General features: G+C 38.5%; 1 protein-coding gene across 3 annotated transcripts; it reads left to right on the plus strand.

The window, feature by feature from the left end:
- The first annotated feature begins 6,444 nt into the window (after positions 1–6,444).
- Positions 6,445–44,336, plus strand: HAAO (3-hydroxyanthranilate 3,4-dioxygenase). 3 transcript variants are annotated; one of them, XM_082755913.1, is made up of 10 exons: positions 6,445–6,593; positions 10,916–10,994; positions 20,373–20,456; positions 22,072–22,178; positions 25,053–25,142; positions 25,918–25,961; positions 37,185–37,330; positions 38,441–38,509; positions 39,692–39,774; positions 41,202–44,331. In XM_082755913.1, the coding sequence occupies exons 1-10, from the start codon at positions 6,514–6,516 to the stop codon at positions 41,278–41,280; spliced, it is 861 nt and encodes a 286-aa protein (XP_082612039.1). In that variant the 5' UTR covers positions 6,445–6,513; the 3' UTR covers positions 41,281–44,331. The 3 variants fall into 3 exon arrangements, with proteins under 3 accessions (XP_082612039.1, XP_082612041.1, XP_082612040.1); XM_082755915.1 differs by lacking the exon at positions 25,053–25,142 and having other exon boundaries at positions 41,202–44,336; XM_082755914.1 differs by lacking the exon at positions 20,373–20,456 and having other exon boundaries at positions 41,202–44,333.
- Positions 44,337–72,089: the final 27,753 nt, after the last annotated feature.

The raw sequence follows: 72,089 nt of genomic DNA on the forward strand, positions 1-72,089 counted from the left end.
TAGCACCCTTCTTCCACAAGCCCTGCAAGGCCCCTCACAATGGGACAGGAGCAACTGCCTAGCAACACCCCAGCCCAGGTGCCCATGGTCAGGCCATAATGAGCCACCACACTTCAGGTGCTTTAATTTATCTTATCTCACAGCCCTGCCTCCATCAGGATACGCTCATGCTTTTGTAGCAGTTCTGTTCACTTTATTTCATAAATAGTCACTGCACACAAATAAATAACATTCTTTCATTGTGTTAGTCTAGTAAATTCACCATTAGTTGTCTTCTTTTTTTTGTCTCCAAAGCAAAAATTGCTTTGGAGACAAAGAACCAGGTAGGATGGAGCAGATGAGAAAGGCCTTGTGAAGGAGGCTGCAGCACTGTGCCAACTCCAGCCGCTTGTCCTGCTGCTCTCTGGTGTGGCAGAAGCAAGTTGCATACAAGCTGGATCACTGCTATGCATGCACCAAACAGCATCTGTTTTGTGCTCCTCATATTTGGCAAAAATTGCACAATCACCCCAGCAAACCAAAACCAAACCCCAATTTCGAACACCATGTTCTTCTTCAGCCATGGAGAGCAGGAGCTATAGTGTTCCTGAAAGCATTAGGACAAGCAGGAAGGTGAGAGAAGGAAGCAGTGTTTCCCCCAATCTCTCAAAAAAGTGGGTCTAACCTGGGAAATAGAGACCCTCTGCAATTGCAATCAATAGGCCTTCTGCTATTTTTTTCCAGTTACAGAAAAACAGTATTTTCATTTTTTACTGTTTCTAATACCTCTGCAAATGTTCCTCCATGTTGTCTTTATTCCCCAGCATTTTGACATGGTACTCATGTATGACAGAAAAAATGTGAAACTCCCAGTAAAGAAAGGATGAATTGTATTTACACTTTGATATAGTACAGATCTCTGTTTATTTAGACCTTATTATATTAATGTGGTGTGTGGTTCAGGCATGAGCATACTGTCACTGAAATCAGTGGCAAAGTTCCTGCAAAGTTCTGAGGGGACAAGGTGGTCACTAGAATAGGGAAGGCGTGGTAATTGAAAGTAATACGATATGGAGCTAACCCCTGGTGCACACACATTAATGGGCTGATCAGGCAATGGTGATGTCTCTGTCTCTGGTTGCATGATCCTGAGGCTCTCACAGAGCTTTTTAGTATAAACTGCACTGCTGCAATAGTAGATTAGATGTTAACGTGCATGATTACAAGATCTGGACCTAAACCTGCTGGGCAGTGTCCCTCAACTTTCTCTTTCTAGAAACTGCCTTTTTCTATGGCCCTGCCACCTCCTCAATTCTGAAAGTGAAATTATTTGAATTCTTCTCCTTCCTTCTCTTGACTACACATTCCTAAAAGATTACTGTGGTAGTGAGCAGTTACAATGAATATCCAAAGTAAAGGAGATTTTGTTACTCTTCAGTTGTAGTGACGCTGCTGGTGGGTATTTATTTACCCTGCATTAAGTAACCCCCAATAAAATAAGTTTTTATTTCCTGCAGGGCGACGCATGCAGCTGGTACAAGGAAAGCGATAACTATTCCACACCGAAAGGCTACGCTAAACAGCGCAGACCTCAGCGTGTTTCCATGCTTGCAGATGCATCTTTTAAACCCCGGCCTCAAGCAGGCGCTGCCTGCCTGCCTTCCCGACCACCAGCAGCCCGCTCAGCTGCACGCAGCCGCCCCTTGGACGTGCTCCAGCACCTCCCCGGCCCTGCAGGGTGCACGCGTGCAGGCCCACGCATAATTTTTCCGTGAACTTTCCGCGTTTCTTCTCTTCCCGCGGAGCGCTCCCCAAAAAATCCGTCTTCCCCTCCCCAAAAAAAGCTCTGTGCTCCAGGTGAGGCTCGAACTCACAACCTCGGCATTGCTCGGCTTTAGTACTGCTGTATAAGTACCGCGCGCTAACCGATTGCGCCACTGGAGCCCTGACAGCAACTCCTCCCGAACGCTTTATCAACCACTCGCCGGGCGCCGGCCGGGAAATGGCGGCGGGCCGCCCGCCCGCGACGCGGAATGGCCCCGTCGCGCCCCGACCCCCGGCCGCCGCCGGGCCCTCGCCGTTACCGGCGGCGCAGGGAGGGGGCCGGCACGGCCGGGCAGGAGGCTCCCGTCCCGGGAGGGCGGCGCCGTGAGGTGCGGGAGGGCGGGGAGCGGCGGCGGGGCCCGGGATGAGGCCTCCCGCCCCCTGCGGGCCCGCCGGCCCGTGGCGGCGGGGAGAGCTCGGCCCGTCCGCTGGGAGGGCCCCGGGCAGGTGGCCTGCTCCGAAACCGCTGAATTGTCAGCGACCATTGCTAAAAGACAGCCGGTGCTTATGCGTAGAACAAAGCACAGTGCATGCATATGGTGTACTACGTGCTGAGAAACAGTTATTAGGAACAAACACAGCCATACGTGTGTGTCTGTTGATAAGGTACGCTGCCAACGTGAACTTTGCAGTCAGCTCGGTCAATTCCACTATCTCTGTGTGGCATTTAAACCCTATTTAATGCCCCAGTCCTGTTACAGTTGACACAAGGACATACCCTTTCTATTTTTCCTGCTATCATTAAGCTGTCACCGTATTTATGTTCCTAGAACTGAGACAGCTCTGCTGGGTTACGGGCACAATTACCAGAAAGCATTCTGCTTTCTACATCTCCGAAGCATGAGCAAGGTAACAAGCTCTGGACCTGTCATTACCGAGTGGATGATTGTACAGTGCCCCACAGTGCCTGGACTTCCATGGCCTCTAAACTGAAATATTTATGGCCTGGCAGCAGGGGACGGGCACTCGGCCAGTTTCAAGCAGATAGCCGCGACCTCCAAGACTGAGTGGTACATGAGTTCATTACCTCCTCCTTCTACCTCCTATTCATAACTGAGCAGAAACATTTGGAAACTTCTGGACAGAGACAGGATGCTTCTTGCTTGTCAAGACAGCTGTTCTGTTGCTGGTGCTATTACTGTGGGCACTATTTGGAATATGTTTCACTGGTATACACCACTGACAGGTGAAGTATCGTGCAATTGCTGTATCTGGCTGTTGATGAAGATGATGGTGGAGAGAAGAAAATTGCTGTCAGTTCATTTCTTAGAGCAGTTTTATATTATCACATAGATTTAGTTCCCATACCAGAAAACTGCAGCTACTTTCGTTACCCTTACCAGTGCATCATTACACCAGCAAATAAAATATACTATATTATGTTTGCAGCAATCTTTGTACAATTTCATCCAAACAGGTGTCCGTTTAGAGAATAAAAAATTGTCAGGAAGAATCAAAGCTGAAGCTATGACGAGTTCTTTATTGCAGCTTCAGCCTTAGACTCAGGCAAGAGGAGGACCGAGTGTTTTTGCTTTTGTTATTTACATATAAATGATAATCACTGCTGTTGTATTTCAATCAGCCTTCCCATAAAAGTAATAGTGTCAGCAATAGTAAAGATCCTAGTAAATTTTGTGGGATGTTTAGTTCTTCTACTGTGCTATGTGATCCACTTGTTTCCTGCATGTGTCCCCACCAATACTGAGGCCCTTGATACCATGTTTATAAATCAAATAGTAAAAAATTGGCCGCGTGAGTTAGTTTGTAGGTGGGAACATAACTGTACTCACGTAGTAGGTTTGTTAAAAATTTGATTTTATTTCCAACAACTACATGGAATTTTAAAACTATAAATAATTATATAATGTTTTCATTTTAATAAAGGGTATATATATATATTTATTTGTTTGTTCTCAAAGAATCTTTTATAGCAGAGAAAGAACAGAATTGATTAAAAAAAAAAAAAAAAAAAAAGAAAGAAAAGAAAAGAAAGCATGTTCAGGTGTTTGTTGTTGTTTTTTTTTTTTTTTTTTTTTTTTTTCTCACTAATGCTTTTTCCTGCACCCATAATGTAAAAGATGGCTTATTTTTGAGGAGCAGTTTTGTGCTTCAGTAGTCTTGCACAACTCTGTCAGCAAAAGCTGACGAGTCAAGAGCCTTTGCCTTCCCTACCTGAGGGAAGGATCTGAGCCGAAAGCAGATGTAGAAACCTGAGTTGCTGGAACAGACTTTGATGGATGTGAAGAGCCACAGCAAAGCGGACTAGCCAGAAAAATCCAGGTCCCCACTCAGGTCATGAAGTGTCCATACTTACCTGAAACTCACAGAGCCTGCAACACTCGCTCTTTTCTTTGCCTCTCCAATACACTTACTTCACAGAAACAGGGTTTCATGGCCCACTACTTCCAGGCTGCACAGACCATTTCTTATCCCTCCTCAAAAGAAGCAATGTTCCCTTATACCTGCTGCACACATGGAGAGCCCATTAACTGCTTTTTTCAAAATGCACTGATTTCCGAGGGTTGCAGAAAGTACTGCTCCTGTGACCATAACCGCAGATTCCTGGTAATGGTGGATTTTAAAAGTGAACTTCATTGGTGCACTCCCTGAGTAGTTCTAGCTATATTTTTTTTTCCTTTTTTTTTTTTTTTTTTTTCCCCATACCTCACTCTAGCCATAAAAATGGATTTATCAGCCTGTGACAGATAGTTTTCTCTGCAGGTAATAGCACCTTGTATTCTACCTAGCAGGGAAAAGAGCAGAGACTAGTGATGAGAGTAGGGGTTTGAGACAGAATAACCCTGCAGTTAAAACTTGTGCATTAATATCAGCTCTATCAAGTCCAGGACCTTTTTAGTTTTTTCCTGCTGTGAATCTATACAACCTCTTGTTTTTTAGGCCTGACAAATGGAGTCCTGCTCTTCAATACCTGTTACTAACAATGAGGTAAAGCTTTACAAAACCATTGTCATTAAGAGAGTCTTCAGTTCTGGCTGGGTCACAGTCCTCTCAGTGAAAGCATTTTAAATGGAAGATTGCTTTCCTTCGTAGCTAAATAGCATGCCATCAGCCTACAGTGCAAAAAGCACCAAAATGTTCCTGTCTGTAGGTCCAAAACCAGGCCTAATGACTTTGCTACACAGTGATGTTTCACCACAGTCATTCTGATGGTAGAAATTTCATGTGCTAAATAAATAATGTTACATTTTTTATTATTATTTATAATTGAGTGAAATAATACATACTCTGGGCTTATATCAGATAAAAGTATTGCCAATACCATTATGACTGTATAAATATAGCAGAACTGTAATCCCCATGTGGATTTTTGTATCCCAAAATGAATGGAGTTTTTTGGATCAATTATGTAAGAAGTTTAAATTAAATTGCATAGAAGTCATAGAGATGAAAGTAAAGCAGAGTCACCCTCACACTTACTGATAGAAGAGTCCAATATTAGTTTCAACTCACATTCTATCACTTTTCTTTTTTCCACCCATAGGAAAGTTATAATGGCACAAGCTAAAGAACTCCCGAGTTTATATCATTCCAGTATCCTGACTCATCAATCCAGAAGCTGCACAGCCCATATGCACAAGTCACGGCAGCTATACAGCTCACTTCTAAACAAATCATATGATACTCTTATACCCATGCACACTGACACGCTAAGCACAGTATAGATGTAGTCAGAAGACTAAGCTATATCAATAGCAACTGAAAAGCTCTGTCATTTTGTAATGACTTTTTTTTTTTTTTTTGTCAGCCACCCATATCGTGTAGTCCAAGTTTGAAAATAAATGTTTATAGATTTGGTTATTAGAAGTGAAGGAGGAGGGGGAAGCAGTGATCGATTTTATTAGGAACTCCATAGACATGCAAAAGACACCAGTGAAGGAATAAAGCCTAATACAGACCAGGAATGCCTGATAATTCTCCATTTCTTTGCCTGGTAATTTGATGACAGCATGCTGCATTTTCCCAAAGGGCATCACAGAACCACATTCAGCTCTCCAACAAGGCCTGCCACAATCCTGGCAAAGACTGAGACAAATTAAAAAGATCGTTTATGAACAACTGCTTTTGGTCTTACAAATGCAGGAGACATTTTTATTTTTGTTATTTGGCAGAAGTAGTTCCCAGTATTTTCAATCACAACCTCAATCATTCAGCCTAACAAGGTTGAAGAAAGGTGGGAAAAGGAAATAGGACTCTATTATCATGCACGAAACACATAGATATTTAAGTATGTATAAAAATACATTTTATCTATATTGTATACATGTAGTTAAACTTTGAGCAATGGCTCTCAAGCTGCATTTAGCTTTGAAACCTGATGTTTCTATTAAGTGCCCAAGTTTTCATTACTGTATGTAGCAAGGCAGTTTCTGTACAGAGAAAGTTTCTTTACTGCAGCTGATGCCGTAAAGAGAAGGAAGCAACCTCCTGTGGGCAGTAAGAGTCTCAGATGAAAATATTTATTTTTTTAAAAAAAATGCTGGTCAATTATTAGCTAAGCTGCTGGAGCATGAGCACTCTTTGCAAAGTGACCTTTGGCTGATGGACCTGTCCCCTTTGACACTTAAGCCTGAAGACACCTCTTCTACCAACCAATCCCTGAACTGGGGGGATGGAGTCACACATAGGTTGCTCACAGAGCAAGCACTATGCAAACTTCATCTTCATCAGAAGTTTCGTAGCTGGTGGACCATGGAGCTTCTGGTAAATGTCAGAAAATGGATAGAAGAAAACAAGGCAGCCTTTTTACCTCCTGTGTGCAATAAACTTATGTGAGTAAATGAAGGTGTTTTTTTGTTTGTTTGTTTGTTTTAAATGTTGTTCTTAGATATATAAATATTCTTAGCTAACAGAGGAAACTGCTAAAATGCATACGTGGTAAAGACTAGTAAGGAACCGTAGTTCCTCTCAGGCTACAGCCAGTCATACCGCAGTTTTGAAGGACAGGAACTAGCTGAAATCTTTTTGTGGTAACTCTGCAGAAGCTGTGAAGATCAGTTTCAATATGTCTGCCCCAATTCAAAGTCTCTTGTAGGCAATTAGGCTGCTAAGGGACTTTGTGTCATGCCCTTTGACAATAACCTCATAGAAATCTGAAGAGATGGCATTGCATCCATAGACCGTAAGATTTAGCAAATAGATTCATGCTGCCATCTTACAACCTGGAACAGCTGCTAGAGCTGCTAAGTGTCATTCCAGTATTGCAGAGGAGCTGAATCTGCAGGAGCGATCGAAACTGACAGGGCATATCACATGAAGATAAGGAGAATCAATGGGGAGCAGGGCTGAAAGAGCAGGTTTCCAGGGCATTTCTGAGCTGTCAGGGCAGGGTAGGATGCTCTGAACACAGCATGAGGCTAAAAAGGCAACATTGCGGGGCACTGACTGACAGCTTGGAGCTATGAACTGTATCCTGAATAATTATACAGCTAATATAAGAAAAAAGTGTGGGTATTATGCAGGTTTACAGTATGCATATTGCCAGCGTCAAAGTCCATGAAAAAGTTCCAGTGTAAGTGGTCCAACATGTGGCACATTCTAGTTGTGTTTCCAAGGATTTCTTTTATCAGTGAACTTGAGGACAATACATGTAGTCCAACATTGCCTCTATATGAAGGTTTTCATAAGAAAGAATAATGTACGAGAAATTATAGAAGACTGAGTTTTATGAAGAACATAAAAAGCAGGTGTTCTTGCTCTTCTATATTTTTCTTCCATTTGAATTTTAACAACTACAATAGCAAAGAATGTGCCTGTTGCCCCTGCCCTGAACTGCTACCTCTAATCAAAAGCTGATTTGGCACTACTGTAGCAGTGGCAGTGATACTAATTTCCATTCAAAGCTGCAAGAGTTTGCTTTTCAAAGTAATGGTTGCAAGACAAAAATAAGGTAAGAGGTACATCCTTAGCAAGATGTCTCTGTTGAATCTACAGTTTATGTTCTAAATGAGAAATTCTGAAACTTGAGTCACTGCAATAGTTTCACAGTGGGAAAGAGAAGAAAGTGTCTTTTTACAAGTGCTTTCATTTCTTTCATTTTGAGAATGGATTTAGGAAGCATAAAAGCATATCTATTTCTGAAGCTTACCAATGACAGTGGTAAAGCTTTAGTATTTTAGAGTATGTGAAATATTCATTTTTTCATTCTTCATCAGTAAAATTAACCTTTTTGTTATTACTGCACTACTCTGCACAGCCTACCAGCAGCTCTGTGTAATTCTGAAGTAACTCTGAAATATGAGGTCTATCAAAGGTCAGAAAGTTACACGTATCCCTAAATCCTTGATGTTGATGAGTCTCCCCCATAAACACTGTAAAAAGCTAGAGTGAAACAAGGAACATTTTTTCATGATAACGCTTGCATAGATTAAAAAATAATAAAAAAAAAAATAATCAATTTCTCCATTGAAGCTTCAGCCTGTGGAGGAGGAGAGAAAAGCCATGTACTATATAGATACTGAGTTTCTCACCACCTGCTCCTAGTGATATCTACATTTTTTCAGGATTTTCCAAAAAAGCTTTAGGCAATTTTCCAAGATGTGACTAATAGATTTCCAAGATTGTTTTCAAAGGCTTTGATACTTTATATGCCGAGTGCAGATGTATAAAGAAATCTTCTCACTGCCTTCTACACTGCAAGAAGGCAAACACCTTAAAAAAAAAAAAATAAAGTAACTTAAGATCCTAAGTTTCAAAAGAGAATTAAAGGTTAAAATATAGGTCTTACAGTGTATCAGTAAGACTTCCCATCTCTAAATTTGTTACAGCTTTCAGACTTTCATTCAGTTATGTTCCATACAATTGTGATGATCAAAGGTTTTAAGTATCTGTGTGGGATTTCAAAACAAAACCTCAATTCCTGAATCATCATCCGCTTAGAGTTTTACCAGAGTCAAGAAAACAACGTGATGTAAGAGCTACAACTTAATTATATATATTTTAATTACACTGTCTTGCAAGCTTAAATACTTTTTAACCTCAAGGAGCAATTAGCGCAAAATCAGAACGCTTGGGATAGCTGATTTTTACAGGGTTGCTAAGGCACTTTTAACGCTTTTCTTTGAGTTCAGAATATGATACTGTAAGGAGGTAAGGAGACCTCATTACAGTCATGGAGTATCTCATTCTTTGTGGTCTTGAGACATTTTCAAAAGGTTGCCTGCTGGTCACATTTTCTTTATGTGATTAAGAAGAAAAATATAAGAGTATGTAAAACTTAATAGGCCATTGATTAGCAGCTCATTCTAAAAATAATGCAATCAAGTAATTTCCACACTCCTGTAACCTTTATGATACTGAAACTGCATTAACTGTCTCCCAGACGGTCTTAGATGAACCTGCTTTTCTTTCTTATGATTTGTCTTATTTCACTGCAATTATATTAACTGGACAACTTTATTTAGCAGTGTGGACAAACGAACCTCTTTGAATTCCTGCTTGTATTTGATAGTTAGAAGTTTTTGATAGTGCCATTGTATAATTCTTAATCAAAGCAAGAATTAACCCATTGTTGCCAGTTTATTATGCAAAACTAAATCCATAGGGTACCAGAATTAATGTTAGATTTGCCAAATAGTTCAACAAAAAGTTAAGGAACAATGGTTTAGAGAGCAATAGCTTCCCTTTTAATTATTGAACTAATAAAATCAATCAGTTGAATCAAATACAATGGGTTTCTGTAAAAATTAATTAATCTTAAAAGTAGGCTACATGATGCACGTAGATCATGTTTCTCTTATTCTTCAGGGCTGATTTGAATTTATTTCATGAATAATTAGCTATGTTGTTACTGCTTTGGTCTTCCTACCCTTCTCTAGTAGAAGGGTTCATTAATACAGAAGTATTTCAGCATGTCCTTGAAAAGAAGTATTAAATCTGCCTGGTAGAGTCAGTTCTGATTTCAGTTCCTTATTTTAAGATACTGGCATGAAGCCAGGAGCTGTAATGTGTACAAGTTCCCATGGTGAGAATAGTAAATTTAAGTATTGTAATCTAATTTAATTCTTTAGATTTTAATTTGATCAAGGAATGGTTTGTCACAACAGTTATTTCTGCTTTACTAATCCTTACTGTGGTGTTCTTTATAATTTAACTTCTCTTCAAAGTAAGCATGATATAAGTACCAGATCAAATAAATACGTTCAGTAATTCAGAATAGTTTGGTTTCTCTCAATTAAGGCTTGTGCAGTGCTGACACAGAGGCATGTATTTCTTTCCTGAATTGTAGGGGAGCATAGTCCTGCTGGTTCTGTATTACTAGGATTTCCAGTTAGCTCAAGTACTTCCTCATTGAAAAGTAGAGGTCAACATCCTTCAGCTCACACGTCAAAGAGAGCTTATGGATAAATTTTGAATCACAGTTAACAATTCTGATTTATAGCGTTTTTTTCCCCACACAAAGGAAACAGAAAACTGCTACTTTACCTCTTTATTAAGATACGCGCAGTGATAGATAATTGGAGTTCTATCTATTCTTTGTGACAGCTGAGAAAATAGCTCGCTGAGACTCTTACAAGGGACAGAATTAAGATAAAGGGCCTGAATCTCTTTTTTGTGAATCAACCACAACCGCAAAGAAACCATTGTAATGTTGTTCCACCTCAGCAAAACTGATATAAATAGAAGAGAAATTAGCTCATAATTCCTACCATCAGAATAGAATCTCTAGTAATTCTGCCCCTGGGAACCAAGCATGATTTTACCTTTATTAAGCTTAAAGAGATTTACCTTTATCCTGAACTAATAATTGAGAGGGCATTTTTCCTGTCTTTCCTGTCTTTTACATATCATTCTTTGTCTTTGCAGTTCAAAGCTCTTTCCACTGTTGGTAAACCTTCGTTCTCTTTTCACAGCTAGAGGAACCAAAACACCAGGAGGGAAGTAGATGGCCTCAGGTCATCCAGCAGGCCAGTGGCAGAGCAGGAAGATGCATCTAGGTGTTTTCTCTCATTCTTGTTGCTACTTGTCACTTGCTATTGTTTCATTGACTCACTGTAGTCAAAGCATCACAAAAGTAAAAAATAAAAATAAAAATCCATGAAATAAGGGACACCATGTATGGAGGTAGCTTTAAATTGTCACTTTTCTTTTCTAGGCATCGACATCAATTGAATGTGATGTTTGTTGGAGGACCAAATGAAAGGAAGGATTATCATATTGAAGAAGGAGAAGAGGTAACCTATAAGTTGTTTTAATTGATCTGTATGGTTAGAATGCAGCTACATTTGAAGCTACAGATTAGCAATGCCAGGCTCAGTGGTGTTGTACTCACTAGATCTATTCAAAGTCTTACACAGAATTATACACCTGAACCATAATTTCTTTTTAAATAAACTACGTGTTGAAATCAGATCTATTTTCCTATAGTTCATTTTCAACAGGAAACTAGAGAAAGTACTTTTACACATCAAAATGTGTCATGTCAACATTTTGGAATGACACTTTAGAAAGGTAAGAATATTTTTTAAGTGATATTTTGTTACAGATTATCAGTTTATATTTCAAAAGTAATTTTGAAATTCAGAAATCAATATTATTTTCAGAAAAAAAATATATATATAATTTCAAGCCAGTGGGCTTTGTGAAAAATATCAGCATTTTCTACTTTCATTCATATTTTGAAGGATAAAGAATATCCTATGGAATATCCTCTTTTCCGAAAGAAAGAGATCTGGGGGTTCTAACTGTTGTCAAGTTGAATATGAGCCAGCAGTGTGTCCTCTGGCAACCAGGAGAACCAACCATACCCTGGCATGCATCAGGCACAGCACTGCCAGCCAGTCCAGGGAAGGGATTGTCCCGCTCTGCTCTGTGCTGGTGTGGCCTCACCTCAAGTACTATTTGCACTTTGGGCCCCACAATGCTAGAAGGACATAAAACTGTTAGAGAGCATCCAAAGGAGGGCTGTAAAGATGGTGAAGGGTCTGGAGGGGAAGACGCACAAGGAGCGGCTGAGGCCCCTGGGTTTGTTCAGCCCAGAGCAGAGCAGGCTGAGGGGAGGCCTCATGGCGGCCTGCAGCTCCCTCAGGAGAGGAGCGGAGGGGCAGGCACTGAGCTCTGCTCTCTGGGGACAGCGACAGGACACAAGGGAATGGCATGGAGCTGGGACAGGGGAGGTCAGGCTGGGGGTTAGGGAAAGGGTCTGCACCCAGAGGGTGCTCGGGCACTGGGACAGGCTCTCCAGGGCAGTGGTCACAGCACTGAGCTGCTGGAGTTCAAGAATCACAGAATCACAGAATTTTCTAGGTTGGAAGAGACCTCAAGGTCATCGAGTCCAACCTCCAACCTAACACTAACAGCCCTCCACTAAACCATATCCCTAAGCTCTACATCTAAGCGTCCTTTGAAGACTTCCAGGGATGGTGACTCCACCACTTCCCTGGGCAGCCTGTTCCAGTGCCTCACAACCCTTTCAGTGAAGAAGTTCTTCCTAACATCTAACCTAAAACTCCCCTGGCTCAACTTAAGCCCATTCCCCCTCGTCCTGTCACCAGGCACGTGGGAGAACAGGCCAACCCCCACCTCGCTACAGCCTCCCTTGAGGTACCCATAGAGAGCGATAAGGTCGCCCCTGAGCCTCCTCTTCTCCAGGCTGAACAAGCCCAGCTCCCTCAGCCGCTCCTCGTAGGACTTGTTCTCCAGGCCCCTCACCAGCTTCGTCGCCCTTCTCTGCACCCGCTCAAGCACCTCCATGTCCTTCTTGTAGCGAGGGGCCCAAAACTGAACACAGTACTCAAGGTGCAACTATCTCAACAAAGCTCTCAGACAAAGCTCTGGGTGTACACATGAGTTGGTTTCCATGATCCTTGCAGGTCCTTTCCAGCTCAGGATATCCAATGGTTCTATGAGAATAGAATCTCTCCATACATGTATTTTTCAAATCAGTCCCCTTCTCTGCATATCTTCTGTATCAAAACAAAGCCATGCAACTCAAAGCTTTGAGTAATGAGAAGCTGTTGGGCTGACTATAGAATATCGGATGAAAAGGTGGAAACCTATCAAAATTGTAACATTATTCTCACAGCCTGCCCTCAGCTGTGGGCACAGCCGTGTCTGATAAGGTACCAGGCTACCCATCACATTCAGGATATCCCTTTTTGTTAGCTGCACTGTGTTGGCAGGTCCCTCAGGGTGGGGAAGCAGGGAGGACAGACCTCAGGGCAGTGCAGTACGAAGCAGTTGTCACTGACCAGAAGAATTTACCATCTAGCAGGTATTTGACAAGGAAATTCCAGAGATACTTAGTTGGGGAAAACAAAGTGTGGTTTTGTCAACATGATTGCATCCTTGGGAGAGGATTAACCACATCTGTAGCATGACAGCTCAGAAAGCACTGAAAAGAATATCACATCTATATGGCATGTTTTAAAGCGTTATATGTTAGATTAACAAAGTGAATTTTGTTAAGGTCAGTGACATTAAGTTTCTACCAAGCATAAAATAAAGGCAGATATGGAAGTGAATGAGTCCAAATTATTTTTTCCTGCAACTTAACAAAATTGTTCTTATATAATTAATTTATTTTCTTGCTCTGAAGAACATCCAAGATGTATATACTAAGAGCAAAACAGAGAAGAAAAAAAAAAAAAGCTGAGGTTGAACTGGAATAACAGTCTGCACTGAATTGCTAAATATCACAGAATACAGAATCACAGACTGGTTTGTGTCGAAAGGGACCTTAAAGATCACCTAGTTCCAACCTCCCTCCTACGGATAGGGATACCTTCCAACTATGAAGTATATAAATACAATATATTTATTTCTTTTTTTATGATCTTGCTTCTCCCTGCATCTCTCAGTTTATGCTAGATTGTTCTTGGTCCCTGAGCAGTTCCTATCCTGTTGCATTTTAAAAAATTGTCTTTTTTTCTTCCCATAAAACAAAAGTCAGATGAATATCATTTACATCAGTTTTTTGTTATTGCTGTTTTCTTTTCACAATGCTCATACATTTGCACCTTCTAGTGATCTAATGAATCCTTTAAATCTATGTTTTTCATTTAAAAATTGTAAGAGAGTTTCCTAGTAAAAGGGCATATTCATAAATAGGGATTGGGATTAAAAAAAAAAAAAAAAAAAAAAAAAAAAAAAAAAACAGGTCCTTTATAGTTCTGAGTGATAATTTGAAACCCAAAATAGAGGCATACCGTTAACCAAATCATGAATGCAAAAACTCACAGTCCTTTTCACAAGTGTAGCTGATACTGTTCTACTAGTATTCTGATACCCACAAAAAATGGTTTAGAAAGGAAAGTTAACTAGAATTGTTTGTATTTGTTCAGACATGATTTTGTGCCTGTTATTAGTCACAGCTTATATTGTGTCCTATGGCACATGTGCTGTCAGCCCACAGTTCACAGCAGGAAGCAGCTCACACGCAGAGATGAGGGTTTAGGAGCATCCTCCTAAATCCTCCTCCTCCTAAACTGTTCCCTGCTGGCACCTTTAGTGTGCAGCTGTATCAGGAAAATGGGTTCTGATGGCTAATTATGAGAGGGTCTGGAGATTTGATTTGGAATCTACATCCATGGAGACAAAAACAGTACCCAGTCTCACAATTTTTTTTCCTGCTTAGCAGGGGTTTCCTAAATATGTAGCTTGATACCTCGCTCCTTCCTAATTTTCCACACACTACTTATTTGCCAGCCTTCTGCAGAAAAGTACTGTCTCAAACCCAGGACATTGTTTTCTATCAGACAGATTTTATAAATGGCAAAATTAAGCTGCACCTTACAAGAGATAAGCTATTTGCATTCTTTGGCTTTAATTTATCACTATGTCATAGTCATTCTTTTTCCTGTATTTGCTTTAGGACATACATCTTCTGTTGAAACAGCAAAATGTTGCTTTAGGACATACATCTTCTGTTAAAATAGCAAAATGCTGTGAGAAAACATTTTTATAGCTACACAGACAAAACTTTCTTAATAGGCACTAAATAGATTGTGCTATATATACATATCTAGTTTTGTAAGTTTTTATACAAACCCTTCATGAAGTACTGATGAAAAGCTTGTATAGAAAGATTGTATGCCAGTCCTGACAATGCTCAGCGCCTTATGGCCGAGGGTCATAGCTGTTTTTCAGGTCCCAGACATAACTTGGTTTCTTTAACTTTTCATCATACAATAGCATTTGTGACGTGAAGAGTTAAGGTGTTCACACAGCTCACAAAATTCACGGTGTATTTACTGCATTTTTGCTTACTTGCAAAGCCTGAGTAGGGGAAAAGCTATTCTTTTATCTTATTCACCTTATTTATACGATAAGTGAAAGCTGAAGGGAACTGTTTGCTTCAAAGGACATTAATGACACATAAAAACCATGATCATAACAAAGCTTAACTATAGTAAAATCAGTTTCAGATTTTATTTATTGCACAGTGTGGGCTGCTTTGGGGGAAGGTGAGATATGCTAAATCTAGGATCAGAAAAGTAGTTAGGCTCCCATCTCTTTACCCATTTCAGTCCACCACTTAAACATAACAAATCTCCAATAGCTGCCTTTAATTTCATAACAATTCATATTCTCCTCACACCTGATGTTGAGTCTACATATAATAGTGCAGTTCCATGCAGCGAAATTCAAATCAGCCTTTCATCTACCACCTGCAACACATTTGCATTGGCACAATACTGCACTTGGTGTTAAAAGCCCTGCTTCTCATTGTGGCATGAGTGCCTGAAGTTTCTGCTCTTGGCATCTAGGTTGTTTCCCGTGTATGCAGCCAGCTACAAACTGATGCAGCCCCAGGTCAGAGTCCTAGCACTGCACTCCTGCAGAGGATTTTCAGAACAGAAACCCTCTCTCCTCTGATCAGCTTGGCCAATCCCTTCAGCTTCGTATAGCATATTTACACTTTCTATTTGGGATACAGTTGTTGTGCTCTGAAAAGCGATAAAGATTTCAAGTCATATCTGTCACAGCTCATCTGCATTTCCTAGCCTGAGCTTCAATTTCTCTTTTTCTCCCCCTCACATACACACCACAAGTAGGATTTGGCTCCAGTTTCTGACAAATCTGCTTAAATGAAGCCTGACCCCTTCTTCTAGCTTATGCTGCTCTCCAGGCAGCATGCTTTGGAGAAACTCCCCTAGCAACTTCATTCTCCCTTTAGATTGTATGGGGATACTGGATGCCTAAGGAGAGAGGAAAGTGGCTAGGACGATCATTCCAGTAGGTGGTATTGCAGTGCTTATCTCCTGAGTTAAACTGAGAACATGAGTCTTAGCAGAGCAAGCAAGATCTTTTTGCTCCTTATATTTTAAAAACACATTTATCTGGTGAAAACTCTGAATATTTTAATAAGAAACAAAGCTCATATTAGAAAGCAATAAGAGTGATGATCCCCTTGCATCAGAAAGAGATTGTGTCTTCAGAAATATGTTTGCTGCATAAAATTGTTAGGATGAGTCTTGGCTAGTATTCATGTTTCACAGGTGACATGTAAATGAGCAGAGAAAAAAAAAAAAAAAACAAACAGTTTGCTCTGCCTTCCTCATCTGTTTGCCTTCCAGACTTCTGATGGCTGAAAAGCCTTGTGATGAGTAAGGGAGAAAATTGTTTTTCTGTGCTCATGTAGATCAGTCACTGCTGAAGTCTGGAGAACACCCAGACTTTACTCCCACATCAGAATTTGATTTGCTTTTCATATTAATTTAGTACTTAACAATCTGACGTGCAATGCAAACCAGGATACGCCAAGTCAGAACGTCGTCGCAGAAGTGGCTAAGCAATCCTAAATTCCACTTTCAAAATCAGCGATCAAAGTATAGTGCAAACTGCAGATTTCTTTAGAGGCCCATGAATAAGTTGTCAGCCACAAGAACACTCACAGAGCTCTGGGCTACTATATCTAGGCAGAGTTTGATGTCAAAGGTGGATCTAAATTAGCAAGCCATACACCGAACTACTGAGCATAAAAGAGAATCACAGAATGGCTGAGGTTGGAAGAGGCCTCTGAAGATCATCACCACCCCCCTACCAAGCAGGACCACCTAGAGCACATCTTGTGTTGTACTTGGCCTGTGCAAACCTGTTAGAAATTCAGCACTGATCCAGCTGCCTTTCCTCACAGTTTGACACAATGCTATCCAGTTTGAAGCACAATCAAGCACCCACACACTCACCACTACTTCATTACTCATGTGTCTTCATGTCTTTTTTTTTTTTTTGGGGGGGGAGGGGGGTGAGGGTGGGGGTGGAGGGGTACGTAGGAAGAGCTCATATTTGCCCAGAATGCAAAGCTTGGTCAGCACTGAAAAAAAAGGAAAAAGCAAAAAAAAAAAAAAAAAAAGAAAAAGGAAAAAAAAAAAGTTCCAGTAAAATGACAGTATAATACTATATTGGCAAACTGTCCTATGAAACAGGCATGGACTATAACTCACAGAAATGTTAAACATTTGACAGTTTCCTCAATAAAAGTTCAGGGTATAATATAAGGACATCAGTAGATTCAGTAATTACAGCCACTTTAATGCATCACAGTGACATCAGATGATTTATAGAAGCCTAAAGCATGCAGACATTCACAAAAAAAAAAAAAAAAAAAAAAAAAAAAAAAAGGACCATAATTTACAATGGTAGGTAGTATTTAAGTTCAGACAGAAAAACAAACAAACAAACAAAAAACACATTTATTGGCAATGGAACAATGCATACCTCCCTCCTCCTTTCCCACTACAAAATAATTATTTTAATTCAAAACTCAGTGTTGTGTCAAGAATCTTTTCTTGTGTCTGGATTGCTCTACTGTTGAGCTGAAAGGCTCCTTTCCTCTCCTCAGCCTTCCATTATCAGTAAGGTGCTTATCCACACAATCTGTACTCACAAACAGCACAAAACTGTCCTCCTGTTGTTCTTTGCATCATCAACATGTCTGTGCAAGCATTTAGGAACAGTTCCCTCAGTAGCTATAGGGAAGATACCACTCCAAAAGTCATCAGTTCCAAAAGGATCTTTCAATTTCTGCATTGCCCATGCCATGTTATTATGGGGGCATTGAGTGCACCCTCAGTAAGTTTGCAGATGACACCAAGCTATGCGCATGTATCAATCTGCTCGAGGGTAGGAAGGCTCTGCAGGAGGATCTGGATAGGCTGCACCGATGGGCTGAGGTCAACTGCATGAAGTTCAACAAGGCCAAGTGCCGGGTCCTGCACCTGGGGCGCAATAACCCCAAGCAGAGCTACAGACTGGGAGAGGAATGGTTGGAGAGCTGCCAGGCAGAGAAGGACCTGGGAGTGATGGTGGATAGTCGGCTGAACATGAGCCAGCAGTGTGCTCAGGTGGCCAAGAAGGCCAATGGCATCCTGGCTTGCGTAAGAAACAGGGTGACCAGCAGGGCTAGGGAGGTGATTGTCCCCCTGTACTCGGCTCTGGTGAGGCCACACCTCGAGTACTGTGTTCAGTTTTGGGCCCCTCGCTACAAGAAGGACATCGAGGTGCTTGAGCGGGTCCAGAGAAGGGCGACAAAGCTGGTGAGGGGCCTGGAGAACAAGTCCTACGAGGAGCAGCTGAGGGAGCTGGGCTTGTTCAGCCTGGAGAAAAGGAGGCTCAGGGGTGACCTTATTGCTCTTTACAGATACCTTAAAGGAGGCTGTAGCGAGGTGGGGGTTGGTCTGTTCTCCCACATGCCTGGTGACAGGACGAGGGGGAATGGGCTTAAGTTGCACCAGGGGAGTTTTAGGTTGGATGTTAGGAAGAACTTCTTTACCGAAAGGGTTGTTAGACATTGAAACAGGCTGCCCAGGGAAGTGGTGGAGTCACCATCCCTGGATGTCTTTAAAAGACGTTTAGATGTAGAGCTTAGGGATATGGTTCAGTGGGGACTGTTAGTGTTAGGTCAGAGGTTGGACTCGATGATCTTGAGGTCTCTTCCAACCTAGAAATTCTGTGATTCTGTGATATTACCAATGGCCTGTGTGAGAATCCATAAGAACCTTATATTCTTAGATAAGATAGGTCTTTTTTGAAATGGAGGAGAGAGCATTTCTCCACCCAAACGACTATGTTGTACAAGGAGCCTGACATGCTCTGTAATGAGGGCTAATATTGCATTTATACAGTCATTCAGTAACACACAAGAAAATGATATGAAAAGAACATGGGAAAATGGAGTGCAATGAGGATAAGTAACCTGGCAATGTGGCCATCTAGACAACAGTTTAATTTAGCCATGGTGATCTCCTTCGCACAAGGTGAGCTTTCCACTCATGTAAGAGCTCTCAGCATGAGGTTTTTTCCAGTGCATCTTCAGTTCTCTCTACTGTTTCATTCCCCTGGTAGAGTATTTATTCTTATGTTCATGAGTGTGTTCCTTGGATTTTGAAACATATATCAATCCATATATCAGGAACTGTTTCAGAAAAAAAAAAAAATTAAAAATTAATTAAATTAAAAATTTGATTAAGCTTTTCTAACGGAAAATGTTTGCTTCAGGGTTTCCATAATACTTGGGTGGTTTCTTTTTTCTCTTATTAATATTTCATGAGCACTTTATTTCCATTTTGTTAAAATTGTAGTGAATAGCTACAGATAAAATAATTTCCACTGTAGTTCTAACTTTGACTCAGATTTCAGGCAATTTTAACCTGAATTTCAGCAACTATATGTATTAGTCTGCTTGGTTTCTAGCTATGGAAGACAGAATATGAAAAGTATATAGAAATTGGGCAGAGAGGCAGAATGAGAAAGGTAAAGTTGACTTTTTGAAGTATTATTGCCCATCATTATACGGTACGAGTAAAAATGTGCCCATTATTCCAGGTCAACGACAGACCTGCTTACAGATCATAGCACAGCTCTTCTATGAAGCACGAGGCCAGGTCTGAACACCTCCGAGCCCTCACAAAGCTACTCTGAAAACAGAACCGTGGAAAGGTCACTGAAGGCAGAATTACAGGTTCAGTAGCCCTGCCCTTATGTAAGCTTAGAATATAATCCTTTTACACACACAGTAGGATGAGGAGCAGCTGTTGCAGGGCTTCAGAGTGACCACAGAAATAAAACAGAACAGCTTCTAAATGGGCAATTATTCCCACTTGAAAAAGCTCTGTTAAAATTAAATAAATAAATAAATAAATAAAAATGGGCTTGCATATCTGAAGCGTTTTTGGAAAGGGGGCATTTAATCTGACTGAATGGAACAGTGAAGACCCTGATACATCTGAGCTGAAAAACAATGGAAATGAAGCTTTATATGCAGTACAATTAACAGATGTCTCAACCATAAATTCCCGGCCCTACAAAGTGTAATCCCCAGGATTAAAGACAGTAGAGCAGGGTTCCAATATGTTTGTGGAAGAGCTCTTCAAGCAATTACACATCTCTTGCACAGCCTGTCATATGTATGCAGATAATGGAAATAATACATATTTCATAAAATTTTAAAAAGCAATGAAGGTTGGAAGTCTATTATGTATTGTTAGAAAAAAGCTGTAAGTATTTGCAAACAGATTGAATGTTTTTGTGCATATATTCTTTAAAAACGGAATATGAAGTACAGAATGTTTTGGAGCAGTTGACCTATTGTTATTTTCCCATTCCTTCAGCTCTTTTACCAAGTGAAAGGAGACATGTGTTTAAAGATAATTGAAAATGGGAAGCAAAAAGACATTTTCATCCGTGAAGGGGAGGTAAAACACCATTGTTTTTCTGTTATTGTTGTACGTATGTATGCTAAATTAATATTTTATGAAGTATATCAAAATTAATTTATCGCTGCTATGTAAGAAATGGCATCAGGATTAAAAAAACAAATAAGTGCTTGAATGCACTGTAACAAATTCCATGTAATTAACAGCAAATGACAATACTCTGTCCAACATTTCACAATTTCAGTAAGAGATAACAATCTGCGGGTACTTGGGATATCCATTCAGACAGCCAAGAAAATACTGAAAGGAGTTCTTACTCCCCTTCATGGCATAGAATCAGCCACGTGAATTCAAGTGAATCAGTCTTACTTACACACTGTCAGGTAAATACTGCCCACCCACCCAAACACCACATTAAATAAACTGCTTAGAATGTTAGAAGTTAAGAAATTCAGGTATTTTCAGCCTTCTTTAGTTGTCACAGCTAGCTTTCACAACCATCATAATACCAGAACAGTTTTTAAAGAGCAATTTATGGACAAAATGTATCCACCTTCATTCAGATGTTTTTCCATGTAGTAGCAGATTTACTAAAGCACAGATTTCAATGCTGTTAATGAGCTTGTGACTAGGTGTTTTACTTGCGGTTACTACAAGTTATTAGATGTGCCACTACTGCCGCTCATTATCATTGTCAAAAGCTTGAACTGCTCTCAGTCTTTGAGAGGATCAAATATTAGATCTAGTGGGGTCAGTCTTTAAAGGGAAGGACATGTATTAGACCCAACAGCTTAGTCACTAGAAGAAGCATTGTGACCTTTTCAATTAAGAAACAGATCTAAACTTTCAAACCTGTAGATGGGGACAGTCTGGTAATAGATTCTACACCTGAGATCTGGGCACATACCAGAGTATTAATGAAAAGGAACACACAATGTCCACAGAGGGAAGACCAGCACCAGTCCTACTAAGGCACTATCATTCGCTCTGTCCTGCAGACAGAGAAGTTGCAACGACACGCCCAAACTCAGCTATGAAATCTGTAACACTCAAAAACAGCACACGCTTACCACCCCCTTCCTACATAGTCAAATAGATGCTACAAGAAAATTTATTTTCAGGCTTCAGTAATAGGCTTCTCCCAACCAAATGTTGTCCATTCTCTGTCACAGTCCCTCGTATTTGTTAATTTTGGAGAATTCTCCTTATCACACAATCACAGGTCTCACTGTGTTGGAGGGACACACATGGATGATTACGTTAGAAATCTTCTTGAGCTGACAACGAACTCACTTTTTATTTCCATTTCTGCTACTGAGAAATTGCAGTAAATTTATACATGTAGATTCCAGATAGAGTAACTGGTTAGATTTTCATTTTATGTGTGTCTAGCAATGATGATCAATCTAGGAGGACTGCAATAAAGGCAATGCTGATCGCTGAATCAATGGTCATCATTCACTGAGAAAGCAAAATGCAGCATCTGCAGGCTGTTGGTACCAAACTGAATGCAGCTGCAAGGGAGCAGCACAGATCAACAAGGAGCAGGGGGAATGTGGGGACAGTGAACAGAGGACTGGGGACAGGAGAAGGATGATATGCAAAACAAAAACCCTCCTACCACTGATGCTTTCCCATTTCTTTGTCTGAACAGATGTTTCTCCTACCTGCTAGGATACCTCATTCTCCTCAGAGATACGCAGACACTGTGGGTCTTGTGATCGAGAGGGAAAGATTAAAGACAGAAATTGATGGGCTCAGGTGAAGTATAACTGTTGGCTATTCTGTTAGGATTCATAATATGAAATTAAATTTCTCATGTCAATACAATACTGTATTATACTTTTGCAGTAATTCAATAGATACACCCTGACAATTTTTTTTTTACTAGTTTTGTCCACACATGCATTTATCTATACACAAACAGAGATCTCATTTAGCATTTAGTTTAGGCTAGCAAGGAACACATTGAAATGTCTTCACAACAAGTCCTGTGGTTAGAGCTATCAACCTATAGATCACCTATGAATATCACCTTAAGTTTAAAAACTCAGAGTTTTGTAACAGCACAAATCAAAAGAGATTTTCATATCAGTTCTGGCAAGTAGAACATTAATTCCTTAGTAGGCACTGAAAACAAAAAGATAAAGAAGAGCTTTCCTGGCAAATGTGTGGGTAGCTAGAAACAAAAGACAATTTTCTTAACGCTATCCCCCCTACATTGTAAACACCTCTGTCTAGGTTTTATTGCCTTATGAGAACAATGTCTTCAAATAAATGAAAGATTTATTTTATATTCTAGTGGGAGCAAGACTGAGCCTTGTTCTGTAGCCTTGCAGAATTCATAAGTCTAAGAAGGCAAGTCACAGCAGTGATAGCCAAGTTAGAAAAGCTGGTTTGGTATTAACTGGATACAGCTGACCAAAGTGAGTTCACAGCTACTCACGTAGTTTATAAAGATTTAAAATTGCAGTAATATCTGTAATGTACTGTTTTTGTCCTTTTGTCTGTAGTTTTGATCGTTGCATGGGCCATATCAAATAAGGGGAATTTTGAATATATGAGCTAGAAATATATGTACACACACACACACACACTGTTCAAAGAATTCTAGAGAAAAAAATAGGAAATTAAGAGGAGGATAATTCAGAAAGTTACCTGAATGGATTTGAAGCTGAAGACAAATCCACTTAACTTGAAGCAGCGTTTATCTATGCACTTTTTTTTTATTATTAATTTTATTTTCATAGCAGGTCCATAAATCCTGAGCACTAGCATTATTAAAAAAGATATTTTGAGTTAGAAACAATTGGCTAGTGATTCAGAAAATGATGTTCACTTGTAATAAAAGAACATAAGTAGCTGTAGGTAACTTCAGATAAAATAACCTACCTTATACACAAAGCTTGTAGATGTCATGAGTTACAAAGATACTGAATGGCTTTACAAGGAACCCCAGGTAGATCTAGGGATTTGCACTTTGACATAGTCATGCTTTGGGTGAGAATTTAAACTAATCAGAAGCTACCATATGGTTTGCAGGTGGAAAAAATAATTGGATTAACAAAACACACTCTTAATTGAAAATATCTAATCAAGTACCTGAAAATAAATCACTTAGAGGTGTTTAGTGGCCAGGGTTTCACACTGACACAAACAAAGATGCCTGAAGTTTGGGAAGTGAACAATCATGTTGTACTTTTGAAGCAACACTGGCTCTATGCATGCTCATGGGAGATGGGATTTACAACCAGAACTTCTGTTCTTGTCAAGCTTCTCACTTCCACCCACCTGCAGCAAAGATTGCCTTGAAGTATGCAGACTCAAGGTCTAATGTTATATTACCATTACATTATTTACCATGCCTACAAGCTTCAGTCATAAATCAGAGCCACCAGCATGCTGATTATTGTGCAAGTGAAATAAAAAGAGCCTGCTTCAGTGTTTCAACCTAGGTAACAATTACATGCTTTGTATTATAATAAAAGTGCACTAGCAAAACTTAATCCTATGGCAAACTAAGCCAACTAAGTTTGATTTTAGTTTTTAGATTGTATTATTTCTTTAATGCCTAGCAAGGTGCATATTCCTTCCAAAGCCTTTTCCCAACAGAGACATTTGTAACATTTCCCTTCTATGTGGATTCTCAGGTAACCAACATTTGTGTTCATAGCACAGCTTTTCTTATGCTGTAGGCATTAATAACGTTACCCTCTTCCCAGTACCCTCTTTTTCCAAAACTGGAAGAAGTGCAGAGCTCTTAGAAAGTTTCTGGACAATACTAATATGGATATATAAGACATACATGAATACACAAATACACATACATGTGGAGTATAATTATATAAGCCTTGTTTACCCCTTTAAACCTGAATTCCAGTCATTTTAACCCAAAGGACACAGGTCCTATTTACAATCACTTGTCATTATGAGTGACTGTACTGGAATATCTCTCCATTGCCATGTAGTTGTTCTTTTTCAACCTGTAGGTAACTTATATTTTTGTCATCCCAGAGACAACAGCTACTTTGTCCTGTTGATCTCAGCACAATTTATTTATTCATTAAGACAAAATAATGCAAGTAAAACACAAAGTGACTTTGCAGATTGACAAGCTAAACAACACTTTCCAAATTTATGCAGCCAAATTTTTTCAAACAAATCCATAATCCGTCTTGTATTCTTATCTGCCCATGCATGAGCAATAAGCAAGAGGATTCTCTTAGAAATGAACATTTATCTAACAGCTGCCTGGAAGCAGTTACTACAAACTGTATTTGGGGACAGGTATTTTTGTAGAAACTATACCCAAAGTGGGGTTTATTGGTCCCAAAGAGTTATGGCACAAAACAATTTCTAGGATTAAATCTGGAAAGTTTGTGAAAGGAATTTGGTAACTTATGCAAAAGTTGATCAGCAGAACTACTAGGCCCTTGACAGAAATTTAAGCACCTCACCAGTCAGCTAATCAGGGAAAAATAAAGCTTCCCTAAATAACCACACTTCAGAATAAAGTACACCATGCTTGAGAATAATACATGCTTACACACATCAAGTAGATATTTTATCAAAAAGAATGCATGATCTGTTAGTTAATAATAAAAAAAAAAAAGAATAATGTTTTTACTTTGTCAGATACTATGTTGGAGAATCAACTAATGTCCTATTTGAAAAGTGGTTTCACTGTGAAGATCTCGGCACTCAACTTACACCAATAATTCAAGAGTAAGCCTTTTTCTGTGTAAATTTTAAAAGACATTTGAAATGATCTAATGGATCTTTATCAGCCTGTGACTTATATACTCCATTTTCTATTTATGCTGTGTTTTTCATAGTTTTGTTAAAAGTTAATTACTGCTCTGTAGATCTTTAATTGCATCTTGTATACCCTAAAATCATTAAATCAGTTTTTGTTTTTTTTTTTAAAAAAAAGGTGTCACCCACTGAAACTTGGAACATACTTTGTGAAGAAGTAAACATATATTTTTGCTAAATACAAGAACTGAATGAAAACTTAACACTAAATTGATGTTAACTAGGTAAAACTCTAAGCTGCCTTAGAGCTTTTCGCTCTTATTGCTTGCCCTAGTTTAAATACTGTTAATCCATATTATTCATCGATAATCAGGACTGTGGCAAATTTGTTAGATATTGTAAAAAGCAGCTGCTTTCCAGGAAATGTGTGAATGTCATCAATTAACTTATTGATTTGTGAAATGTTTGCTAAAGTTGAACTATGGTCCAAGTAAACTTGTACAAGCAGCAAGCAAGTGAAATCAAAATCAGTATAAACACCAGAATAGGAAATTTTTTCGTGGCATGAATTTTTGAGGATTTTCAGCCAAACTCTCTGTCAACAAAATAAGGGTAGCCCTGTTGAATACATTTGATAGTAGCTGAGGATCTAGCACAGCTATTCTTAACATTACTGCCTAATCTCTCTTAACCTACAAAACATGAACATAAAATTCTTACTGTTGCTTAATGTTTATTATTTCAGGTTCTTCAATTCAAGGCAATATAAAACTGGAAAACCAAATCCAGGTAATGTAATTTAATTTCAGAATTAGAACAATTATTATATCTGATTGAACAACAAGGATTCTGTCCACGTAAAATGACTAAGTTTCTGTTTTTCTTTCTTTGTGATTATGTAAATGAAAATTGTTTGGGGAAGTACTTCCTTTCATTATCCCAACCACAAATAAAATCCATATACATGATTACCAAAAAGAAAAAGCCAAAATCCTGTCTGTTCGTTTGAGGATGTCACAATGACCTATCAGTTAACTGTACAGTGTGAAACCTCAGTATCTGTATTTTTCTTGCATGCCATTCCAGTCTTATATTAAGAAAAAGTCATCTGACTGTGGAGAATGAGGTTTTAGTGAGTTGATCTATAGCTACTATAGTTGCTATATAGCTACTTGTTCTCCTTTACCTATAACTGTATAACTATTTACCTATGACTAACTCAGGAAACAAAGATGCCCATGGAAAGACACATGCTTTTAGTTCATGTAGTGTCTGATTCATTTAATATTTCATTTCCATGCTGTCATGACCTATTTTTATTTTGCATCTGTTTTTGAATAGCAACTGCAGCTTCCACACTGGAGAACACACTCCAGTCATAACTGCACTCTTGAGTTTGTTGGGCAGAGACCTAAAACGTGGATAGTGATGGGTAATAATCCTGACCACAATGAAAAATTCACAGAAGAGTCCTGTATATGGGATAGCAACCCTGCAAGTCCCTGCACTTAGGGAACAGTAAACCAGACAAAAACCTGCCTGAAAGACTGCAGCTGAAGCAGCTTTCAGCATTGTGTCCTTGACTAGGAAACATGCTTCTCCAAAAAGTCTCTGTGTTTCTTAAAAGAGAAAGTCTTATTGTCTCCATGATCTTACTTCTCTCTGTCTATATGCACCATGAAAATGCTTTGGGCTTTTCCAGTCTTCCAAAAGGCTATTATCACACCCGCCTGAATCATAGAACAGCTTTGGTTGGAAGGGACATTAAAGCCAACCCAGTTCCATCCCCCTGCCATGGGCAGGGACACCTCCCACCAGACCGGGCTGCCCAAAGCTCCATCTGGGCTGGCCTTGAGCACCTCCAGGGATGGGGCATCCACAGTTTCTTTGGGCAGTCTGTGCCAGTGCCTCACCACCCTCTAAGTGAAGAATTTCCTCCTAACATATAATCTGAATTTACTCTCTTTTAGTTTAAAGCCATTACTTCTCGTACTATCCTTATCTGTCTGAGTAAAAAGTTGCTCTCCATCTTTTTTATAAGTCCTCCTTAAGCACTGAAATACTGCAATGAGGTCTCCCTGGAGCCTTCTCCTCTTCAAGCTGAACAAGCTCTTTCAGTCTTTCTTCATAGGAGAGGTGCTCCAGCCCTCTGAACATCCTTTGTGGTCTCCTCTGGACTCTTTCTAACAGATCCACATCTTTCCTTGTGCTGGGGACCCCAGGGCTAGATGCAGCACTCCAAGTGGGGCCTCACAAGGGCAGAGCAGAGGGGGACAATCCCCTCCCTCGCCCTGCTGGCCACTCCTCAGTTGATGCAGCCCAGGATGCAGTTGGCCATCAGGGCTCCAATTGCTCACTTCTGGATCATGTGGAGCTTTTTGTCCACCAGATCCCCCAAGTCTTTCTCTGAATGAATTCGCCCAGTTTGTGCTCGTGTCTTGGATTGCCCCAAACCAGGTGCAGCACCTTCCACTTGACCTTGTTGAACTTCATTAGGTTCACATGGGCACACTTCGCAAGCTTGTCCAGGTAGTAGTGATCTTGGGTAATGCATTAAATTAGCACTTACAGATCTAGATGACACATATGACATGCCTTACTATTCCAAGAGGCAAATAATTCCCTTATATTTCTCTTCTCCCCCCCCCCCTTTTTTTTTTTTTTGAGGGGGGGATGGTGTGTTAGGGCAGCTACTATCTCTCATTGTCTTCACTATGTCTAGCACAGGAAGTATAATTTCAGATGAAGCCTCTAGATGCTGCTATAATAATAAAAAAAAATCCTCACACATAGTATCTTGTTCAATACGGTGATTTCCAGTAAGTGTGCCTCACTAGTATGAAGTAAGAGCTTATGACAGAAACCAATTATTAAATATCAAAGCAGAAAAAAAAATAGTAAAGATTTATATTGTCAATGTTTTTGCAGAAAATTAGAGCTAAAGAATAGACCTGACAGTCAATCGGAAGTTATTATATTCTGGTCTTTTTTTTTTTAAAAAACAAAGAACTCTGAGAATTTTTTATTGATAAATCCAATAAAGTCCTTTCCTTGTAAGTTATTCAAAAGCTGTGCAAAAGCCAAAAGCCATGAGACTTTAATTAAAGCTGAAAAAAAAGTTTTGTTTCTTTCAAGAGACAAAAAAAAAACAAAACAAACAAACAAAAAAAAACAGTAAAGCAATAAAGGTACCTGTCTTGCTCAGAGCTCAATACATCTTTTCCCCCTAAATAGTTTCTTCCCTTGGAGCAGCCTCCAAGTCAAGACAACAAATATTTGAAATGTTTGTGGCTTAACTATCGCTAAGCAAGTGTTGACTCAAAAAGCAAGTCAACGAACTTCAGTGTCAGGACTTCAGCCTACCAAACAGCTCAGGTTTTGCAATTTTCGATACTCATTGATAATAAGATGCTGAAAGTCTCAGTGGTGTCTTGTACATGACAAAAAGACCCCAGATCATCAGTTACAGAATTTTAAGGTAGCAGCTGTGAGACTTGTGAGAAACAAGCAAGCAAGCAGAAAAACTAAAAACTTTCTTTCTCAGTCATGCACTTTCTCTCCACTTGCTTGCTTCTCTTTCCCGCTAGCTTTCTTCTGTTCTCACTCTCTCCTTCCTCTCCCTTTCTCACATTCTCTCATTCTCTCTTGGCCTCCCTCTTTCTTGCATGCTCTTGCCCTCTTACTTTCTCACACACCCTCTCCTTGCCCTCCCTGTTCTCACTCTCTTGCTTTTGTTTGTTCTCTCCTGCTTGCTCTTTCTCTCTCCTGCATTCACTTTTGCTTGCATCCTCTTTCTCCTCCTTCCATGCACTTGCTCATTTTCTCACTTGCCTCCCTCTTTCCTCCTCTCTTCTCCTTTTCCCCATCTCTCTCAGCTTCCCTCTTTCTCCTCCTCCCCTCCTTCCCCCCTTCTCACACTCTCGCTTGCTTGCTTGCTCTCTCCCCCTTTAAGCATTCTCCCATTCCTTCTTTTCCTCTTTCTTCTTCTCTCTCTTCTTGTCTTGCACATCTCTCCTTCTCCCCCTCTCCCTCTTCCCCTCTCTTTTTCTTTTTTCCCAAAGAAGCAGAATTCAACAATCAGCATAACACTTGTTAACAAGCAACCACCAGTGTCTCATGATGTTTCACTCAAGACATGTTTTAACAAAATTTAAGTTGGTCTATGCAGAGAGCTGGATTCCAGCCTCTTTTAGTTTCTCTTCTGAAAATCCAGAATCCCTTTAGTTTTAAAGTGCCAGCTGAAGCACTCTCAGGTTCATCTCTACATAAATCTGAACTATTGCCTCCCCTTTTGTGAGAGAAAAGGATGAAAAACATCTTCAAATAAAACCTTGATTGCAGCTCACCCATACAGGAAAGCTATAAATGGAATCAATCAAGCTTCAATTGCCTTCTAAAAAATAACAAATAAAAAAAAAAGGGAGAACCACCAAAAAAAAAAGATCTAAGTCCAGACTTCTTGATTTATTTATGCTTTCTGTCTCGGCCAACACTAGGGCAAGTCCCATAAACCAGGGTACTCAGAATATACAAAGAGGCAGCAATAGCTATTAAAAAGACACATTTTTAGAAGAGTGATTCAAGTACATTCAAGTACAATCAATCAGAAACACACATTACATGCAGTCCTTATCTGAGGCACTTTCTGTGGAACTGTTTTTTACCAAATTATTAGCCTCCTTTGTATAGAGATAAGGCCTGAGAAAACATCTCCCTTCCTTTATCAGTAAGGATGAATGCATTTAGGACACAGGCTAAACATGGATCACTCGAGGTATGTTTGCCTGTTTGTTTTCCTTTACACAAAGTTTGACATCAGGAATGACAGTTATCAAAACAACTCTTGCCAGTTTTGGTTGAACCAGCGTGGAAGCAAGGCTCTCCTCTCACAGTTTCTATTTCATCGCAATTTCATAGTGAATATGAGGGACATTTAAATACAGTTCAGACAGACACAAACACTGGTTCTAAAAAACAGTAATGGCTGAACTTTGTTCACAAAAGTACTCAGAAGTTTAAAAGTTTACCTTGCTAGTACTCACTGAAATAATCCAAGCTTTTTACGTGAAATGTAATGGAAGAAGAGGGAAAGGAAGAAATTCTGTCTTCATTTACAAAATGGCAAATGTATGGTCATTGTTTTGAATTTAATATAACTATATAAATATTTATTTTTCTGTTGAAGGTACACTGAAATAATTCTAAAGATATGTTTTTTTTTGTTTGTTTGTTTGTTTTTCAATAAGAACAAACATTTTGGAAATAAGTTTCATTTGCTAGAAAACTTAGCTTAGAAAACTGAATATCTGATTCTCTTTCCGCTTATCTTTTAAGTACTTCCAACATATCTAGATTACTACTTGTCTTCTACAATATGTGACTTCTTTCTGCTTCAAATACTTGTATTAAAAGAACAAGCATATGAGCGTTTAGACATTAAGAAGTGTTTCTCTTGGGAATGTATTTTGCAAACAGCCAGCAGCAGATCTCCAGGACGGAATGGTATTCAAGCTGACAAAAATAGTCAATAATTTTGAACTGCCTAGACCCACCAAAATTGCACAAGAAACTGTAAGAAATTCCCAAGTCACGTTTATCTCTCTCCTGAAGCCCACCTGAACAGCAACAGCTACCTAAGTCGAAGAAGGGACTAGAATCATCTAATATACTCCTACAGTCCTATATAACCATGCAGCCTCTCACTGGCTTCATCCATTTCCTTTTCCTTCATATTTAACAACTCGTTATACCACACAGATATATATACACCCAGTGAGTATATAGCTAATACTGTAGATGAAAAGTTCAGACAAACCAGATAGGCCACAACTAACCTAAGTTATTAACTCTTAATAAAATACCTTTACAATGTCTTGAATACACTCGCTGCTATAATTTGTCATATCACAACTTCTGCTAAACTCTTCAATCCCAAACCTGATATCATCCAAAGGCCAGGCCTGCTGGCTGCATGTTCCCTGGAGCCAGGAGCACTCCAAGCAGTTCATTAGGGACCCAGAACCACTAATGACAGTAGTCATCAAACAACAACAACAACAAAATCTCTGAGAAGAAGAGTGCATCTCCTACAATAGTCTCAGCTGAGCCTCCTCAAAGGAAGGCAGAACATAAATTGTATTCTCTGAGATCTATCCCAATGCTTCACCGTGGGAAGCAAGCCACTGCTGACCTTTAAGTACATAATGTATATAATAAACCCACCATGGAAATTGAAAGAAACACCATATAAAATTGTTTTCCTTTCTGTTCAGACTCTAGTAAATATATAAATAATATTTTTAAACCTCAGAGCAGTTTCACAGCAGGTACATCTTCTCTAATAAGGTAGCTTCTTTTTATCTGCATGTTCTTAAGTGTCCCCCAGATGGTAACATCTGAATCAGAATACTCACTTATAGTGTCAGCCTGACATTTTCACTAGTGTTTCTAAGGATATTTAGTAATAATAACTCACATGTGCTGTAAAAAGCCTTATCTCACAAATGTATTGAAGTCTCACAGGCCTTCCTCTTCTATGGAGGGAGAAGTTACACACAAAGACAATTAATAAAATGCCCACAGTCATATAAAAGGCTGATTCAGAAACAAAAGGTAAGATTCCCGATTTTAGGATTGTACTTGGAACTCTAGCCAGTATATCTCAATACAGTTTAGCATTCTTAATTACAATGACCCAGCTAGATCATGACAAGCCTTTAAACAGAAATATGGCCTAAATCCTACATTTTTGTTGTTCTAATTTACTCCCTTCCTCCTGGCTGGTGATGTCTCCTTTTGAAGATACAATATTTCTTTATTACAAAAATATTTTTCAAAGCTTTACACATCAAACTCCTGTTTCAATTAGAAAAAAAAAAAAAAATGTTTAGTTTCTAACATAGATTTAATGACACAAGGAAAAATGTGCCCAGAAATAATTACATGGACGAGTCATATATTAGCAGTCGTGCCAACTCTCAGGGTACACTACAAAAACAAATACAGTTACACAGGGAAAGGTATGATTACACCATGTGAGTGCTGAATTTTCAGCTAAATTTTTTTGCATCTACACTCAGCAACAACAAAATGAACTAACTAACCTCCTATGTAATCAGTCATCATGAGTGCTTTCATTCTGGATTTTTATATGGAATGAGTTAACCATGTGGTTTTGTTGTTGTTGTTGTTTGGTTGGTTGGTTGGTTGGTTGGTTTGTTTGTTTGCTTTTAAACACAGGTGCCTAAAATTATGCCCCTCAGTCCACAGGTTCTAACTGATTTGACTTGCAGAGCTATTAAACTCCTACTAGTCTCATCAACTTGTCTGTTAGCGCTGAGAATGAAGCTGACTTTTCAAAGGAATTAGGTAGGCATGTTGGGAATAACATCCCAGTGTATAAATTATTGCCACCAATGGCAATTTAAGATTAAAATATGCAAAACTGTCATGTCAGAACTATTCATTTTAATATAGTATTATTTAAGAGATGGAAGGGATGCGTATAAAGTAGATAAAAATAAATTAATACACAGTTCTAAAATAACTCCTTATCCCTATCATGGGCCATTTTTATGCTTTTTAAAGGATAAGAACAAAACAAAGAGGATCTAAGTGTTCCTCTTTGGATAAGGATGCCTACCTCTTTTACAGAAGGAGACACTGTTTGTAAGGGAATTTCTTGTGTCCTTGCTCAGAGATGGGCCCACAGTGTGCAGAGATGGGTTGTTTCTAAGGCAGCACCGTCACTCAGGATGGAGGGCCTTTCTCAATTAGTAAGAACATACCAGGTAATTTAAAGAGTCAATGATTTTTCCATCTAGACTGTGCTGCCTAGAAGTGAAGAATGGCATGTCACTGAAAAAATACAGTTTTTCATAAAGCCAACGTAATCAGTTTCATAGTTGACACTATTTCAATGTATTTTATTTTATAGACTTTATTGCTTTTTTTCCTTTGCAACAAATCTTAAAAAACAAGGTTCACAAGAGAGCTATGATAAGGGCTTGGGGTTAGTAGAGTTTAAGAAACACTCTGGGAGAATGAGATGATGCTTGACAAGAAAGTTTAGGTATATCACTAGAGTAGGGGAAAGCTCCCAAGTAGCCCCAAGTAGTATGCAAGCCTGGGGTAAGCAAATGCACACACATCTACCCAGTAGCCAGTGGCAATCCTCTTTATTACTATCAGAAAAACAGTAATCCCAGCAAGTCCCCAGCTCTCCCTTAGACAGTCTCTGTCAAGGTTGTGCTCACAAACCCTGGGACCATACATGTTAGAAAGCTGAGACTGGAACAAGCCGTACGAGCACTGGCAGTTTTCTTGCATGCTCTCTGTCCTTTTCTTTTTCTCCCCACAACTTCATATTCTTGGTCTCAATAGAGTCTCTATTGTTTAACTGAAATCAACATCCAATGAAAACTGTAATTTTCTGTTTTTAAATATTTATAAATTCATTCCGTAAACATGATGTATTTTTCAGCTTAACATGATATCATCACATTCTAATTTAAAGCTGGAAAGAGCTATAAAAACCACAAAGAACGCATTGCTGGGGTATGAATATTTAATAGTAATGAACTCCAAAAATGGACTTAATTATTGAACTATTTAAATGGATCTCCTGAACAGTACAACATGTAGGAACATATTAGATTTGATATTCCACTTAGCGATACATCACTTGGAGATAAATACACAAGGCTTTCAGCTGACTAGCTTAGTAAAATGTAAGAAGATGTCAATTCTAGCATTTTTTTATTTCTAGCATATTTTATTTTTATATAAAAATACCCTTATTATCACTAAGGTCTCCTTGTTTCACAGTGTTAATATGAAGTAATCAATCCAGAAACACACCAACTCATGTCTCCTGCTACTGAAAGCCAATATACAGGCTAAGCAGAAATATATACAACAGTAACTAAATATAAGTCATTGGGCTGATAAGAAACACTCAGTTCCTTTGGAAGCACCAGGCTTCAATCCCGGTATATGTGAGATTGCAAAGTACTGGATCCTCCTCATTGCATTTTATTAGCTCAAGTTCACAGGAATCAGGGCACATGCAGCTTTCAGCTTCAAGGGATAATCTGCAGATGAGGACTTTACATGAGGACTCAGTCAAGCAGGCCATTAACAATGTCAGATGCGTCATGTCATATACTTCATCATCACAGTGCTCTCCTATTTTTTCTGCAATAACAGGCAAGAGAATCATCATAATGGCTTACACCAAACATTGACTTCATCCAGATTCTGTTTTCAGAAGTCATTGTCCTACTACTGGCCAAGTATTGTTAACACATCTGAATTTTTGAGGAATAAGCTCAAACACCATCACAAACTAGGGCCCACTGACAAGAAAATGTCAGCAGACTGACTGAAAGTTCTTCAGGGCTTCACTTGAAATGAAGCTCTACTTCCAATGTGTGGACTCTTAAAAAAAAAAAAAATGCAGGTTGTGTTTACACTCTGCCTTGACCCTAAGTATGAGTAGATTGCTTTCCTATAGCCCTGTGTAATCCCTGTGACATCCTGTAGATCAAGAGTTGATCACTAGAAAGAGGAAAACTAGCAAAATCATGCTTACTATGAATAAGTGACAGAAGTTAAGATACCAACTAAGAAATTGATAATTAATTTTCGTTGTTAGATTTGTGTTGCTTCTTGCTCAGAACAAAATCAGCTTTATTTATTTTTTTTTTACCCCAAATTCCTTATAAATCATTGGAAGCATTTATAGTTCTACTTGCAGAAAACTTCACAGCGCCTGTCCTAGAGACTCGGTTTGTTGCTTTCTACTCTCCAGCATGTGAAGCCAGAACTGATGTTGGCCTGATGCTGGAATTCTTGAACAAGGTGTAACCCCATGAGCTGAGCAGGATTGTCACGGCATCTTGGTGTGTGTGTATACATCTCTCCCTACACACACACATATATATATATATACACAGAGAGAGAGAGATGTAGGGAGATAGAGATATATATGTAGGGAGAGATGTAGATATAGGTAAATATAGCATGTGATAGAGTAAGAGATGAAAAACGTCTATACATACATATATACACAAACATGTATATGTATTACAAAATACTATTATTTTTTTTTACTACCAATGTATATATACACTACCAATTTACTACCAATGTATATAATAATATATATATATTTTTTTACTACCAATGTCTTTCTTGTATTACAAAAGGCTTTTCTAATTTCAAGTGACTTGTTTTAGTCTGATAACAGAAAAATCTCTGCTATCTTCATATTACTTTAGAAAGTGAAGATTGCTACTATTACTGAAATATTTTAAAAGCTATTGGAATCCTAATTGCTCTGAGTAACTTTTGATAAAATATCCTGATTTTTTTCTTCTGTGTGATTATGAATCATCATGACATTTTAGATATTTATTTTGTATCTCTCCCTAACCAAAAAAAAAATAAAAATTGCAATGGCTATAGTTGGATGTATCTATAATTTAAGGACAAAGTCTACAAGTGTTTATAAATACCTCCAAAGCAAGTTCAAAGAACCTGTGAAACTGAGAAATAAAATCAGAAATATTGCAGTGTGAAAAAAAAATCACCAAGCAATGACCCTAATGCTGCTTTGTAGTGTCATAAAACAATAAAACGGTGTTTAGACTAGCTTCTGTTAATGTTTCCAGGCCCAGATTAGAATAAATCTAATGTAAAGTTTCTTTCTTTCTTTCTTTTTTAAAGAAAGAAAGAAAAAATAAATTATATTTAGAATAGAATTTACTCTTAAAGAGAATTTATTCTAATGACAAAACCTGTTTCCACAACAAGAGTTCATCTCATCCAGATTTTCTGAAGATAAATGTGGATATTTGGTACATACTATGATCCATCAAATAGCAACAGCTTATGCAGGATACTGCCATGCCCTGGATGCACTGACCACCTTCTCACACTGTTCAAAACCTGCATTTGAAATGGCCTTCTATGAAAAACTGCAGTAATGCTTTCAGAACACTGCAGAGCTATGAAATGTGGCTTTAGAAAAGAACCAGAGGAATTCTGCCTAAGGAGTACCCTAATACTTGATAAAACCTACTCTTCCTTGGGTTGTAACTAGAATTTGGCTGTGAGTTTATTAGTCTAGTTTATTATGTGAGTTTATGTCTGCCTTTGGGAGACAGACATATGGTGAGTTTTTCCTGCATCTAGTTGGCATACTGACATGAAATTGTTCTAGAGGCATTCCCCCGTGGCTTCTCAGAACCAGCTACCTAGGATCCCCAAGATGATTACCCTGTCTCTGAACTTCACTGCTAGACAAAATTAACTTTAGTCATTTACCAACTCACAGCAACACGGAGCACAAGCCTTGAATTTTACTAGCTACAGTGAAACTGCATTCAGTCCTCCAGCTATTTTAAAGTAAATCAGTTATGAAGGAGAATGACTGGAAATTAAATCCAACTACAAATCCAGGAGCACCACAAGAAAAGCCTTTATATTCTATTTAAAGTTGTGATAACCAGGTTGCTTCATTGTGGCCAGTGTTTTTAGCACATAGGGGAGAAGAAGCACAAAGGCCAATACTGACTATGTAAAAGAGAGGAAGGTGGTTCAGGGGGTCTCATTCTCATTCTGTGGGGATGTGCCAGGGGTTGCTCAGAAAAGGCTCAGGAACAATACATCAGTTTTTACAAAGGCACAGGCTGGTCTGAAAGAGAGCAAAGAGCATGTCCAGAAGGACTATCTAGTCTGTCACATACTGTTTGAATGTGTTTTTAAGAAGCCTGGATGCACAATTCTGACAACAGCTTCAGGGAAGCAACTTCACCAAGACATGCAAGTAAGATGCGTCTTAACCTCAAGTGCTACATCGTGATAACTGTAATAGCAAACGGTGCTATATGGTCATTGACTTTTACCTAGGTAATGCCTGTGAATTGAACTCTTCAAGCCGTAAGCAACTGTAAAAAGTTTGCAAAGCTCAAGGGAAATGCCACTGATAGTCCTCTGCTGCATTTACAGATGAACTCCTGAAAGAAACGCCTTTCCCACTGAATTCCACTTGTGTTATGGAGCCATTTTCCTTCCAAGGCTGGTTGAAAGATCATCGCAGAGAAATAAAACAGAAGCAATCTTTGAGTATCTTTGGAGATAACTTCGAAACAGAGGTAGGTGGTTTAATTTCTATGAAAGAGATTTTTAAAGATACATATAATAGGTGTCTCATATTCGGAGTGAACGAATCCAGGCCTTGCAACCCTATCTGCTGAGAAAATCATGCACCCTTAAAAAAGTAATTCAGTCGTAGCCTGCCCTGCCCCTTGGAAATGCCCACCTTTGGCCACTGATCCAACGCACCTAGGGCAGGGGACTCCTGTCTCAGATACTTCTATTTGCAGAATCAACCTGAACCTTATTTCCACTCACTTCCTTTAAGATTAAAACAGCTCCCCCGCCCCCTTATTTCCCACATCAGAAATACCAGCAAGATGCTATCACTGCTCACAAGTGCGTTCAGCTTCCATATATGTTTGTACAGCACTCTTGGTGCCAAATCTAATTCAAATGTGTAAATACACTTTTTTTTTTCCTTCTTAATCCACATAAAATGGAAACAAAGACCTGGACAGCCCCAGAGAGCCTGGGCCATGCTAGAGCACTGCACTTCTCAGCCTTGTCAAACACAGTCCAGCTTGAGTGTAAATGAAGCTGTTACCATGTGATGTCTGTGCTGCATGTGCGATGGTTTACAAAACATATTTTCTCCCTGGGTTACTTGGAGTCATATTCTGAAGAATCCAATACGTTTGACAGCAGAGTAACAGAGAGCGTGGGACTGTCAGGAAGAACACAAAAAGGGCAGATAATTAGAAAAATAAGGTCTGGTCTACAGCCTTTTTAATGTTAATGGAAGTATCTTTTTGACTTCAACATACTCTTGACAGGGGCCCGAGTTCATGAGGAGGAAGCGCCTGTTCCAAGAACAGAAGCAGGAAGGATATAGATGCAAAGCAGAGAGTGGGAGGAGGCAGAAGGAGTAGATAAGTGAGGATGCAGAAGAGCATAAGGAGTGGCAGGTGTGATCAGTTCTCTTTTTATCAGTAGGAATCAATATGAGAATACCAAACGTAATGTGAATTTTAATGTCTGTAAAAATAATGTCATCCTCTATGAACATTTTTCTTTAAAAATAGAATGTTTAAATGCTGTAGAAAGATGAATGTGTACACTTCAGTCACTGGGATGAATCCATTACTTTTCTTTCCTTTTTTTTCTAGGTTATAGCTTATGGACCAGGAACAACTGAAAAAAGTAAAAGTAATTCAGATATCTGGATATGGCAGCTGGTAGGTGACAATTCACACATCCATGAATTCACATTTCAGAGCAAACTGCACAGTTGTAAAGCCTCTTACTACCAACAACAAAAATTAATGATTACCTTCCTTCTCACAGAAGCCATTGACAGGAATCGTCGTTTGGCTTTAAACTATCATGAAAAAAAAAAAAAACCTGTAAACAACTGCCACCATAAAAATAATCCCTCTTTTCCCTCATCTTGTATGTTGAGAACAGAACTACTGCCATCCTCTATCAGTTCTAGATGGGGATTTTGATTCCTGCTAGGGAGTACCTTGCAAATACATCAGAATGCCTCTGGGTGATAAAAACCATCGCCTATTAGTTCTTGCTTTGAAGTTTTTGTCCTCATACTGAACTCCAGCTGGAATTAGGTAGACAAAGCTAATAAAAATCCAGAAACATTTTTATGCTAAATCACAGCAGTAGTTGATCCAGATGCCCATCTTTCTCCTGGCTTCAAAGAAACTCTTGCAGCCCAAGGGAAAAACAGCAGAGAAAAGCTGGTTTCCCTTTACACAAGGGAAACTAGCTCGTAAGGCAGGTATTTCTATCAGTTCCTGTTCTGTTGAAATTCACAGGGACTATCAAATACTAATTAAAGACATAATATTCTTGAAAGACACTTGTTTACACTGCAGCTCACTGCAGCCTGTGCAATCAAGACCTTGCTGCTGGCAGGAATCTGGTTCCTCTGCTTGACAAGATAATGATGAGTCTGTTCCAGTGTAGACAGATGCCTATTAGTGATTTCTGTCAGCTCCCTGCTGACTTGTGAACTTCTTTTCAAGACTTAGAAAGGTATTAGGAATCAGGAAAGTAGAAGAGGAGCTTGAAGTACTCCAGCAGGTTATCCCGGTGAGTTTCCAGATAGTTGTACCAACTTGCAGGCTGCTCGGTTAGATTGGTAGCAGCACATCCTTAAGGCATCAGGCAATAGGTTGCTGCTTTATGATGAGGAACAACAAACCATGAAGCATGTTTTTATTGATGCTAATAGCGTCAGATGGGGAAGATCAGCTGAATATTTAGCTAGGCCTTGTAAAACAGTGTTTTGTTTGAAGTGCTCTTTCAGTAGGAAAGATTTCCATACTTACCTGCAGCATTTTCTTTCTGCTGGTGATAAGCCATGGAAAACTAAAAGCTGTCCGTCTCTTCTTTCCCTTCAGGAGGGTGCATCTACAGTTACTATGGATGGTAAAACCCTGACTCTAACTGCTGGTGACAGCCTACTTGTCCGTGCCCAATCTTTGTGAGTAGAGATGAGCGATTCAACAGCATGATTTCCCAGACTCCAACAATATAAATTCTGTCTATTTGGTCCATATCAAGTTGGGCATCAGCTGGTGCAGAAACATAGCCTTTGTGATTGCAGGATTTGCAATATTACTCCTTAGGGCAGAAGTGTCTTTTGGAGGAAACAAAGCCAGGCATTCGTTCCAGCTCACCTTGTACGATTAAGCTGTGGAAAATAAAAGATAAACACCAAGAAAAGTCAGCACACAAAAGACCATGCATAAAGGTAGATGGCAAGAATACTGATACTAAATGGCAACAGCAAATCCTCTAAACTTCAGATAAGTCTTAATCAACATCAATACAGTGAGATTTGGGTGCCAGACCAAGAGCACAGTTCTCTTCCTGGAGTAGGATGCATAAGGCTTTTTCACAATCATGGTACACATAATATTTGTAAAAAGAAAAACTGGTGAAAATAGTTTCCAGAAGGAATGGAAAGGGGAAGTATTTGCCAACTCTTGTGAAAAGTGGCATAGGTCAATAAAGTACCCATCGTGAAGGATTACATACACCCACTGGTAATACAATGCAGCAAACTATAGGCAGATGATTACAAATGACCTTCTTTCCTACAGAGAAAAAACAAACAAACAAACAAAAAAAAAAAAAAACAAAGCAAACAAAGTAATAAGTAGTAATGATGATGTTTGCTAATCACTAACTAACACCAGAAGCTGTTACTGAAAGACCTGAAACTGCCCAGCTGCACAGAACCGTTCTCTGCACCTGTGATTTCAACAAGTACCTCCTCCCCTCCTCCCTCCACCATTGTATCCACCGCTTCTATGAAATCACTTCTCTTAAATTAATTCCCAGTCCTGCAGTCAATCAATGAGACTGTTTACAAAATCCTGGCATGATGCATGTGTAGAGATCTGCCAGCACAGATCATATTGGATTAAGGCATTTATCAGACTTGTACAGCAGGCACATATTATTGTACGTTTCACTGCTGTACACTGATACTGATCTCTGGTCATCTCTGAAACTGGCATAAACACCTAATACAAAGGTGATGACCACAAAGCAAAAATACTCCTGAATTCTTAGATGCTTATATTGTTAAAATAATATCTGTGTTTAAATCCTTACGTCACTGAGATCAGAATTTCCCCTTGCTACATCCATAAGAAGAGAGATGTTCTTCCCCGTTGTGTCATGATGTTTGGCTTATATGGATGATTACAAAGAGCTGTTCTGAAAAATATAGCAAGATATGCCAATATAGAAATAGAACAAATGTAGTCAGAAGAGAACCTGTTTGCAATTCCTCTATTTTTCAGCAGCATCAAGGTATTTAGTTATTCGGTTTGGTAGTTGGTTTGTCCTCCCCACCTCCCCTATGTGGGTATTCAATCATCTCTCTTTCTATTTTTCCAGGTACTTCTGGAAAAGAGAAGAAGAATGTGTTGCTCTTTACATTGCTCAGGATCCAAAACACAAGCAGCCTTATACCTAGTTTCCGTATCAGTTGACATTGATAAGAAAAATTTTAACCTACTTATGTCATCTTAATAAATTTATAGTCAGAACTCCTGTAAATCTGAATAGTCTAACATAATAATTACACTGGAATCAAGTGCTATGCCCCATTATAACTTTTTTTTTTCCCCAAGTAGTTAATGTTTCAGCAAAATCTACAACCTGTAATTTTGTTAAAAACAAGACTTTATTACATGAAAGCAAATGAAAACAGATCCATGAAGTAGGATTAGCTACATAGTAATATAAATGATAATATCTGGAATAAATTGTAAGCTTTTCAAGTGCAAGTGTCCTCTGTGAGGTAAAGAGAGGGAGATAGGACAGATATTGTTTTGCCTATTTACTTACATTCTTCATTTCTTTGCCTCAGTTTTGCCATTAATGATAAATTGGGTATGTGAGTTATCAAGCCCACAGCACACGAATTTTTATTTGCAATACTTTACAGATGTTCTGAGATCTTTGAATAAAAAGCCCTTTAAAAAAAAAAAAAAAAAAAAAAAAAAAAAAAGGGAGGGGGAGGGAAATTACAAACTTCTTCTGCTCCACTACTTGAGGATCTCAAGTAGATCACAAGGACTTTCTCCTTGTGAAAAGTGGAAAGTGTGTTAGTAAAAGGGGAAGCAGTAGCAGCAGTAACATCACACATTACTTAGATCATCACTGTACTTGCTTCACGTAACTTGTTAGCAGGTTATCAAATCTTGGTACTGCATTACCAATCACAGCTGATAGTAACATGCCGGACATACCATGTGGGATGCTGCCTATGCACCACACTATCATCATGGCATCTCAGTCCTGGATTTCCAGCTGTAGAAGTCTTTATTTAAAATAGCCTAAAACATGTGGGTTTTGTTTGTTTTTAAAAAACATGTTGCACTTTACATTATTAAACATTTAACTAATCTGTTTTCTGATGTTGAGCTTTGTCAATTACATGCTTGAAAAAGCAGGAAGTTACCATTTCTTGATTTTTGTAATAACTAATGAAAGTTCAGAAAATATTTATTTAATATATCTATCACCTACAAAGCTCAGTAAACTGAAATGCTGTATGTGTTTTATGCAAGTGTTAGTATTTTTGGTGAGAAAAACTGAGATATGTTGGCCTTAATTTATAATATATTTAGGTTCACTAGCTTTTCTAGTAAAGCATACAGCAGAATTTTGCTACGTTCTCCTAATAACAGAGGATCTAATTTGAGAACCTGAGCCCTGTCCTTAAGGCTATTATGGATGTTACCTACAACAGACAAGTGTCTCTTGAATGAGGGAGTAATTTATCTGATTACCTTTGGTATTGATAGGCCTGTCTGCCTGCAGGATTGCCTGCTCCCCAAGTGAACATCTACAGCAGAAGAATCTAGGGTATCAGAGTGTTGTATTTTCAGTTTACCAGTTTGGAGGTAACTACTGCAGTGCTAGTTCTGGGTTTACTTCATATCACATAAATGTTTGTATTTCACACAACGGTAATTTGATAAAATACAGTAGCATGTAGGACGATCTGCAGCAGCTCTTCACAAATTCAGAGACACTGTGAGCCATGGAAATTTCAGAATGCACATTTAAGCACCTCTAGATTACAGATAACTTTTCACCTTTAAAGACTTCAGGGTTTAGAATTAAGGCTCCACTCAAACATATTCTTCTCTTTCTAAATAAGTTGCACCTGCTGCTTGATTTAGGCACCCATTTTCAATCTGAATCATACAGATACTGTGTCACCTCACATTTAATAAACTTCTCTGTTATTGCATTTTGGTAGGCTTATGTTGACCTTATTAGTGCATGTTTACCTTGACAGTCCATCTATTGCCCGTGGTTTCTCCAAGACTCAAAAGTAATGCCTTTATACAAATATTCATTCTAAACAATATTACAATAAAACCTACACAGATGAGAGAAGACATACCTGCACTACTTCCTTCAACACACTCAAAACTGCCTAGAATCACAAGCCAGAGCTGACCTGAAAGCTTAGAAGCACACACAAAGGAGTCTGAAGCTACCTACAAGCATCCATAGTTACCCAAGCCTCTGTTTCACCTAGACTGGAAGTCATCAGGAGTTCCCCCCCTCACTTAAAATGGGAAAGGGCAAATGGCCCAATACTACCAGTTGTGGGGCAGAGAGACTGTGACTGTTCAGTGCCTTTAAAATGTTCAAACCGAGTGAGAAAACTGGTAAATTTTGTAAAACCAAAGATGAAACACATTCTTTTAGCTACAGATATATTGTATTTTCTATTATTACAGCATTTAAATGCATATGAGTGATATAAACATTATGCCAGCATTTCAAATTGGGCAAGAGACCTCACCTTAGAGTCAGTTATAAATTAGCAACGTAGATCAAAAATACAGTAATTAGTGCCTCCAATTGCCAACTAAACTAGATAGGTCTGACCTCACAGTGTACTTTTATTCTTATTTTGAGCTAAGCTGAATTTTAAAAATAATTGAAAAAAGTTTTGATACTGTCTCCATATATTCTTCCTTATTAAGTGTTGAACTGTTGCACAATAACAAAAAACGTTGATTAGCATGGTCACATTATGTATCAACACCAGTAAAATCCAACACAACTTTATGCAAAACACAGGTAAACAGTGACCCTCACATATCATGCTGTAACATATCACAGAAATCAACAGCAGAGCTCAAGACTGTCCCATTGTTTTTAAAATTAGCAGAACAGTTAAGGCACAATAATGATCAGATGCCAACTACATTTCATGTTGCAATGAATAAATTGACAGCTTGCACAAGTCAAGTGATGAACTCTCCTTCCTCCACGCTTGCTTTATTTTTAGATCCTGCTTGTTCCATTGAAGTAACAAACTACCAGAGGCAGAAAACCAGACTAGATAGATCAGTTAACTGATCATGTGTGTTGTAGTAAACTTTTTCCTCAAAGCCACACAACATTTATTCATGCTTGTAAACCGATCTTCTCTAATTTTATGAAGATAATACTTTCATTCTGGTGTTAAAAGCATTCATGGTACTCTGATTTCAGATCTCGAACCACATTTATATTATAGAACAGATGCACATAAAACAACACACCCACCATCATCGCATATAAGTAAAGGAAGAAAAAAAGCTTTTCGTTGTTGTTTGTTTTACAAATTCCTACAAAAACAGTGTTTACGATGCAGATTTCAGTGAGTTGGGGATTCTTTTTATTTTTATTTTATTTTCAGTAAATGATTCAGAGTGCACTTTAATGAACACGTAAGTCTAATAAAGGTCATCACCTCCTGGTCTGTTTCTGATTGAAGACACACATGGTTGTAGACCTATTCTTCAGCATCGAACTATGCAGAATAACAGCTGGTTGGACCCCAATTAGAACAGTTGATTTTAAAGTAATAATGAAGAAGACAAAGTTAATATACAGTCTGCAGCTCAGAGTAAATATCTCAACCCACAAGTGCCAGCACTATCTGACACAAAACGATCTTATGGTGGATACAGCCAGTGATATCAGTGATTGTCCAGAAACTGTGGAAGTGCATAAGAACTCTCCCTTTTACCATTACTGAAATTTTTATTAATGCTTGAAAGCTAGGGGGAAAACATACATCAAATCAACATACATGTATACCCAACAGTTCCTGTTAAGCACCTTAGCAGAAATAAACCCTGCTGTTAGGTAAATCAACCCCAAATGCATGCATTAGATTCACTTCTGCAGACAGCTCTCCTGTTCGGAGATCTGTGAATTGCATACAACTCCTTCCAAATTGATGTTACTTTAGGTTAAATATACCCAGATCTTTGCCCAGGTAATTCAATTAAGTTACATCAGAACCACGTGCTCAAAGATTTTAAAGTGCTCACCACTTTATATTTTTGAAGAGCTACTCAACAGGTGCACATACATGACCATTACATAGCTAAATAAAATCTTATGTCCCTAGTTTGGGAGATAAATTAGGCTGAAGTCAGGGCAAAATTATTTGGGTTCTACAAACATTTAAATGCCACCCTGCCATACTTTGCTCTGAGGGTGCAGCCACCTCCACTGAAAATCCACAGGGCTTGGTTTCTACTTTTTTCAAGACCTGAGCCAAGCTCATTCTCTTCTTGCAAATCACAGCCAGAGATCTATAACCTCATTTTACCCAAAAGTCTCAGGAAAAGGGCAATGTCACAAGCTGCCCCAGAGACAGCTCCCATCTCTGTGCAGAGGTGGGAAGGCAAACACTCATCTTTGCTGTCTTGCAGGAACATCCACATCACAGTCCACACTGTTAGGGGCATCTCCATGCCTGCACTGTAAAAAAAAAAAAGCTCTGTGCTACTGTGGTGACATAAATTGAGCCACACAGGCTTGCTCATACCCCAGTATTGCTAGTGAACTAGAGGATAATTCCTACTCCCCAAATGGAGTTACAGAAAACATTACTCTATAAAATAAAAGCTAGCACTGACAGAAAGCACATATCATTACAAAACCATTGTTTCAGTAACAATTATTTGCCTGAACACATTTGTGATCTGAGCTGCCTGTTAGAATCTTGGCATACATTACAAAATGAAGGTAAACAACACATTTTGACTTGGGAAAAATAATCAGCAGATTGTCAGACCACAAATAGATCAGCTTTGTTTACATCAATCTGAGAAAAATGTTAACAGTTACCGATGGCTTCTTGATACTGGTGACTAACAACCCACATGGTTCATACCCTATGTGCTTTATTAGTGAATGACAGACAAACATCAAATGCATCAGGCCCTGTACTGCATAATATCCTGTTATTCTCTTCAGAAGAAGAAGAATGGAAAATACTGAATGAAACTAAGTAAAAACTTGAAAACTCTGCCTTTTGTACGACACCGTGAAGTCTGAAAGACACATTAAAAAGGACAAGCACACGTACCTGAATGTTATGCAAAACCCATGCAAGCTCATTTCAGGACCACTATCTCTCTTCATCCATGGCATGTAAGTGGAAGCAGAGAAAATGAGAACTTGCTAACACCTGGTGAGACCTGTAGGAGTCATAAACTGGCCAGCATTAGCTAGATTACAGCATAGCTGTAATCAAGAATCACAGAATCACACAGAATTTTCTAGGTTGGAAGAGACCTCAAGGTCATCGAGTCCAACCTCTGACCTAACGCTAACAGTCCCCATTAAACCATTTCCCTAAGCTCTACATCTAAACGTCTTCTGAAGACTTCCAGGGATGGTGACTCCACCACTTCCCTGGGCAGCCTGTTCCAGTGCCTCACAACCCTTTCAGTGAAGAAGTTCTTCCTAACATCTAACCTAAAACTCCCCTGGCTCAACTTAAGCCCATTCCCCCTCGTCCTGTCACCAGGCACGTGGGAGAACAGGCCAACCCCCACCTCGCTACAGCCTCCCTTGAGGTACCTATAGAGAGCGATAAGGTCGCCCCTGAGCCTCCTCTTCTCCAGGCTGAACAAGCCCAGCTCCCTCAGCCGCTCCTCGTAGGACTTGTTCTCCAGGCCCCTCACCAGCTTCGTCGCCCTTCTCTGCACCCGCTCAAGCACCTCGATGTCCTTCTTGTAGCGAGGGGCCCAAAACTGAACACAGTACTCGAGGTGCGGCCTCACAATACCCCAACAGAAAAAAAAAACATGAACCTGCAGCGTGACATAAGAGAGTAACTGATGTTGAAAGTTTAGATAATTAAAAATGCTGAATGATGCAGAAAGCATTGATTCAAAGTTCTTTTATGTAGTGGAAAGACACAGGACATAAAGCAAGAAAATTGAATGAGTCCCTTCCAGACGTTCTTTTGGTTTAGAGAGCACAGATCACACGCTCCAAGAAGAAACAATGACATTTAATAAATATGAAACCACAGGAAATGGAACTGCCATAGACATTTCAGAGAAAACATATTTAACTCTCTAGAACATATGTTTAATATTCATAAAATATTTTCAGCTACTAGAGTTCACTCAGTAAATCATAGTGATTTCCAGAAATATCACACACACTGCAGTGGCAAGATTTTATTTAATCCAAAAATCTACTAGATTAGCTGTATTTTTAAATCAAGACAGGAAATTATATGCTAGCATTAGAATCAGACAGCCTTATCCCATCAGACCTAGAGTTTAAAACAAAAATTAGCCAACTCTCTGGTTTCTATTTCCAAGACAAATTACAATATTAAACTGTCTAAAGCTATTTCTTCCATCTTCTAGATAAACCAGGCAATCTACACCCAATTCTTTATTGAAAGCAATTTGCCTCTACTTACATCTTTGCCGATTAAGGTGCAGCTGCCTTGATTTATGCCAGCATGTTAACAGAATCAGGCTGCTACACTATAATGTGTTGATTTTCTGTGTGCAAAATACTATTGCATAGCTTTATAGACTATATACATGTGTGTATGTGTACACACATATACAGACACAGAGACATATATACAAACACATATATATGCCTTCTGAGTATCTTCGTGCAGTAAAGAATTGTGAAATCTCATCTTGCCCATACTGGTGAAGTTTGTGCCAAGCATACTGCGTGTGCTTGTCATTTTATAAAACGACTAGCCAATTATTGTCAGCCAGATACAGATTGATACTAAAGGTCATTTTTATTTATGTCAGACACGGGATGTTTCAGAAGCTTTTATGGAGTAACTACATCTGTGCTCTCTGTGGGTTGGATGCACTCCATACATGCTGCTGGAGGACAGAAAAAGAAGGAGATCGTACAGGAGGAAAGAACTATCCTGGTCTTCACTAGAAGCCAACCACATGAGATGCTCACCTAAACAAGCCTTTCCACAGCAACCCAACCAATTGGGCCTTTGCAGCTCACAGACATACCTCATGGAGGGCCAGAGGTTGTTTTTTATTATCAGTTTTAATCTAATAGAAAGGTTTCATGGCATTTATTTCCTCTAAATCAAAATTAACTCTACTTGCAAAGCTTCCTCCCCCTCAGAGGGAAATAAGATGTAGGCTCAGAAGCCCAAATCCGCAATGATATTTAAGTGCCTGAGGAACTGTGCCAGAGTGTCTGGCAGTGGAAATTAAACAGACTCAATTTTAAAAGAATATAGTGAATGGAGAGACAGACTGAAAGCTCTGGGGAATGAAGCACTCCTTTTATCTACTATGGGGGCAGCTGTTAAGTGTCAAAGTGAACTTCTCTACTCTTGCTCGTCTGTGTGCTTAAACCCACCATTACTGACATCTCCACCTCTGCTTGGAATTGGCCTTCGCTACAGCTGGCACCATGTTAGTCATGAATGGTATTTTCATGACATCAACATCAGTCCAGTGGGAGCAGGACAGAGATAAATACACATTGTATGATCACGTGAATGGTCATCTTAAAGTTCCTTTCCCTGCAGAACAACAACAACAAAAAAAACTTTTTGTAAAAGGTAATAATATTCTTCTTGCTTAATTTAAGACACACAGAAACAGTTGGATATATTTGAAAAAGCTGTTTTACAGATTAACTTATGCAGCTTGTGCATTCTGTCATTAAATTGTTATTTTCCGTATCTAGTTCATGACATTTAGCATTGAAACTATTTTATTCATTTCCTCATGTCTCTGTGTTGGGACAAATGCCATTCTCAGTTGTTTTTGTATCAATATGTAGCTAATGGAATTACCCTCATCTCACGGCACTACAACTGGGCTCTCTTTCCAGGTAGGTATTACAGCCACAGCATGACACAAGGTGGAACTGCATCAGCACACGAAGGCTGCTTAACAACAGGTACACACCACTGCTTCTAGTCTTCCGCAGGTTATAATTTCACTCTAATAGTGCACCTTATTCAAGATAATAGAACAATTCTTTTGGAGGCTTTGTAACTCTTGTTACAGCTGAATTTCGCTTTCCAGAAATGCTATAAGACCAGAAATTGGCAGCTGCGTCCTGTTGAAAAGAAGCACCCTCTAGATGACTGAAATGTTAACATCTAGATCTACACAGAAGAGAGCACTGTAGATCAGTGAGAAAAAAAAAGGAAGGAAGAAGGCATTCAATTGCCAACAGTGCTTCCCATGCTTGTGTTTTTAAAAGCTCAATATATAGAAGTCTTTAGATGGATGGATGAATGAATGGATAGAAAAATTTTACCTGAAAATATTTTAGGGCACTAGCAACTGAAAGAGATTTCTTCAATTCCTTGTATTGTTTCTCCAAATGAATGCATGCTGTTAGAATGTGACCTTCATTTTATCTGACTTGAAGAAGTAAGGTTAGGAAAAGTATGCTAGAACAGACAAATACTTGTTTTTGCACACATGTTTTAAAGGCATGCAAAAAACCTTTCACTTTGGTGTCTGATGTGTTTAGGGAAATCATAGACATAGTTTGTGTTATCTGCCATAAGGTCTTCACTGAGGAGGTTCATGCTGTGAGGATTTCCATGGCAACTACTTACATTGACATAAGTGTTCATTTTTGAAATTGAGAGTCCAGGGACATGATTAGCTACAGCAATTATACCATGTAAACCACCCAAACAGTAATCTTTTGTTCAGGGCCAAGTAAACCAACTTCAGAATCACCCACTAAACTAGAAAAAAAAAAAAAAAGCCTAAAAATTCCCTTTTTTTTTTTCCCCCCCAATAAAAAATTATGTGTTTACATACACACATACAGATGAACTAATAAGTTCTTAAAATTATAAACTTCATCAGGTGGCCTAACGAAAGTCTACATGAAGAAGACTATAATGAGGTCAACCCAAAGAGACACAAAAATGAATTTTTGAGAATATTTCCAATTCTACTGAAATCAAGATGACAAGTTCTTTCTGGTTCTTAATGAAAGTATTTAGACAATAAGTACTCACCGATGTCTTGAATTGAAGCTGCTATAACATATTGAAGTTCTAGAATAATATAGCGGTAAAAATAGGGGGGTTTAAATTAACAAGCTTTGCTCTAGAAGGAAGAAGCAAAGACCAACAACCCAACACCTGCCCCAGAAAACCCAAAATGGAAGCAGCCAGATCCTTTATACCTGTTTCCCTCTCCTTCAGATGCAGTTCAGAGTTTACCAGGCATGAGCTAGGGTCAGGAGGTAAATACAATCTGATAATCTCAGCCTGCATGCTCTTTGGAGATCACAACTACTCAGCACAGACTTAATTCAAGGTTAATTTGTAATAGGATGGGGCTGATATGCAACAAGCCCTAAAATCTCTTGGCCCCATCTAACACTTCCCTGCCCTAGTCTTCCAAGTGATTGTTTAATCCAGCTGAATGTATTAATCTCTCAGAGCTGACAGATGATACCTTTACTCATCAGCTAAAGTAATACTTATAGCTTTCCTTCTCCAACACAGTACAGCTGATATAGATCATTAAAGTTAGCTTGAAAAATACAGTTTAATTTTATGCAGTCATTTAAAAGACCAAATTTTATATCAATGAAAGTAAAGCTTAATGGAAAACCTAGTTTTTATATTCTCTTTAATTCTCACATCTATTTCAGACATCCATTGAAACCCCATAACATCAATTTATTCAAGAAAGCATTGTAGTCTCTTGTTGGAAGTTTTCTCCATGAAGTTAATGTTAATGGCCTGAACAGATGTCCTTTTTTTCTTGTAAGGGTTATAATTCAGAGCTATGCTCACAGAGACTGTGTCTTACTCTATAAGTAAAAATTCCTGGAAATAACTGTTCTCTGTGATGCACCATCTCATCTCCTTACCCTCTGAATGGTCAAACAGTGGCAAAACTGTATAATTCATTTCAAAAGGACATTTAAGGACTCATTCATGAGAGACATAACAGTGGTGGAGAAACAGATATCAAGGAATTATTGTGAGCAGCCACATCAAGCTGGAGGAAGCCACATACAGTCAGGCTGCACACGAACAGGCTGAACAATTCTGAAAAACTATTTTCTTCTTTTGGGAAGAAGATAGCAAGGTTTAAAGGGGCTCATCCCAGGATGGCACTGATAGACAGCAGAGCCTTTGCCATAAGCACCCTTCAGATGGGACAAAGGAAAGGAAAGGAGAAGCTGAACTAGAGAAGTAGTAAGGCAGAATTTGCTAATACAACATTCCCATACCTGCTCATCAGATAGTGTCCTCAAAGCAGGGACTGGGCACTGAAACAAATCCATTGCCAAAGCTGACTGGGGTGTGGATATTCATCCTTGCTGCCTCCTGCAGATAATGCACTACATCTCAAGCTGGGTACTGGAACATGGCATATCCTCCTTGTCTTTATTTGTTCATTAAATGCTTTTCTTCACCAATGATGAAAATAGTGAACTCCTGAACATACTGTGTGTAGGTTTTTTACTGCATTCACTACTACATTCAGCTATAAAGTATGTAGATAACACACAGTGTGGTCCCCCATGGCTTGGATAGATATTGCTATTACTGGATGTTCAGAGGAGTTTTCCTTTAGGATTCCCTCTGCTGTGGCAGAAAGCTAACCCTCTGTCTGCATAGGCTTGTGCTATTGCTGGAGACCAGGAAAGAGAAGAAAAGCTGCACAGAAGGCAAATCCTCCTATATTTAAGTGATAAATAAAGCAAATACTCTATGATATAAGGCTCCCATGCTCAGCAAGGCACTGCACAAACTTAGATTGAGACAATCTGTTTCCCCGAGGCTTATAGGCTAAATAGCAAGTGAGAAAAATGGAGCTACACGACAAGCAGAGAAAGGCATCTGACAAAAGCCTCATTAGCGTGCCATTTCCTTCACCCACAGCATATGTTTGTTTCTTCTCAGAGCTGGCATTTCTGTAGGTCTGCATGCTCAATACTTATCCCAAGTATCCAGCAGTGAGAAACAAAGACTGCATAGCCCTCTGAGTTATCGTGTTAAGCCTTTGCTTGTCTAATCATGCTATGTTGTGAAAATTCAAGTGCCTGACTGAGAAAAAAACATCTAGGGTACAGCAGAGATGACTAAGAAAAGGACTCCTGCCACTTTAATTGCTTTGTATCAAGATATTACCTCTTGATGTGTAAACATCAAATTAGCAATATTCTCAGGGTGAACAGTAACACAGCAATCAAATAATTCCTTCCAGCTATACAGCGACAGATAGATGCTCTCCTGTCCTACTGTCTTTTCCTCAGTATTTGGCACACTGAGTATACTTCAAAATAGTATCCCTGTGCTGCAGATCCTATTAAATTCCAATTATTCTATCTCTCTGTACTAACTTTATAACTTTGAATCTTATCAGCACTTGTGCTGCCATTTTAGAGAGAGAAGTGTATGCCACAGCTGGCTGCAGTAGCAGGGGTCAGTGAGCCAGGACGTTGCTTAAGGACATTGCTCAGGGCTCTCTCATACATTCCACTTGAATTTGCTGTAAGGAATCTGAAATGCAGCATTATCCAAACCAGTATCAGAGGACTGCTTAAAAATAATCCTAATATTTCCTAGACTTAAAAAATAACTTTTATCCAAGGCAACTTTTTTACCCATATTTCTACTTTAGTCAGATCAGTTTCTACAATATTACTGTACTGTCACTACCTCATAGCTTAATAACCTTCATAATTTGAGTACATACTTTATCATCAGCTTAGACATTGTCTAGGAGATCTTAATTCCATTGCAAAAAAGAAACATTTTGGACACTGTGAGCACAGTACAAGTGCACTCAGTAAATTGTCTTAGACTATCCCATTATTCAGGATGTATCTCCATTGCTGAACAGGCTAGTGCAGGGAGCGGGGCTGGGAGCTGTTCCCAGTCATCCTGCAGCCCTGTTCTGGGGTCTCCTGTCTGGCTTTCTTCAAAACTAGGGAATATTTTGAGGAAAAGGCATTCTTAAGGACCACTCCCTGCAGCATAAATATATTATATATAAATATTACAGTATAAAATATATACATATTACAACATTTATTATCTTTATCGATGATCTGGATGAGGGGATCGAGCGCACCCTTAGTAAGTTTGCAGATGACACCAAGTTAGGTGCATGTGTCGATCTGCTCGAGGGCAGGAAGGCTCTGCAGGAGGATCTGGACAGGCTGCACCGATGGGCTGAGGTCAACTGCATGAAGTTCAACAAGGCCAAGTGCCGGGTCCTGCACCTGGGGCGCAATAACCCCAAGCAGAGCTACAGGCTGGGAGATGAGCGGTTGGAAATCTGCCTGGCAGAGAAGGACCTGGGAGTATTGGTGCATAGTCAGCTGAATATGAGCCAGCAGTGTGCTCAGGTGGCCAAGAAGGCCAACGGCATCCTGGCTTGTATCAGGAACAGTGTGACCAGCAGGACTAGGGAGGTGATTGCCCCCCTGTACTCGGCTCTGGTGAGGCCGCACCTCGAGTAGTGTGTTCAGTGTTGGGCCCCTCGCTACAAGAAGGACATGGAGGTGCTCGAATGAGTCCAGAGAAGGGCAACAAAGCTGGTGAGGGGTCTGGAGAACAAGTCTTATGAGGAACGGCTGAGGGAGTTGGGTTTCTTCAGCCTGCAGAAAAGGAGGCTCAGGGGCGACCTTATCACTCTTTATAAGTACATTAAGGGAGGCTGTATTGAGGTGGGGGTTGGTCTATTCTCCCACGTGCCTGGTGACAGGACAAGGGGGAACGGGCTAAAGTTGTGCCAGGGGTGTTTTAGGATGGATGTTAGGAAGAACTTCTTTACTGAGAGGGTTGTGAGGCATTGGAATGGGCTGCCCAGGGAAGTGGTGGAGTCATCATCCCTGGAGGTCTTTAAAAGACGTTTAGATGGTGAACTTAGTGATACGGTTTAGTGGAGGACTTGTTAGTGTTAGCTCAGAGGTTGGACTCAATGATCTTGAGGTCTCTTCCAACCTAGACAATTCTGTGTGGTTCTATGAACATATTTATCAACATCCTCTCAGTAAACATGCTATATTTTGGGAACTTCTCATTTAGACAATCTTGTTTCCAAATCAGAAGCTTGTGTGATCCACAGCTTACCTTCCATAGCTTACCTTCCCACTTCCTCCAGTACCACAAATTTATGCATTTATCCTTTTTCTATGAGGTAAAAGTTTACCCAACTATGCCAATACACATAATTATGTTTGAATGAACATTTACAATGAAAACATTGTTTCAGTGAAGGCCAGAGATGTGTTCCCTGGTCTCTGAGTTCAATCAACAAAAATTCAATGGATGTCAACAGAGTCAGTTGGGATTTTCATCTGTATAAATAGGAGCAGGATCTGACAGCCATACAAATTACATCTGTTTCATTGCAGCCATCTGTAATTCAATCTCCAAAATATTAATCAAATTTGTGTGACATTATTTTTCCTCCATCATCATCTCATGCTACTGATTGCTCCTTGGTCTATTACCCTTATACACTAATAGATTTTTATTCCCCTAATATTTATGCCTTTAAGGAAGATTGAGTTAGATTTACTGGACTGTGATCAATACCACATTACCTTCTCTTTAATCATTCTGTATATATCATCTGTTTACTATATGTCTCTCCACAGTTTGGTCTTTGCACTGTTAATCCAACACAATATTTAGGTTTAGCCGAACATTTGTGTATTATACTAACCCACTCAAAAACTAGTAGACCTAGCATTCCATGACCTTGTTTTTCAAGCCAATTTCTTACTTTTTTTTTTTTAAATAAAAGTTATGATATCATAGAATGACAGAATAGTTTGGGTTGGAAGGGATGTTAAAAAACATCTAATCCAACCCCCCTGCCATGGGCAAGGATACCTCCCACCAGATCAGGTTGCTCAGAGCCTCATCCAACCTTGCCTTGAGCACCTACAGGGATGGGGCATCCACAGCTTCACTGCCCTGTTCTGATGCGTCACCACCCTCATGGTAAAGAATTTCTTCCTTAAATCTGATCTAAATCTACACACTACAGTCCCTGATGAAGAGTTCCTCCCCAGCTTTTCTGTAAGACCCCTTTAGGCAGTTTAAGTTTTCTTTATGCAAGTCACTTCCACTGGAATTCAGAAAAACACTACCTGTTCTGAGAACTGGAAGAGCTGGCTATACTATGAAGTGTTTTTGAAAACCTGTTGATAACTAAATTAAGATTTTCTATGGCAAAGCACTGCACAGTTGCACTATATTCATATTTTACCTATCTTCTTCAGGGATGATTGGCTATTCCACTTTTTTTTTTTTTTTTTCCTGAGCATTTGTTCAGCTGCACTTCATATTCTTTTTCTTAGAATTAATAAGCCATATGAACATAACTTCAAAATATGCAGCGAGAGCTTTTCCCTCTCACATCACACTGTAACAAAACACTGCTATAGTCCAATCTTGGCAACAGAATCCACTTAATAAATATGGGATTGTTTCACCACAGTTTAAATCTGTGGCTCCTGGATATTACGCAGTTATGAAAAACCTCCTTTCAGCTTCCTGGAAGTATCTTGTTTGCAATTCCTATTATTTCTCATTGCTTCTATTAAACATCCTTAAGACCAGTTAAAGACAATGATCCAGGTGTTTTATATTATTAATGAACACATCTGACTACACCATAGTTCAACCAGGAATAGTCCTCCTTGTTTGGTCTTTGGGTATTAATGATATTATGAATGGTTTATAGAGGCTACCAGGCTTTCTTAAATTTTTTTCTATATATTATTAGTCTTCTTGACACCCAGCATAGAACAGTGTAACAAATCCGTATTTCTTCTACAAAACTGCACAGAATGTATAAGTTAATAATGTTTAAGTCTACAGTTGTTTGAATAGGTTAGCAACCACTGGTTTGGTGAAGCCAACCTAATGCCCTTCTAGAGACAAAGGAAATAAAAATAAAATTAAAAATAAAATAATAAAATAAAATAAAATAATAAAAATAAAATAAAATAAAATAATAAAAATAATAAAATAAAATAAAATAAAATAAAATAAAATAAAATAAAATAAAATAAAATAAAATAAAATAAAATAAAATAAAATAAAATAAAATAAAATAGTAAGTGTATTTTGACCACAGTAAGGCCCCAAACACTGATTCTCATAATTGAAAAGAAAATCAAAAAACTACAAGCTAGATGAAAATACTCTCAGTTGAAATTAAAGCAATAGTTAAAGTTAGTTGAATAAAATATTACAGAGAATTAAATACTACAGAGAATTGTTAGTCATTGACTGGCCAAATGGTCCCGCGTTCAATGCTGCATAGTCACAATAACCTAGATGATGTATTAAACAACATATGGTTTTAAAATGATCCCAAATGGGTATAAACTACAGTAAACTAAAGACCAGGATTAGAATTCAAAACTTTCTTCATAAATCTGTTCTAAAACAACACAGTGAAATTCAGTGGGGGCAACTATAATGTGATGCACATAAACATAAACAAATCAAGTGCATAGAAACAAAGTCAACTCATTATATGAAAGCTTTTCAGGAAATTATTTGGAGGTCTTTGTGGATTGCAAGATGAAAACAAACCATGACTATTAGAAAAGATAGTACACACTGTAAGGAGATGTACAAGCAACTCCCAAAGGAATTCCTTCCAGTCTCTGGGAAACTGTGGTTCACAGTGCCACAGGTAAGGCTTGTTTCCAGTTGTGTGTACATCTCAGGAGAGAGATAGGCCAACTGGAAAGACTCCAGACAAGAAAATGAACAAGGGTGGCAAGTCCTGTGGGGAAAGTTGGAAGAAACAAGAAATGGCTAGCTCAAAGAAGAGGTAATTGTAAGGAGAGACAGACACAATAAGAATACCTATTCAGTACCTAACAGGCTGGTAGAAAGAGGAAAGAAGTTTGTTTATACATGACTGTGGAAACTATGACACAATATAATAAGATAAGCATGGCAAAAAAAAAAAACATTTCTGAAAGTCTAGAGGCAATGTAGATGGCCTTGGAGTTTGCAAATGCTATTGCTATTTAAAAAGGCGCTAATGCTATTTAAAAAAAAAAAAAAAAAAAAAGGATAAAAAAGCATTTTTTAGAAAAGTCATTCTCAGGGAACATGATGGATTAGATAAAGATGCATCTTCCTGTATTATTCAGTAAGTTTTATTCTCACATATGATGTGTGAAAATCATTCAGTGGTTTACACCTATCACCTCAGGGAAAGGAAGGCCATCATCCTGAGGGGTAACTTGAAGAGGTCTGACATAGGAAGGAGGTCTGATACTAGAATCAAGCAGTCTTCTGGGAAAGTTTGAAATACATGGTTATCCTAAACAACCAAAAAAAAAAATCTGATAATATGCAAAATCAGACTACTTTTTATGCTAAGATAGATGAGACACTTGTTCATGAGTCATCATAAAAAGTTTGTGTTTGACTTGTAACAACAAAGTATTTTTCAATGATTCCTGAAATATTGCACACTTTCTTAAATTCCCAAATTATTATTTTCAGATTTAAAAACCTTGTTAGTTTTCTTCCCAAAACTGATACAAAAAACAATTTATTACCTAGATATAGGTTATTTCTTCACACAAACATTAGTTTTAAGTATGGCTTATAAAATATGAAAAGCTTTGATTAGCAAAGTGACATCTCTGTATCAGGTGGTTATTCTTTTTGTCATTCTTCAAACAGAGGCTTCAAATTAGAAAGACTTAATCTATTCATCCCTGATACAGACACCACAGAAGCCATACCAGACAAAAAGAGAGCTGTTTCTAGCTAACAATACCAAGCAGAAGAACCTTACAGGAAAATGACCTCAGAGTAGCCAAAAGACTACCTGTGTTAATGTTGAATCAAAGCACAGTAAAATTATTCAATTTCTGTCATTGTAAAATTTGTAAAATTTCCGTCAATGTAAAATTATTTCAATTTCTGCTATTGCTGCCCAAGAGGGCATAATTACTGTTTCATTCCTCAGAAGGCAATCCTTTTTTTTTTTTTTTTTTTTATCCTTCTATCCCCATCTTTACAATTTCTTTAAAATTCTAAAACCTTGTAAACTCCAGGCAAAACTCTCCACACTTGGCCACTGCTCTGTGAATATTAAGGCTGCTTAGATTTTTATTTTTTTTTTTTTTTTTTTAAGTATTCTCAGGCTTGTTGCTTTGACGTACAGCAAGAAAAATCTAATTTTGGTCCCACTTTTATTAAAGTAAATCTAAAGTAATACCAAATAAAGTTAGGGGAATTGGTGCTATTTTCAATAACCCCAAGTTATATCAGAATACATTTTCTAAATAAAACAAACAAAAAAACCAACACTTAGACATTGTACTGGATATAACAAAACATTTCTATCATCTCAGATGAAGCATTCTGAAAAAAATGTATGAGTTTACCCCTTAATAGTCAATATTGCTACTCTTGGATATTTAAAAAATCTGAGTCACAAAACTGATTTAATTATTTTTTTTTAATGTATTTAGGATTTTTATTTTTATCCATCTAGTTAAGGTTTAAACCATCTCATTTACAAACTTAACAGTATTATCTCAAGAGCTAGAGACATCTAGAAAGCAGGAAGTCTGCTGGGATTTCTCTCACTCACTTTGTCACTGCCAAGTATGTGACTGAAGAGTTGGCAATCCTGGTTATCTGAATTAAGATGACAAACTGGATGTCTAGTGTCCAAATCCGTAATCCAGCCAAGCTGTTGCTCCCTCCCTTTCCTCATATTTATAACAGCATCTGTTCCTTCATAGTGAGTAGCAAAGTTAACGAAATGAGGAAATTTTCCCTTTTTCTTCCTCATCTGCTTGGCTTCTTGCCTAACTACCTGCCTGCCACACAGGGCATGTAGCATGCGAAGCCCGTTTTGACAAGACACGATCTGCTACCATTTTATTTTTGATGGAAAGAAGAGAAGGAAATTTCAAGTCACAGGGAGGGGGGAATGATTTCAGAAGGTAGTCTTTGCAACTGCTGCCAGCTCTGCAGAATTTGGCTTGGTAAAAGAAAGACAAGCAAATGAGACATGTTTCATCACTGAGCTTTCCTGCATTTTCCTTATCAGTAATTAGCGAGTAGCAGAATGTGTGCACTTCCTCAATGAAAGTAATTACTGTGTAAAGGGCCAGAAGTTTTCAAACCAAAACTAAAAAGAAATCAAAATTACACAGGCCTTCTGCAGGACTTCTGGAGGGACATTTTTTCTCTCTCATTCAGAAAAAAAAAAAAAAAAAGCAACATTATACTTCTGTTACCACAATCTCTATTAGTAAAAGACAGCACAAAAATTACAAGGCATCCTTTAGGAATGGATCAAAATTCCTGTACTGTCATGATGAAGTACCACAGAAACAACATATATCCAGCATTACTGTCCAGATATTAAAGCATTTTTGCTGTCATTGATGAGTTAGGCTTTCCAACTTCATTCCTCTTCCACAGATTAGCTTCTCTTTCCAGGCAGAAAAGACTGCAATCTCTGTAAGGCAGAAAACAGGAAATCTGTAACCAAGCAAGAAATCTTTAACTCTAACTTTAGGTTAAAGGCATAACCCCGTCACCCACCCCCCGAAATAGATAAAATACAATAACTCTGCTTGCTCTCATCAGACCTGTTTCTTTAAGTCACAAAAATGCTCTTCAGTCAAGAAGAAGAGTAGGAGAGATCGCTGGGGTCAGTCTGAGGCAGGTCTTGCCTTTCACAGACTCCTGAAGACACTGAAGTACATGAAGTACAGCCAGCTGTGTTCATGCTTGTCACCCATTTCTGAGATGTAAACAAACTTCTTTAATGGGAATAGTTTTTGACACTGAAGGTCAAACAGAAGAAAAAGAACCAGAACAGACTAAAGTAATGTGTGAGGCAGGGGAAAAATGCATAACAGTGAAGAAAAGGAGGGTCAAAAAGAAAAACAACAAACAAACCCCACACCTACAAAAAAAAATTGTCACAACAGTGGCTCTCAAAAGAGGCTTTTCAGAAAAACAGTGAGATTTACAAAAGCTATTAAAAATGTGCTGGAAAATACCAGCTTAATAGATAGAAACCAAAGGAAGCTCAGCTCCATTTTGCTCAAGCTTCTTTTTAATTAGCATACAAACTACCAACAAAACGATTTGCCAAAGAATTACAGATCTCCTGTTCCTACAGGGCTAAAAGGTATAATACAGAAGAGAGCAAGTATTAGAGATAAATATGGAAAAAAATCGCACTGCCCTATATGAATAGATGCTCCCTTACCAACAACATTAAAAATGCCAAGCCCTAGACACTAGCTTGGGATGTCCTAGCAGCATCCTGGCAGGTAAGTGAAATGGTTGTTTTGGAAGCCACATTCTGCACATACCCAAACTGACAGCCTCATAGAGAGCTCATTTTCTCTACAGTGTTCTAGGGAACGATTCAGAAACTGAGATGACAATATGATACCAAAATGCAGCCAAGTATATCTGCTATTTTAAAAGAGTCCAAGACTAAATGGTCTCCTTGAAGCCATAGAAACACTATTCAAACACCACATGTCCAGAGAAACCTGCTAATAAAACCAGCATTTCACCTATGACTCAGGACATGAGAGTTGAAGAACTTTGGTTGTGACAACAGCTAGGCATTCAGAAAGAGAATTTACGGTTCAGCCTGGAGAAGAATGGAACAAATACACCTTGTACCCTGAACACTTGTGTTACAATGAAAGAGAACTTCAGGTATCTATCAATACTAACAATATTTGGCAGTGCTCTCTACCATCATAATAAAACAGTTTTTGAAAGGGCCAAAAGTAGCTAAGTAATTTTTTCCCATGGAATTCTTTGGAGAAAGAATCTCAGTATCACTGGACAAAGATCAGATTAAAACAGATTAAACATTTTCTCATATTTGTAGGCAGGATCAGTTTGTAGGGTATCTGTTGCTGAACAGTCATCTCTAGGTTCAGAGTAAAATTAATTTGTAAATATCATTTGAGACACAGACCATTTGCAAAGTTATGTCTGCCCTCCTCATAGTTGACCAGGCAATTTTTTTTAATCATTATGATTAAGATGTTTAACTGAAATCTGAGTGATTCATCCTTTATACAGAAAATTTATCACATTCCTCTACAAAGAACTCGACAAGGCTGGACTTGGTGGATCTGTTCTTCTTGGTGGATCTGGCTGTAGCTCTGTTCATGAAAAAAGCACATGTATCAGATCTCCTGTTCAATCACCCAGCATTTTTTATTGATGCTTCCCCAGAAAAATAAGCAGCTACACAAATTCTTAGCCTTTTTGCCCTGTAGTGCAATGCTAAACCAGCCACGTTCCACAAGCTCTGCAAAGCTCTTGTTACTGTTATTTGTCTCCTGGAAGGGACTCACCCCATTAATCACACAGACAGAGGAGTTCACCATGGTTTCAGCAGGGGCCATATATTGCACTGTTGTTCTACCCGAGTCTGCTTTGTAACAAGACATTCGATATTGCTAATGCCCAGGGAATAGTGGGTATGCCATGACTTCTGTAGCACCCAGGTGTTATAAGAAACACAGAAGTGCTGTGTATTAATATTGCCATTACACAAAAACACTGTATTGATCCAGATTAGCTCCTTATTCATTTCACTGCTGTTTAAAAACTGCTGTTCGAAAACTTTTTACTCCAGTGGCAGGAGTTTTGTCTGCGGTACTAAAGTTTCAATAACTGCTCACAGAGAAAGACAATTTCTGGAAAGCTAACATTAATTTGTTCCTTATCTTTCTTCACATTATAGCCCATAAGTGTGGCCCTAATGAAGAAAAATACTGTACCCTCTTCTCCTCAAGTCTCATTTTGTTCCCTGTATGTCTGAAATATGTGGTTACATTATTCTTCATTTAAAGTTAAGACATCTACCATGCATTTCATTTTTTAAATACTAAGGTTTTTAGAAAGAGAAGCATATAGTCCACAAGCTGCAAAAACCTAATTATAGCTGATAAATATAAAAGCTCATGAAAAATAAATGACAGAAATGACTACACCTCAACAAAATCACAGAAAAAAAAACAAAACAAAACAAAACAAAAAAATCCACCAGGAATATTGAACTGTAAACAGCATTAAAGTGTGAACTAAAATAGTCGTATATAATTATCATATATATAGCAGAGACAGTGTCATGCATTTTTAGGAAAAGTTGATCATTTGTCAGACCAAAGAGGGTACTGCCTTCTGAATGTGAGGCTTTTCCAAGGTTAAATGGTGTTTCCCACTCTCAGGGACTGAAAGACTTTTTTTAGACTCAGCCCCACTTCCAGTGGAAATCCAGATCATGCAAACACAGAGGCATATAAATAAGTTTACTGAAAGGGCAGTTAACTAAACAGTTGGATACCTGGAATCCTCTGATGATTATACCAATGCATTTGGTGAGCTTGTAGTGAGGTGCTTCTTGAAATCTCAGAGGAAAGGTGAAGGGCTCAGTTTGTCTCCACAAAATGGCAGGCATTCTTGTGAAATATTTATACCAAATTTTCAACAAAACCAGTGGGAGTTAAAAAAAATCCCACCAGCTCCCAGAAAAGCTCAGCATCTTGCAGTAACCATAAATGAGCAATTCCTTATACTGTATTTCAGTGCTTTTAGATCCGAGTTAAATATAGGCATATTGGCTAGATAGAATAAGAAATGCATGTTACCTCTGCCAGTGGTATGAAGGCTGTCGGTTTGGCAGCTTACAAGAGTATAATTTTGTACATGGACTTTTATCTGGAAAGTTTCCTATTCTAGAGCAACAGTGGAAACAGTACACAGAAATACATGTAGTCACCAGCATCTCTGTACTTCCTTATCTATGTGACTCACCTCTCCAAATAGAAGACGTTATATGCCTGTGAGATCCTCAGACTTTCTGGTCTGACTTTTCAGCTAGGACGCCAAATACAATTAGTGTCAAACATACGATAGCTGTTTGTGGGACTGTGAAGGCCTGGTCAACTAATCACTGATTTTAGACAATTGCTTTCACTGAAATATTTGGTATTTTTACTTCTTTCCAGAGCAGATAAAACTACTATGAGTTTGTATAACACCAGAGTGGTCAGACCGCCAGTAAGACGGCACAATTTATAGAGTGCTTGTGTAGAAAGAGATATGAAGGTAGGAGCCCAGCTACCAGCTCCCAAACCTAGAGCTCTAATTCTCTTGTCTATGTCTGCATGAGTCACAGCTTGTCCCACTAGGGACGAGCAATTTATTTCTTTGTGTAAGGTACTACATATAATACAAATAAGGTCATGAAGATGACGGTTTATGTAGGAAACAGAGTAGAAAACACACATTTTCCATGCATTTCCATATATATTATAATTATCAGAAAGAAGATCAAGTGCCAACATTCCCCGTATCCTCTCCACCCATTATTATCTGTCTTTACCTGCTCAGACTAAACAGGGTTAGGGGAGGCTCATCTTCAAGTGGTGAAATTCTTTTGGAAGTGGTTTGCAGAGGTAGCTTACTTCAAACTAAAATTGCATCAAAAGAAGCCTACAAACATTGAGTTGTTTATTTTCCATTTCCGTTGATTAAAGTACGACTTCATTTTTCACTCTGCCTCTTTCATACTCTTAATAAACTCATGCCCTGTGGTACTGGTGACTTTTACAAATCAGCTTCTCAACTACCCATCAATCTTTACACACAGCATTAATGTTTTATTGCTCTTGTTCTGGTCATAATGATTTTTCACTTCCTCTGCTGATTTTTTTAATCAAAAGTAATTTACAGCACTCATCACCAAGACAAGCCTTTGCCAATTCTAAATACATCATATGTGTGTCCTCTGCCACTTGGTCAAATCAGGAATTTGACTGATATGTTTTGCTGGCTTTAACTCAAGCTACATTAGGTAATAAATAAAAGGGTCTGTTAGGAAATTCCCTAACCATTTAAATTAAATTAAAATGCCACTTAAGTCACTTAACATTCTATTTTTCTGCAAAGTGTCTTTTCAGGTAATTTTAATAAGAATGTCTACATGAAACAGACTTTTAAAATAATGGATTGTATATTGCTTGACCTGCAATTTTATTGAAAAAAAAAAAAAAAAAATGTTTCTTAAGAAATCCAGTTGATTTGTCACTGCTTATGAAACAATCACTGCAGAAGTCATTAAGTAGATTATTAATAACTTAAATAAAAGCTGTTCAGAATCAACTTGAATCAAGACAAGCACCTACCCAGCTTTTCATGCACTATCTACTCTACAAGAAGCAGTTGCAAAGCTTTCTAAGACATCACTTAGCAGATGATCATTTTTGCCATAGATTTCCCTTAGAACATTGGCATAAACCTCACTTTCAGTTCTCCACTGTGCAGTGGAGATAAGACTTTTTCCTTTATAAATATACTAAATATACTTTGTCTGCTTTTAAACTCATAAGATCCTTGGATAGTGATAGCTTTTTTACCACAGGCACTATATATTATATTTTTATTAATTCCAGTAGGTATATTAAAATTACAAAAATAATAAATCTTTGATTTTTCTCAGCCATGATTTATAGTCCTTTTATACATACTGTTTGTTTTTTTTTTCCCTTACATTTCTGCAACAAAAAAAGACAGCTAGTTATATTCATCTGTGAATTTTCTATGAAATGTGCTGTATAACATTGTTATGCTTAAGCCTCCAGTCAATATTTGTTAACTTTGCTAATCTTAAGATGAAGATTTGTTTACTGGAAATTTTTGGAAGTATCTTGGAAGTTTTTCAGAGCTGAAAGCAAGAAATTATCTTGTCCCTTGGCAGAGACATTCCAAAAATGCCTTTTTCTGTCCATCTCCCTGCTGTTTAAGAAATAGACTGATGAGATCATAGACAGTAAGTGCTTCTGCCTTTAGACCCTTTTGCCAAAAACCTTCAGTCTACAGAAAAGAGTTTCTACTGGCAATATGTAATCCTTGAATTTTGAACACGCTTGACATTTATATTATGCAATTAGGAGTAGCAGTTATGTTGCTATGCTGTTCCTCCCATATGGCACAAAAATCCAACATCAGAGACTTAAAGATCATGACATCATTATACATTTGATAACCCATCTCCACTGAAATGTATTTTTCCCTTCTCATTTGTGTTAGACAGCTTTCAGATATTAGTACAAGGAATATTGCCAGATGGAGCAGTGGAGAAACCAGTGCAAAGGTTTTTGGGAGGGGAAAGGGTGCAGGGGTGACTTAGCAGCTCACAAGGTGCAACATGAGGACACAGGTTAGGCATATGACTGAAACTACACTTGAAAAAGAAAACCAAAGTAATTAGCATGAAAATAAATAAATAAATAAATAAAAATGGAAAGCAAAGCTGCAGCTAGGGTTGTTGGACCTACAGGTCTATATCCTGCTTCGAACAGCAGCTGAAGCCATGCTGATATCAATCACTCGCTCAAAACAAAAAAAAATACAGGCCTCGTATCATTATAAATCATCATAAGGAAACATTTGTAAGGGTCTGTAGGAAAGTACGGGGACAACCCAACAGTTTAAGACTTACAATATACCAGAGTAGATATTTCTTTTATTTCAAAAATTCTGCAAGGATTTGCTATCAGGATGGTAACACCGCTATACTCAGATGTCTAATATTGAATAGATCATCTAAACAAGCTAAACTATCACAGATGCTAGTGTCTTTTGGAAAGAAGGGTCTTCTGAGCAGTGTTTGATGTTCAGAAAGATCAGAAGACCCCCTTTCCTCTCTCATCTTCAGTACAGACATCTTGCAATCAGCTTAACATTACCTGGTCTTGCCAGCTGCTGCAGTACCATGCTCACACTTGCACTGTGAGGGCAATATCGGGTGTCTATTAAGCAAGAGCTCTGTGGGGCATAAATCCAGGGAGCAGACTTGGGAATGCAAATTAGCTTGTTCTAAAGGAACCAAGAGCCAAAGGTCTCTTATTGTTTAAAGGAGAATAAATGAACTCCATGGACAGCTCTGCTAAAAACAGCTGTTGATAAAGTATTACACCATGCTCCCAACTCAGGCAATCTCAGCTTTTAAATTCTCCCTGCATGTGGAAAAAGCAGTTCAGGCATGACCTTGATGTACATTAAATGTATTTCTAATGAGCCCTTTTGTCTGCATAAGGGCCTATAAATAATGAAATACCAAAAAAAAAAACAGAAAATAGGTTGTGCACGTGTATTTGTAAAATTCATATTATTGCACTCAACAAAAAACTTTTTTTTTTTTTTTTTTTAAGTACTGAAGAAGCTCAGCTCCTTTGCAGTGGGTTTAATTGGAATTTATTTTCAGAGGACTAGAAGTTTTTTTCACATATTCAGGACTTAAAGTGGAGAAAAAAAAGTAATTTCAAAAGCTGGGAAAATGGGATTTGATTAACATCAGCTGTCCCTTTTCATAGCACACAAGGAAACACAGCAGGACTGCTTTTAAGATAAAATATTTCATCTAGCTTCCCTTAATGTTCTCAAAACACTAGTGGGAATATCATGATATTAAATGTTAGGGAAAGATATATTTTAGGGATTGCCTGTGCATAGAAAAGTTGCTTTATTCCCATTCATTAGTACCCATGCAATCATATAGCCCAATCATATTTTGGGCTAATTCAACTATGAGAAGCAAATTAAATTACATCATTGCAATTTTATTCGTATAATGTCTCATCAGGAATAACAAATTTGGAAGAGAAGAATAAAAAAAGTCATACCCAGGACAAACTTTTGTGCCAGGAAAAAAAATGCCTGCAGATCAAACCTTCAGTACATGGTACTTAAGAAATCTCATCAATGGTTATTTAACTTTTCTTAGAATATAAATTGAAGTAAATGCATTTGCATGAAGATCTTGGTCCTAAAAGCCATTCCATCTTTGAGAAAGCCAACTTGAGGTCTCGCTAGTACGTGAAGATACTGTTACAGGAAGGTAATGATTTTCAGTAAGTGGTTGCATACTCCCTGTATCAGGACTGTTACAAGATCAGGCCTTAATACCTTCCTGCCTATCATCTATTAGTAGTCGTTGGCTTAAATGCTAAAGCATGTGATTTGGAGTCTGCTCGTATCCAGAGAGACCACATAAAGCAGCTAAAGATATGAATGTTTAGGGAGACCAAAGTAGTAACACTGAGGTTTCTCCTATAGCCTGCTGTGCTATAAAGGGCCAGGAAGCTCACAGACAAATCCAGGCCAGCGGAAGGCCTTGGAAAAATCAAGGTGAACTTCCAGGGATCCTCTGGGAGCTTCTGTGCAGGGAAGCAAAGATTCATGAGCTGCAGGCCTGAGACGTGCGCAATGCTCTCTGCTCAGTAGGGTATACACCCACAGAGCCAAAAGGCTCACAACATTCCTGTGTCCTAAGGTCCACTCTGCCGCCTGGCAATTCCAGATACTTGCCTGTGCTTCACTCCTGTTTCTCCCCCTAAAATAAAGAGAAAAAAATAAATAATAAATAATAAAATATATATATATATATATATATATATATATATATATATATATATATATATATATTGCATTTTGTCTAATGGCTTCTCCGGTAGAAAGGAGCACTTAGAAAAAAATAATAACCTGTCAAGTTTCTTACACTGATTAGTGCCCAGAGTCTTACAGAGCAGGAGACTCTTGAGAAGTCTGCATTAGCCAAAGTCTAATTTAGAAAGGGGAGCTAGAAAAATCAATGGAATCATGGGTGGAATGAATAGCAGAAAAGAGAAAACACTACAACAAGCAGTCAGTGAGCCAGCAGTTAGAAAAGCACATTATACTTTCACCACAATGATCTGAGGAGGGACTCACAAAGGAAGCACTGGAATGATCACAAGGTTGTACAATCTCTCTACAAACACAGTCAGTGAGAAAGAAAACAAAATTATTTCTCTCTTGGGCACCTACAGAAAACAAAACAAGGCAAAACAGCAGGGAACAAATAAAAAGATGCAAAATTGCCCATGAAAGCCATGATGACCTCCGGCTACAAGTAGCCTCAGAGAACACCAGCTGTGTGAATTGCTTGGGCTTTTATTAAAAATTCAATTAACGTAAACAGTTGTAATAATGGAACAAAAACTAAACAGTGGTTATGTACAGTCGAGCCACAGTCCAATAATCCTGTTTCCTTTCTCAAGCCTCATACAAACAAGCACTCAGAGAGCATCCTGGACAAGACAGGCTCAGGGTGAGCCAAGTGAGACAGGATTTGGTTTCCACATCTGGAGAGCACAGGCTCCAAACCCATAGCCCAAAGATACGTTGAGTGTGCGCAAACCTCCATCCTTCACTCAAAGGTGACTGCAACCGTGATCAAACACAGCTATATGTCCCATACTGTCAAAAATTAGCTGCCGCAAGAATCCTGGGTGTTTTGTCAGCAAGCAGGTACAGATGGCTTAGACTGCAGCTAGTACAGCTGCCACAACACATGGCACAGCACTGGAAGGTGATTGGAGCAGTGCAGGACGGGATCACTTTCACCCCAGCTCGCTATCACAGCCAAACGCGTTTCAATCAAGAGGACAATTTGTCATTCGGAAACTTTTACTGGGATTAATGTGCACAAAATTAACCTTATTGATTGGTGCCATGCAGTCTCTTTGGCTGCTTCATGTGTTAACTTGGGTCACTCTTTTATGGTCAATGCCAGGAGAAAGGCAAAAGAAACATGTCAAAATTAGCTGTTTGTTGCACTTTGTAATGCTTGCTCTTCTTAACACTCCAGAATAACGCATTTCTTCACAACTATTTTAAGTCAGCGATATTGAGAGAAGAAATCAGAATTTTAGGAATAAACTGGGACACCAGTGTTCCAAAATGTCCTGAGTGCCATCTCATAGACAACTCATTTTTATTTTTATTTTTTAATATTCTACAAACACACGTGCAATACAAGATGTCTGCAATAACTGACAAAAACCCATAAGAATGCCACTTTGATTCTAGATTTTCCCCAAGATGAATTTTAAACACACATCCATGCTGAACCTACGTCTGACGTTATTGGTACTTTTCTACATCCAGGATCATGGCTTGCCAATCACACACTTTATTTGGACTGATATTATTGAAAGGTAGCTGCAAATAAATGGAATAAATTTGTATGTTTTATATATTTGAGAAATCTTATATAAGCTATCACTTTCTTGCATATGTAGAAGCTGCATCAAGAATTACCAACACGTCTATTACATAATGAGACACCAAAAGTTCAAAGAAAGTCAGAAGCTCTGCAGGTGGAACCACCCTGTTAAATTTGATAAACTCCTGCAAAATTATGCAATTTTTTATATTAGCAAACTATAACAGTTCTGAGATGTGCCATGAAAGAAATGCTGCTGTAAATTTTAGTTGTGGGTTATGCTAAGAAACCATTCAGTCTAATCTTTCCATTGCTGCTATGTCAAACATACTACTGTTAACTCAAACTTACAGAGCAATTTCCTGTTGCTGAATCTCAAGAACTCTTCAGAAATGAAATCCATAGAGTGGCACTAAGCTCCAACTACCTTTGAGGTAGCGTGGACCCTGACTGCAAACGTAACAATGAGTAACAAAGATAACGGAGAGCAAATTCCCTCCTTCAGAGGGTCCATAGGCAAGACGATCTTTAATTTATAAAGGTTCCAATGAAAGATCCTCACAAAACCATGTCATGATTCTTAATTAGTTGACTAGAGTGGAAGATACAGAATGAAATGGACCGGAGTACAGACAAAAATGTAGCTGTAGAAAAAAACAGCTGGCTGACTGTTGATGCCTAAATGCTGCTTTCCCACACGAAGATTTATTTGGAGTTCAAGAATCAAGTGGCATGGGGGTAGCGTTGCTTACACCTGGCTGATAGCAAGTGTGCTGATTGCCTTTCTCGTGGGCAACTCCCTTAGAGGTCAGCGTCATGGGTCCTACCTCCCTCTGGACTCCCAGAACAGGCAGCATCACTCCCAGTGATGAAGAAGCCTAGGACATTCCATCTCTGGCTTTTCACTGCTGTTAAGCTAGCAAACTAACAGGCTGTGGGTGTTCTGAACATCCTAGACAACTGTAGAAATGTTTTATAAAGGTCAAATCACCATTTTCTTATTCTCTTCTTCAAAATAAAGGTCTTACTTCACATTGTATGACAAAAAAAACATGTCTTTTTTATTCTATTTCAGGATGGTTTGTCTCAATTTGAGAACTACTGGTTTTCTGACAGCTTCGATATAATAATAAAACCCAAATTATTTACATCACAGATCAAATGAATAAGAAGTACTGTGATAAACACTTTGAAAATAAAGAAGCCTTTTCTTATTTCTCCGACAGCTCAAGAACAAGGGGGTATTCCACAAGACAATGTAACTGAAATTAATCCATAAGAACACATTATTTTATGAGGTACAGTCATGCCTCTAAAACTCAATTCTGCTAGATAGCTTCAACTACATCTATTCTTTCTATAAATCTTCAGTCCAAGCCCCTGTTCATACTTAGATTCAGCTGCTGGCAGATAAGACCATATGCAAGCAAAGGGTGTCTGCTACACAGTACAATTATTAAAAATAAATAGAATAAATAAATAAAAAAATAATAGAATAGTACAATAAATAGAATAAAGTGAAAGGCTTAGAAAGATTCCCCAGAAATATTTCAAGGAACAAAAGGAAAGAAAATAAGTTTAATTAATGATAATTTAAAATTAAATGAACAAACAAACAAAAACCCCAGATATCAAAACATTAAACATTTGGTTTCAGGTAATAGTCCAGTACATCTGATAATGGACCACAAGATGTCTTTCTTTATGAGCTGGCTTCTTCACAGTATGAGTTCCTTCCCCACGATGCAGGTGTTTACGGCACTTTAGGAACAAAGTACAGAGCTGTCACATAAGACTAATGGATATTAACATACGTCAAAAGGTGTTGGATGACTAAATGTTTTGGCAAATACGATTCCAATGATTATGTTGTACTTGTTGCTGAATTTACACAGGTCTAGACATTTGGTATTCTCACCTCCCCACCCCCAAAAAAACTGAAGCCATTTGTTGATGTTGGACCAATTCTTAACGAATGAAAGACAGCAAGAAAAAAAACAATGTTTTTCATCTAAATGCAGTTTTGCTGGATACCTAAAGCCAGTATTGCTAGGTTTAGCATTCTTTCTCTGAGCAAGTGTTTCACTAGCCACTAAGATATTTGTTTGATATTCATAAGATATTTGTTTCAACAGTTTGAAAGAGTCCATCATACTCATAGTGACTCACAATGTGCTAATAAATACACCACATCTTGAGACTTCATTGTACTTCCTCTGCAGCTCACTTCACAGACTCTTGGCTAGAAAGCAGCTGAATTTACCATCCAAATGTGGGCAGCAGACTTTGACCAATGAGAACAACGAAGCCAGAAAAAGCTCTAGAACTGCAGCAATGAGTAAAATGACAAGTGAACATTTTTGATCATTCTTGTCCCTGCACTTTGCAGTGAAATTGCTTGGAGCATCTTTTGAACTTTTAGAGGAATAGCTGGAGACCAATGACCATGTATCTCTTCAGCACATTTGCTTATTTCGTAATGCTGATGAGTCTGTCATTTCATATGGGGTACTACCTGAACAGAGAGTACCGGTCTTCCAAAGACTCTCTACAGATTTAATCTATTCATGTTGCCACTGAATAGGACAGGGCTTGGTTGTATTCATTGCTGCAATCATATTAGATAGGTTATTTAAAGTGGTTCATCTGTACTACCAGATGAATAAAATACCGACACCTTGTGCTACAAAAATAGCGGTTATGGTCTGGATTACTGCTGTGGTGATCTACCTCCTCATTGTTGACATAGGAGTTTTTCATTTTTCACTTGTCAAAATTACATACCTGACCAATAAGATACAAGCAGCAGTTGTATGGCTTCAAACTTCACCTTTTTCTTGATTTCTTTCCTGCTTCTTAGGTACTTTCTTCAGTATTTTCTGCATCATCTTTAAACTGA

This window comes from Aythya marila (genome assembly GCF_965140915.1).
Source record: "Aythya marila genome assembly, chromosome: 3".
Lineage (NCBI taxonomy): Eukaryota > Metazoa > Chordata > Aves > Anseriformes > Anatidae > Aythya > Aythya marila.

Bases quoted from the DNA above. Each gene is read 5' to 3' on its own strand.
- HAAO (XM_082755913.1), top strand. From the start codon at position 6,514: ATGGAGCTTCTGGTAAATGTCAGAAAATGGATAGAAGAAAACAAGGCA. The intron at 20,457-22,071 runs GTAAAACACCAT...TTGTCTGAACAG, and splicing joins TTTTCATCCGTGAAGGGGAG to ATGTTTCTCCTACCTGCTAG. The intron at 39,775-41,201 runs GTGAGTAGAGAT...CTATTTTTCCAG, and splicing joins CTTGTCCGTGCCCAATCTTT to GTACTTCTGGAAAAGAGAAG.